The 56,005-nt window shown below is 45.1% G+C and overlaps 11 protein-coding genes, 2 non-coding genes and 1 pseudogene across 14 annotated transcripts; 6 read left to right on the forward strand and 8 right to left on the reverse strand.

Annotated features, from left to right (window-relative positions):
- Window positions 1-1,940: 1,940 nt before the first annotated feature.
- On the forward strand, window positions 1,941-8,490 carry LOC127755402 (notchless protein homolog). 2 transcript variants are annotated; one of them, XM_052281076.1, is made up of 14 exons: window positions 1,941-2,050; window positions 2,181-2,354; window positions 2,754-2,835; window positions 2,950-3,039; window positions 3,458-3,583; window positions 4,059-4,186; window positions 4,498-4,697; window positions 5,611-5,674; window positions 6,605-6,715; window positions 6,815-6,952; window positions 7,317-7,459; window positions 7,532-7,586; window positions 7,931-7,987; window positions 8,103-8,490. In XM_052281076.1, the coding sequence occupies exons 2-14, from the start codon at window positions 2,190-2,192 to the stop codon at window positions 8,184-8,186; spliced, it is 1,443 nt and encodes a 480-aa protein (XP_052137036.1). In that variant the 5' UTR covers window positions 1,941-2,050; window positions 2,181-2,189; the 3' UTR covers window positions 8,187-8,490. The 2 variants fall into 2 exon arrangements, with proteins under 2 accessions (XP_052137036.1, XP_052137037.1); XM_052281077.1 differs by having other exon boundaries at window positions 1,959-2,050; window positions 2,190-2,354.
- Window positions 8,491-9,893: 1,403 nt separating this feature from the next.
- TRNAR-CCU (transfer RNA arginine (anticodon CCU)) lies at window positions 9,894-9,966 on the reverse strand. The gene has a single exon. It is a non-coding gene; the product is annotated as a tRNA-Arg (tRNA).
- Window positions 9,967-11,321: 1,355 nt separating this feature from the next.
- Window positions 11,322-12,788, reverse strand: LOC127753883 (uncharacterized). Its single transcript, XM_052279332.1, has one exon. The coding sequence runs from the start codon at window positions 12,786-12,788 to the stop codon at window positions 11,322-11,324; it is 1,467 nt and encodes a 488-aa protein (XP_052135292.1).
- Window positions 12,789-14,498: 1,710 nt separating this feature from the next.
- LOC127753662 (uncharacterized) lies at window positions 14,499-15,915 on the reverse strand. Its single transcript, XM_052279077.1, has 2 exons — window positions 15,882-15,915; window positions 14,499-15,766 (listed from the first exon to the last, which is right to left on the reverse strand). Exons 1-2 carry the CDS (start codon window positions 15,913-15,915, stop codon window positions 14,499-14,501), a joined length of 1,302 nt encoding a protein of 433 aa, XP_052135037.1.
- Window positions 15,916-17,365: 1,450 nt separating this feature from the next.
- LOC127755193 (uncharacterized) lies at window positions 17,366-19,229 on the reverse strand. The gene is made up of 2 exons (XM_052280851.1): window positions 19,096-19,229; window positions 17,366-18,949 (listed from the first exon to the last, which is right to left on the reverse strand). The coding sequence occupies exons 1-2, from the start codon at window positions 19,118-19,120 to the stop codon at window positions 17,727-17,729; spliced, it is 1,248 nt and encodes a 415-aa protein (XP_052136811.1). The 5' UTR covers window positions 19,121-19,229; the 3' UTR covers window positions 17,366-17,726.
- A 2,140-nt stretch (window positions 19,230-21,369) lies between these two features.
- LOC127755468 (uncharacterized) lies at window positions 21,370-21,881 on the forward strand (annotated as a pseudogene).
- Window positions 21,882-23,253: 1,372 nt separating this feature from the next.
- Window positions 23,254-23,919, forward strand: LOC127755415 (uncharacterized). Its single transcript, XM_052281090.1, has one exon. It carries the CDS (start codon window positions 23,321-23,323, stop codon window positions 23,747-23,749), a length of 429 nt encoding a protein of 142 aa, XP_052137050.1. The 5' UTR covers window positions 23,254-23,320; the 3' UTR covers window positions 23,750-23,919.
- Window positions 23,920-25,469: 1,550 nt separating this feature from the next.
- LOC127755243 (uncharacterized) lies at window positions 25,470-27,371 on the reverse strand. Its single transcript, XM_052280902.1, has 2 exons — window positions 27,267-27,371; window positions 25,470-27,094 (listed from the first exon to the last, which is right to left on the reverse strand). Exons 1-2 carry the CDS (start codon window positions 27,283-27,285, stop codon window positions 25,881-25,883), a joined length of 1,233 nt encoding a protein of 410 aa, XP_052136862.1. The 5' UTR covers window positions 27,286-27,371; the 3' UTR covers window positions 25,470-25,880.
- Window positions 27,372-28,732: 1,361 nt separating this feature from the next.
- LOC127755411 (uncharacterized) lies at window positions 28,733-29,418 on the forward strand. Its single transcript, XM_052281085.1, has one exon. The coding sequence runs from the start codon at window positions 28,799-28,801 to the stop codon at window positions 29,225-29,227; it is 429 nt and encodes a 142-aa protein (XP_052137045.1). The 5' UTR covers window positions 28,733-28,798; the 3' UTR covers window positions 29,228-29,418.
- A 533-nt stretch (window positions 29,419-29,951) lies between these two features.
- Window positions 29,952-31,652, reverse strand: LOC127755142 (uncharacterized). The gene is made up of 2 exons (XM_052280784.1): window positions 31,550-31,652; window positions 29,952-31,391 (listed from the first exon to the last, which is right to left on the reverse strand). The coding sequence occupies exons 1-2, from the start codon at window positions 31,566-31,568 to the stop codon at window positions 30,184-30,186; spliced, it is 1,227 nt and encodes a 408-aa protein (XP_052136744.1). The 5' UTR covers window positions 31,569-31,652; the 3' UTR covers window positions 29,952-30,183.
- Window positions 31,653-31,953: 301 nt separating this feature from the next.
- On the forward strand, window positions 31,954-33,850 carry LOC127753784 (plastid-lipid-associated protein 6, chloroplastic). The gene is made up of 4 exons (XM_052279210.1): window positions 31,954-32,425; window positions 32,506-32,748; window positions 32,833-32,959; window positions 33,345-33,850. Exons 1-4 carry the CDS (start codon window positions 32,198-32,200, stop codon window positions 33,557-33,559), a joined length of 813 nt encoding a protein of 270 aa, XP_052135170.1. The 5' UTR covers window positions 31,954-32,197; the 3' UTR covers window positions 33,560-33,850.
- Window positions 33,851-34,009: 159 nt separating this feature from the next.
- Window positions 34,010-34,081, reverse strand: TRNAP-UGG (transfer RNA proline (anticodon UGG)). The gene has a single exon. It is a non-coding gene; the product is annotated as a tRNA-Pro (tRNA).
- A 661-nt stretch (window positions 34,082-34,742) lies between these two features.
- LOC127753786 (protein FLORAL ORGAN NUMBER2) lies at window positions 34,743-36,238 on the reverse strand. Its single transcript, XM_052279211.1, has 3 exons — window positions 36,044-36,238; window positions 35,840-35,907; window positions 34,743-35,689 (listed from the first exon to the last, which is right to left on the reverse strand). The coding sequence occupies exons 1-3, from the start codon at window positions 36,123-36,125 to the stop codon at window positions 35,468-35,470; spliced, it is 372 nt and encodes a 123-aa protein (XP_052135171.1). The 5' UTR covers window positions 36,126-36,238; the 3' UTR covers window positions 34,743-35,467.
- A 7,163-nt stretch (window positions 36,239-43,401) lies between these two features.
- Window positions 43,402-48,529, forward strand: LOC127755804 (uncharacterized). The gene is made up of 10 exons (XM_052281447.1): window positions 43,402-44,958; window positions 45,242-45,370; window positions 45,461-45,620; window positions 46,051-46,160; window positions 46,243-46,452; window positions 46,676-46,933; window positions 47,013-47,124; window positions 47,418-47,551; window positions 47,962-48,042; window positions 48,129-48,529. The coding sequence occupies exons 1-10, from the start codon at window positions 43,402-43,404 to the stop codon at window positions 48,210-48,212; spliced, it is 2,835 nt and encodes a 944-aa protein (XP_052137407.1). The 3' UTR covers window positions 48,213-48,529.
- Window positions 48,530-56,005: the final 7,476 nt, after the last annotated feature.

Raw genomic sequence — 56,005 nt, forward strand, 5'->3', positions numbered from 1 at the left:
TTGGTTAAAAAGTCAACGGCGTCATACATTAAAATACAGAGATAGTATTTTTTTACTCCTTCCGTTCGACTGAGTTCTATTTGTTCTATGAAACTGACAAATATGATTCAATAGATATAACGTGCACGGTTCGCTTCTTCGGTAGGAAATCGATTTTGCGATCATATGCTCAAAGAACCGAAGAACAACGTTGATAAGAACCGAAGAACAAACCAGGGCATCAGTCAACACAAAAAACTGTCACGAAAGCTCACCTTGATCCACACGACCCATTTAGATTGCAGACGGATCATAACTGATCGCGTGTGCGAAAATCATCCTCTATTTTTGTGTAACAACACGCAAAAATCAATTTTCGCAGACATGCTTTTAACATGCTCGTACGGAAAAATACTCAATTTTCACAGGCAGGCCTCCTAATCGATCCACACAGAAAAATACCCATTCCCTTCCAACTTGTTCGAAAAAAATTCTAGTTTCCCTTCTCTCTTCCCCTTATCTTCTCCTCACTTTCCTCTCCTCGTCTCGATGTTCTCCTCACTTCAGCTGAGCTAGCACCACGCGGCCGCGTCGAGCTCGCACCCCGCGGGCCACGGCGCCGGCGCCACCTCCTTCTCCTTCTCCTCCGGCTCCAGTCTCTTCGCCTCCGTCGGATCTGGTGACAGCGGGCGGGAGCGGCGGGCTCGGCGGCGTGCGCACAGCGGCGGGTGGGAGCGGCGGGCGGGAGCGGTGGGCTCACGGCGGCGGACGGCCGCCCCCCGCACAGATTCAGCGGAGCTGGCGGCCCCCCGCCCGGATCTGACGGCGGAGGCCGTCTCCCACCCGAATCCAGCGGCAGTGACGACCGCCGCGGTGGGGAGGTGGCGGATCCGGCTACTGCGACGGTGACTGCGACCACGAAAAGGTCGCCGGCGGCGGCTTTAGGGTTAGGGTTTTGTTTTTTTAGATTTTATTTTTTTTGGCTTTTTATTTTTGTGTACGGACGATGTAACCATCCTGCAAGCGAAAATCAGATGCGGGTGTGCCACCCGTACACAAAAGTAGTGATTTTTGCAGACACTTTGTTACAGACGGTTGAAAGATCCGTATGCAAAAATCGTTTTCGACCGCACGAAAAAATTGTTATTGTACTAGTGCCAGGCTGCCAGCTGCCTTTGTTCCTTAGAAACACCGCCCTTAATTAAGCAAACAAACAACAAAAAAAAAGAGTTACAGACGTTCTTGGACAGAGCTAACGACCACATACGCCGGCCTAAATTATTACTCCGTATTCTATTGTTAACGCCGTTGATTTTTAATGTAAGTTTAATATTTCGTTTTTATTAAGAAAAATCTAATTGTTATTTATTTTGTTATGATTTTTTTATTACAAGTGCTCTAAACATAACTTATATCTTTTATATTTACAGAACAATTTAAAATAAGATGTATGATCAAACACAAGAAAAAATTAACGGCATATTAGATATCTTAAACGTGCTAGATTCGCCGCGAGCTTGTCCGATCCACGCCATCGAATTTTGCATAAAACCCCTTATTATTTCAGTATTTCTGATTGAGTCCACCTGATCAGAGTCGTTGTTTCCCACGCGTGGACGAGATCTGGTCGTTCATTTCCTATGTACGGCCTTGTCAAACATAAAATAAACGGAGTTACTACAAGTTAAACTTCCTCGCCAAGTTATAAGCATCACTACTAAATCAGTAACAGTTTGAGAACCTACTGCCCTTACTTTGATCTCTCAGATAATATAGACATATGGCCATATGGGCTTGTTTGTGATTCAAGGTTACGATTCAAACTGGACGTCGAGATGAAGGTCCAATAGTGAACATATTCCATATGTGAAATGTTTCTGGCCCATAAAAGCCCATACAGCCAGCATCCGAGTAATGTAATTGGGCCTGGGCCCCCACGTGACTCGTTGCGCCCTAGTCGACCATCTCGCTTCCCCCTTCCCCGCCTCCTCTCGAGTTCACCTGCCACCCGCCCGCCGCCGCCGCCGAGCAGCTACTGGTGCCGGCCGCCGTCCTCCTGCTTCCGCCGCCGGTGAGCTTCCGCACGCACATCCTCTTCCTCATCTCTCTCTCTCTCTCTCTCTCTCTCTCTCTCTCTCTCTCTCTCTCTCTTAACAAAATTTGGGGTTCAACTGACTGATCCCCATCCCGCTCCTTGCTAGGGATTTCAGATGGAGAACCGAGATCAGCAGGAGCCCGGCAGCGGCAGCGGCAGCGGAAGCGTGATGTGCCAGCTCGTCAGTCCCGAGGGAGACCACCTCGGCGCCGCCCTCTACCTGCCGCAGAACGTCGGCCCGCCGCAGCTTCAGGAGATCGTCAACCATCTTCTCCACAACGTATGCACGCTTGCGTTTTTTACACTGCTATTGTTACCATGCCGGCCGGAGGGCTAGCTCCCTTGGTTTAGCGACAATTTTAAAATTCATATTCATATCGGATTTGGGGAACCACTTGTCACATCGATTTATTTGTTGAGAAAACATTGTGAAACCACCTAACTAGAGTACTAGGCAACATCACAAGCTGTCTGGAGTTGTTTCCCTTAATTCTGTGATTTTTTTTGCATAATTCATTGGCGGGAGATGAAATTAATGCCTTTACAACAAGGACAAGTCTACTTTTAAGCTTTCACATAAAAAGAAAAAAAAATCTGAATGGATGTATCATGGGAAATTTATGTTCAGCTATGTAATGTACTACTTGTGTGACCTCATTACTTTAAACATTTACTTTAGGAGGACAAGTTGCCCTATGCATTCTACATCGGAGATGAAGAGCTATCTGTCCAGCTTGGTGCTTACATGCAGCAAAAAAATGGTGGGACTCCAATCTGAAGTTCATCTATACTTTTTTTCATTGGGGAAGAAAAATAATATACGCTAGGTGTGGTGTATCATTTCTGATTTGTATATTTTGGTTTAATGAATGAAGCAAATGTTGAGGTCACCCTGCGCATAGTATATCAACCACAAGCAGTTTTCCGCATCAGGCCAGTCAACCGATGCTCTGCTACAATTGCTGGTAAGTCGGATTATGTTCATTACACTTGTTTTCTTTTCTATTACAATTTTATGACTCTTTGTTTGGTAATTTCTCATAGAACTGTAATTATCATGGGAATATCATCGGACAGAAAGCTTTGCATTTGTTTTATCTGTTGTAGATGCCACTGTATGTATCCATGGTTCACAATACTAGTTTGTACAGGCCTACTATTCAATAGTAATGAATGTAGTTTTATGTAGATACTTTTTTTGTGTGTTTGGGGTGGGGAGGAGGTAGAAGAGTCTAGAGCAGGCATATTAAGATGCTTTTGGACATGTTTATCCTAGGTGATCATCAAATGTTTACCATATGCATGAAAAATCAAAACTACTTATTTATTTTGTGCTTAGATTACACTGCTGTGAAATGATTTGATTATCTTATCCATCTTCAGGCCATACAGAAGCCGTATTAGCTGTCTCTTTCAGCCCTGATGGAAGATGTTTGGCTAGTGGTTCAGGTGACACCACTGTTCGGTTTTGGGATCTGAACACGCAGACCCCATTGTTCACATGCAAAGGTGGTTCTTTGAATTCTTGCATATTGGTATTGGTAATTTGCAGTCATGTTTCTCATGTCTTAAACAACTGTAATATTTACAATGCATTGATGCTGGTTTTTATGCTTATGGCATGGCTATTCTTCTTGATGATAACTAAGTGCTTACCAACATTTGTGATTTACCATGAGAGATATCAAGCTGGTCAAACTCACAATAAACATGTAAATTATTTTTAGCATTAATTAATCTTCATAGTCAGTGTTTAATGTTGTAGTAATTCATTGTTGTTCCTTTTAGATTAGTTCTGTTGGGCAAAGCTGTGAGTTAGTAGCCCTGGAACTTTAAAATACAGAATAATTTATTTCTTGTTAATAACACATCACATAAACCGATTTTTGGTCAATATCCGATAGTTCCTTTTGCATACTTTGTATCCAATATCTTCTACCATTAGTATTTGAAAGTTAGTTGTTGCATACTTTGCATCTTCCAGGCCACAAAAACTGGGTGCTCTGCATTGCATGGTCACCTGATGGGAACCATCTTGTTAGTGGAAGCAAGTCAGGGGAGCTTATATTATGGGACCCAAAAACAGGCAAACAATTGGGCACTCCACTTACGGTGAGATCATGAAATCCTTTTCAGTTAAGTACTTAAGTGGTAACCTGTAGGCTGTGTAGAAATATGAATTAAAAATTTATGCTAGCTATTGATCTGCATATTTCCAGATCTCACTGCCCTATGTGTGAATTTTATGTGTATGTGGAAAATTAGTTTGTTGAAAAGAACTGCTGCGATGTTTTTTCTTGGTATGATAGATTCACATGCACATAGTTTTGGACAGAATATATGGACACTGTACTTAGATATTGTGGATGTTTCATTTTTTCGTGCCATCCAGTACTCATTTGTTGTGGACTTATACAAATTAGGGGCATAGAAAATGGATTACTGCTGTATCTTGGGAGCCAGTTCATTTGCAAGCTCCCTGCCGCCGTCTTGTAAGTGCAAGTAAGGATGGTGACGCACGTATTTGGGATATTACCACAAGGAAGTGCATTATTGCCCTTACAGGTCACACTAATTCGGTGACCTGTGTCAAGTGGGGTGGAGACGGTTTGATTTACACTGGGTAAGACTATTGTATACATAGGTCGTCCTTTCTTCCTTTTTAGACAAAGGATCACGGCTTTGTCCTTTATCTTTTATATCAATTATTAGTTTACTAGCTTCAGAATATGAATTGGTTTGCTAAAACAGGTATGCCAATAAATGCAGTAATGCCATCTGTATTCAGGATTCTACCATGTACCAGTGTTGTCATACACATTAACATATTTTATAGTAAAATCGATATATTGACCTTGCAGATATATGATGTAAAACCTCTGTGTTTGTCAACTCTGCTACCTTTTGACAGATTAATTTATTGAGGCCACAAATGACTCAAAACAATTTTTTTATTTGTCATGGTAAATTCTGAATATGATAGGATAACGAACATATTTAATCTGTATTTTGAATGGAAATCAATATGCATACCAGTGCTTACTGTTTCTACTTTGGCAATCGTGAGCAAGAAACTACAAATATAGCTCTTAGCAACCCATGCTACAACCCTCTCTTGGTGCCTCAGTATTCCCTGCATTTACCAAAATTTATTAAATCTATTTATAGTGAAATATCCAATACTTGATTTTTTTAACACCATAATTTGGCTTCTGATGGTAGGCATAGACCTTTATCTGGCTAAGGCTTCCAGTTATTTTCTTTTTCCTCATGCACCCATTGCTATTTTGTTCACTCCTAATAGACAGCATAACTTTATGCAAAAATGGTTGAATTCTGCACTGTAGTTGGTTAATCTAAGTTCTTATTTTAACATTTACCATGAGTGTTTGTAGTAATGCCACACATGAATACATGATACTTGATGGTTGATGGCGCTATACGATTATCTGTACAAAGAGCTGTTTTTGAGAAGTACACTTTTAGAAACAATGATAGATGGATAAAATTCTAAAACCAATGTATGTGTACTGCAGTTCTGAAGATTGCTTAATCAAAGTCTGGGAAACTTCTCAGGGAAAGTTGGTCAAAACACTGCAGGTAATGTACCAGCATTTTCACAGGGCATTCTAAAGTTTATGGAAATGTTTATGCTCCCATGAGTCAGTGTCCACATTGTTATACAGATGTACTGGATCTGGAGATGAATTTCAATTCAAAACATTTGGTCCTGCTGAACTGTCAAGTTTGCATGGATCTGTAGTGAAACCATGTAGGAGGCTGATGTTAGCACACCATATTCTAATTTTCCTTCATCCTGATCGACAGAATAAGCTCATGTGAATGCATATTCTTTATGAACAACCAATCTGACTATTCATGTTTATTTCCTTCTGAAAATACTTCGATGGCTAGAATAATTCGGTCATTTAAGATACAGGTAGGCTATGAAAGGCCATATTTGCTTGGTTTGGGCTCAAAGACCAAGGAACAATTCATATTTACTAGGATGCCCATATACGAAATGCTAAGCCAAACCCTCCTGATACTAATTGCACCAGGCGCATGCTGACAGCCTGTGTGCAATAGCTAGCTGATACTGGTTGCTTTGTGAATAGAAAAATTCATTGCCAAATAGTTGAAGGTTTACTCTAAATGGGGGTTGGGGGTATGAAAATTTATTTTGGACAATATGTGCTTCCCACAATGATCAAACTAACCCCTCCATTTTTTTAATATTTTTAAGTTTTAACCAACGTCTTACAAAAGGAAATGGAGGAAGTAATATTGTATTCTTGAATTCATGAATCAAGTACCAAATACCAAGTATCCTTTCAATTGTGAATCATCAGTCGTATCCAAGAAACGATTTTGTGGATTATTTTTAATATTATTTTGTTGCTATTTTTGCACATTTACTGGACTTAATATTTTTGTAGCAGTGAATTATTTCCATACTTTCAAGTCAGCTATTCTATGCTAGTTGTCAGTGTCTGTCATCTTTTTAAAGTAGTTACTACGCATATGCAGGGTCATGGGCACTGGGTCAATTCACTTGCTTTGAGCACCGAGTATATTTTGCGCACTGGGGCTTATGACCATACTGGCAAAACATATTCAACTGCAGATGAAATGAAGGAGGTATGATGCAATCATAAATCAGTGCTAAAACTGTTTTTGTTGTTTCCATTTGTCGCTTGCTGAAATGATTTTTGTGACTTGAGAATTTTGAATATTCAGGCAGCCCTTGCAAGATACAAGAAGATGAGGGGCAATGCGCCTGAGAGACTAGTATCAGGTTCTGATGATTTTACTATGTTTCTCTGGGAACCAACAATTAGTAAACAACCCAAAGCTCGCATGACTGGTCATCAAAAGGTATGTTGTCTTGACAGCTCCAGCAAATTTTCTTGCATTTGTACATTTCAACTTGTGCCGTTTCTTGCTCTCAGTTCTGCCCCATTGAATACTGAGAACAGATTGGGAATCCTCTGAGTTCCCTCCCCCAAACTTTACAATAATAATGAATCAGTGTCATTGAATTAATGGTCTGAAAGCGTCCAAACCCATCTAGAGATCAGATTTTTGTTATAATCATTAGAACTTTTCTAAGTTGTCAAATGGCTCGAACAAGTTGACATAAACCAACTGATATTATGGCTTTGTTTTATTAAGCCAGGTTAAATTCTTTATCTATACCTGTGCTTATAAATGATTTTGTCATTTGCTTTGCTTTGTGCAGCTCGTAAACCATGTCTACTTCTCTCCTGATGGGCAGTGGTTGGCCAGTGCCTCCTTTGACAAATCTGTCAAGTTATGGAACGGTATTACAGGCAAATTCGTTGCAGCTTTCAGAGGACATGTTGCAGATGTCTACCAGATCAGGTAGGGTTTCCATCTTCCTAGTGTTCCATTAATACATGCTGTGATGCCTAATATCATTATTTCTTTGTTCAGCTGGTCTGCCGACAGTAGGCTTCTACTCAGTGGAAGCAAGGATTCCACCCTAAAGGTATATATTTGTCTCCATTTGGTTCTGGCATACAAAATCCTGTCTTTTATGTGGCGAGCACCAACAATCCATTCAGTTTGTATGTTGCCTTTGAGGAGTTACTGTGATGCTTCAATAATCATCCCAAAAACTGGTGAATCCAACATGAAAATTTGCTGAAACTGCTACTGAGATGTCATAATTGTTTCTAATTTTATGCATACTGGATTATAAACTCAATTACTTGTATAGCATGGACCTTGATAGCACAAACTGATCGATACACTTATCTTTTTTTATGAGGCTCTATCTCCCCGTGAATATCTAACTGCTGAGCGCTGACGCTCTCTGTTTGTATAATTCAGGTTTGGGATATTCGAACACACAAGTTGAAACAGGACTTGCCAGGCCACGCAGATGAGGTACGCATATATTTTCCTTTTGTTGTCTAGTAAGTCCATTTTGTTCCAGACTAACTGCGTGGGTAAGTCTAGAACAATCAGCATGATATTCACATTTGTATGTAACATCTGTAAGGTGTATGCTGTGGATTGGAGCCCTGACGGTGAGAAGGTTGCGTCTGGTGGGAAAGACAGGGTCCTCAAGCTTTGGATGAACTAGGGCCGGCTGATTCTTCTGACCACCCGTTAAGCTTGTTCTCATGGTGGCACTAAACATTGAACTCATCAATCGGTCACAAAGTCGGAAGCTGGGAGTAGATCATGGCGGTTAACTTGCAAGGTTGTTAACATGCAATTCCCAATTTGTTGGAGCAATCACAACCGATTTCAGTTCAATGATTTGAAGGGATGTGAGCGCCATGGAAATGCAAGTTCTTCCCATGGCTGGCCACCCAAAATAGGATTTATTTACAACGGTCAGGCTAGCTGTTAGAAGCCATATCACCGAACATGCAAAGGAAAACCACCATGAACAGCAAACAGTGGTTCATGTCCTCACATCCTGCAGATAGTCTGGGTTTGGGCATATGTAATCATAGGATGAGTCTCCTTTGCTGTGTTGCGCTGGGTCACTGATATGGGCCCGTTGGTTGTGGGGATCATATGTCAGCCACTTAAAGTTATAGGGCAGTAATTTGCAAAGGATCTGATTCCATAATCATATGATCGGTGTATGGTATGAGGTGGTGGATTAAGTTTTTTACGCAAAACGAGGTGGTATTAACGTATGATTGATTGAGTTTTAATTATTACAAACTTGAAAAATATATTAATATGATATTTTAGAACAACTTTCATATAGAAAGTTTTCGAATGAAATGCACCGTTTAGCAGTTTGAAAAACGTGCCACGAAAATCTTAATATTCATCCCACTCTTGTTGGAGAAAAGAACATGACCTAGTCACACAGTAGTGTTTGTTGGGGTATTTAACTATTTGCCACTTTTATATTTGCCAATTATTCAAATACCCTTCTTAGGTTTGTCCTTAATTTTTTTTGCCCTTCTAAGGTGGTGGCATCTTAACCATTTGCCACTTTTGCCTATGTGGCATGCCAACATAGCAACACAGTGTAAAAATCGACGTGGGACCCACTTGTCGGCTGCACAACTCTCCCCTTCCCCTCTCTCTCTCCCCGGTGTTCCTCTCTCTCTCGGCGGTCACTGTGTTGCTATGTTGGCATGCCACATAGGCAAAAGTGGCAAATGGTTAAGATGCCACCACCTTAAAGGGGCAAAAAAATTAAGGACAAACTTAAGAAGGGTATTTGGATAATGACAAATAGTTAAATTCCCCGTGTTTGTTAGTCGCATAAAAGTAGCAAAGGCAACAATGTCTCTAGTAATCCTAGTGATGTGAGAAATTTTGGAAAGGGGAATTCCAGGGTTTTCAAGCACATGGAGATGACCTGAACTCTATTACTCCATCCGTTTCACAATGTAAGTCATTCTAGCATTTTTCATATTCATATTAAAATTAATGAATCTAGATAGATATATATGTTTAGATTCATTAATATCAATATGAATGTGGAAAATGCTAGAATGACTTACATTGTGAAACGGAGGAAGTACTAATTAATTTTCAAAAGATTGAAGAAGATGAAACGGCAACTGTCCTCTCGCTTAGAAAAAAAAATGAAAATGCGTAAAGAAGTATAGTTCCAAATTTCCAATGCCCAGTTACACTACATAAAAACTCTATTACTAATTAATTTTCAAAAGATTGAAGAAGATGAAACGGCAACTGTCCTATCGCTTAGAAAAAAAAAATTGAAAATGCGTTTCCAAATTTCCCATGCTCAGTTACACTACATAAAAGTAACAGGGGAAAAAATTAAAAGCAGTAAAGATTAAATCAAAATAATCGCGCCAGGTAGGGGTCGAACCTACGGCCTTCTGCTTAGGAAACAGACGCTCTATCCACTGAGCTACAGGCGCTTTTGTTGTTAATATGCTACCTTGACAAATTATTTAAAGTGACACATCCAAACCGCTGAGCGCTGAGGATGGCTGAATTGATGAAGCCCGTGAAATTTCAAGCTAGAGAAAGCACATTCAGTAGTAGATCCATTTGAAAACTATATATCAATGATAGTATTTTTATATTTTCTTTAATAATGTAAATAGTTTAGATCTTCAGGTTCCGCTGTTAGGCACACAGCTAGTGAGTTTTGGTATCTAAAGTAAAGAGATATATGGTGATGGGATAAACCCCTAACTCACTTTAGAAAAGGTTCAATTGAAAAAACATTCCAATATCACATAGATTATAGCACGTTATCAGGTAGGTACAACATCATCCAAAACGTAATAAAAGACCCTTCACAATTGATTCTAAGAGTACAATTACATTGCTTATATAGTATTCTATTCTTCGTGTGATAAGATCAAGAGTAGAGTTAACTAAAACACATAAAGATAACTTGTATTATATTAGATCACTTTTAATTATTAAAAGCCATATCATTACGACAAGGGTTAATCGACAATGCCAAATTCAATGGGATTCTTTCTTTCCTTTGTTTTTTTGGGAGGATTTTAAGTGCAATCAAATCACAAATCAATATAAATAATTTGTGAGAAAAAAATAGTTTATAATTTATTAATAAAGTGCATATGAGGAGAAGGATGGATGGGAGAGGATGTAACCAAAATGTTCAGTTCATAAATGACACTTCACATGACACATCAATGTTTGGTGTTTAGTACTATAGAGTTGTTACCCCAGATGACAACATCCTTGGTAAAAGTTGAGTTTAAGAGTTCAGATAGAATGACGATTGTTATAGAGGATAATTTTATTATCCTAAGATGCTAAGAAATACCATATTTTCTAGTATACAATTTGGTATCTACATGTATTAAAATGTAAAATTTTGGTTCCGAAAGATTTTATCGAGATCTGTAAAATCTCTCTAATTACAGTATTCCATTAATTGTCAGGTTTAAAATTTCCCGCTATAGCTGTTTGAGAAGGGTTCTAGCTATTTGCATGCAATTTAGCCACTATAGCTCTATTTAGCCTGTTATAGCTGCCACTATAGCTATATGAGAAGCTAACCGCTAAATATCTTAGCTCGCTATTTAAAACATTGTTAATTATACAGAGTTCGGTCTACAGGCTCAAGTGCAGAAAAGCAACAAGCTATCAAAACTTCAAAAGCATCTACATATTCAGTAATTTGCATTCTCAACTGACCCATAATACAATGATAAATATTTAGGATTAGTATCAGTTAATCATGCATTGGACAATGCCATTAACAAGCGAGAACAATATAGAATTATCAGTCCTAATAAAGAGAAGGCGTAATCCAAATCGGAGAAGGAGAATACAGCCACGGGTGATGAAGCGGCCACACGTCACCAAGCCTCTGCAGCCTCCCGCTCCCGAAGTCCCAGACGCCGAAGTCCCGCCTCGCCGCCGGCGACCGGACCACGTCGCCGCCGGCGTCGTCGGTCAGGTACGCGCAGTTCGGCCTCAGCATGGGGAAGCCCTCGGTCGGGAGGCACGCCGCGGAGCTCTTCCCGAGGAAGAGCGCCACGTCGCCGCAGCCGCCGAGCCCCGCCACGCTGATCGCCGTCGCCGTCGACGCCGCCGTGGCGAGCGGCGGCGGCGGCGTGCGGATCTCCTCGACCTCGACGCCCGTCGTGGCGACGGCGTGCTCCACGTGCCACCTGCCGTTGGAGGCGTCCGGCGGAGCGACGATCGCCGTCTGGTGCCACCGCCGCGTCACGCGCAGGAGCTCGCCGCGCGGCGTGACGGCGAGGTACTGTGTGGGTTTGGGACCAGAGGAGTACTGATGCGGCGGCGGCGGCGAGCGCAGGACGGTTCGCGCTACCGGAGACGGAGACGACGACGACGACGCGCCGCCGCCGGTGAGGTCTAGGGAGAAGATGGAGCCGCAGTGGCGCAGCAGGTAGAAGAGCCCGTTCTTGTGGTTGTGGACGATGCTGGTCCAGTACTGGCGGTGATGGAGCTCCCCCATGGCGAGGATCGAGCCCCAGTCGCCCACCATGGCCATGTCGGGTGCCCTGGCGAACGAGAGCTCCGCGACGCCGGAGAGCGAGGTCCAGCGCGCGTCGCCCGGCCTGGCGAAGGAGAGCTCCGAGAACGGCATGTGCACGAGGAGGACGATGCACCCGGCGGGGGCGGAAGGGCTGCCGGAGACGGCGACGCGGCGGAACATCCAGTCGCGCGCTCGCTCCGCGGTGATGTGCCGTATATTCCCCCCGACCGTCGGGGAGACGTCGACGCCGTACACGACGCCGCCGACGAGGGTCTCGCGGCTCCTCACGCGGTCGAGGGTCGTGATCGGCGGCAGCGTGGCCCGGGCGCCGGTGACGGGGTTGACGAGGTACGGGTTGGCCTCGTCGTCGGTGGCGAACAGCCACCCGTGCGCCGCGCCCGCGACGGCGCGCGGGATGCGGAAGGGCACGCGGAAGGTGGCGGCCGTCGAGGGGGAGTAGAGCGCGGCGGCGTCGGGGCCGTAGGCGTCGCAGGCGTAGAGCAGGCACGGCGGCTGCCTCGGCGTCGGGAGGCGGTGGCGGCGGAACGCGGCGGCGGTGGCGCGCCACGCGGAGCACGCGGCGCCAGAGCGGACGACGTCGGGGACCTCCATGAACCCCATCACGGTCAGCAGGACGTCCTCCGGCAACCACGACCAGCAGCAACGATCTCCGCCGGCTTCGGCTTCTTCTTCCATATTCTCATTCGCCGGAGGAGACGGCTGCTTGTTCGTCGAGGCGGCTGCTCCCATCTCGACGGCGGCGGCGGCGGCGGCGCGCGAGAGCGAATCCAACGAACGAAGGGATCGATTCCAATGCAACAGTTATACAAACGGGAGTGTCGTGGCCTCGTGGGACTTCGCCACGTGGGCATCTCCGTACGGCGCACGGCCCAAATCCGGATACACCTCACATCGCAGGTCGGACAGCCCATCGAATCCTCTGGGCCCAATTCGGCCCACGTAGATCGTTCGGCCCAATTTCAAGTTGCTTCCTATACGGCCCGGCAAGTCAACATGGTAGACTACCGAACACAAGCAGAATGGAGTGTTTTTTTTTTTTTTTTTTTTTTTTTTTTTTGCGGGGAAAGGAAATATATTACTAAGATAAAGAGTCATCACAGATTAACTGTGATATAAAGTTACAATTCCCTCCCAACCAGAACTCAGAGACATTTTCAGACCGGGCTTTATTCGCAAGAACATGACTAACCCGATTCTGGCTACGATGAATTTTCTTGATGGAGTGTTGGGCGATGATATTCAGTTAATTTTTTTCCACGAACGCGTAAAAAAATTACACGTCAATATATTAGAATAATAGAGTTTTGATACACGACGCACTCAGCCAGACCAGCCTATGCCAAGGAAGAAAGAAAACAAAGATAAAAAAGAAAGAAAGGAAAGGAGTTAGCCGGAGCTGATGAATGTAGCATCATCGCTATATTCCACCAATATTAGTTCAGTTTTTTATTACTTTTGCGAAGAAAATATAGTTCAGTTAACCCACGACATGACGCAGATACAGGCATATAGCGATATTATTTTTGTCCCGCTTATCCCACTTCTAGTTTATTTTTTCTTCTAAATTTTGTATTACCATGTAAAAATAGACTAGCAAGCGGGTTTTTATACGAATAGTGGGACTACCCACTTGCACTGGAAGATCGTCAGTAAATTGTGCACCGGATCATGCAATTGGATTGCAGAGGAAGGAAGAAAGAGGGATTACCTGTGGCATTGTTCACCAGACAAATTAGCAGGAGGTCTAAGTTACTGAAAAACTAAGTCTAGATAACCGGTCAAACGTTGATCAACACAAATTCACAGTGGAAATGGCTGCCGCAACAGCAGCCAGTTGTCATCGGCCTCAAGAAAGAAGAGTTAAACTTGAAATCCGGATAAGAGCTCATCCTAGAAGTCAGGAAAGCAGTATAGTTTCCACAGCTCAAATATAACCGAAGAGCATTAAGTAAATTCAGGTTGGGACACTACAAAGATAATTTTGTGCAAATCCTTTTCACAGATTGTAAGTAAGAATTCACATGCTGATTTTCCATCCAGGTTTTCAACAGGCACTGAAAAGGAACCTGGTTGTCTACTGGAACTTTTTACAACTGCTAGTAGCAGATTGGAACAAGAAAATTTCAACATTGTAATGATCAATATAGCTTCATCAAGAACACATCAACAAAAGGAGTATCATTCAAAGTATACATTTCAATGACAACAACTGATATATCTACAGATTACAAGTAACATCAGAGCATGCAAGTCTCAAGAATTTCATCTGTCAGAAAAGGTGTGCAGTTCATTCAGGAGGTTATACTATTTGCAGTATTATTCATCCAGAAACAACAGAAGCTTCTGCTGATTTACAATCTCATTTCCCAGACACCATCATGATCCACAGAAGCAAATGATTCACAAAGCCAACAACAATTGCATCTTCGGTGCTGCGATTTATTGAGTAGGACAGAACCACATTGGAAACCCCAAGTAATTGCTCATTGGTCCTGTCCCAATCAAGAATGGATTGATTGTTCCATCTCTCATGTTGTAAACCTGGGAACAATATGAATAGCTGTCTGACTTCTTAGGGTTGAACTTAGGGCAGAGGCTATCAAGAAAATAGATGCGGTCATCTTCAATCTCCTCATACTGAGAGGCGGCAAAGGACTTGTTGCAGGATGAGCTGATGAAAATGCTCTCGCCATCCAAGCTCTTCTTTTCTATCCATTTCCAAGGGTTTGAGTTGAAGCTCAATTCGAATACTCTGACTCCAACAAATTGGTCCCAGCTCTCTCTGAAGTATCTGACAAGTAGCAACAGCTTCCCAAGAGACTGCACAAGATTGTAAGTTTGCCAGCCACCATCTTCAGCTGAGGGCAGCTTCTCAATCAGACAGCGCTCGACGAGAGATACCACCGGAAAGACGTGATCATGTGCCTCAAGCTCAAAGGCAAAGAGATCTCCATTGCGGGTGTCGACCATGTAGAGCTTCCCCAGATAGAACTCAATGTCAATGTGACTCTTGATGCAGTTGCCCTCACATATGCACCAAGATGGCGTTTCTGGAGTGCAGAAGGCAAGCTTGTATTCTCCCTTTCTCTGAGAGACCGCAGCGACAATGCAACTGGAGCCGAGGTCTAGCTCAGAGGAAGAGCTCGAGCTCGAGCCAGCGTTGGGCGGCGCGGACAGAACTGCCTTGTAGAGAGCCATTGCGTATTCATCGGCATGGATGGTGCACACCACCTCGCCATCGCCATTGCTGACAGGCACAGACCTCTGAATGGCGCCACATGAATGGGTGGCCGTCGGGCTCGGCAGCGACACCTTCTCCCCGGAGAAAGGGTTCACCAAGACGCAGCCACCATCGGCGCCCACGGTGGGGTACAGCGGGATGCTCAGGCGGAGCCAGGTGCAGACGAGCCAGTCCTCGAAGCAGCCGATGCACTGTCCCGGGAAGGCGCCGTCGAGCAGCGCGGCGAGAAGCGGGACACGGTGGCCGGCGGCCGCGGCGCCATCGGAGAACACGCTGGCGAGCGCGAAGTTTGGGTACAGGACCAGAGGGAGCGGCGGCGCCAGCACCAGGGGCGGGTAGTCCCGCGCGCCCGCGCGCCACGAGCGGCGGAACACGGAGCGGAGCGCGGCGCGGTCCGCCGAGGACTGGAGCCTGCGGAGCACGGCGCCGACGATCCCCAGCGGTAGGTCCAACCACGACGGCGGCCCTGCGAACGAAGAACGAACTCGTCAGAGGCATTCCACCGAACACCTTAGCAACGACAAACAAAACCCCCCCAAATCAATCCCAAAACCACCGCGTGGTTCACACGAGGAGATCACCTGAGACGGCGCCCGTGCCGGTGCCGGTAGCCATCGCCGTGATCCGGGAAGACGCGCGAGCTCTACCTACGGCCCCCCTGATCCTGAACCTTCCAGAAGCTTCTAGAACAGAGTTGGGGAAAGTGGTGAGGGGGAGGAGGGAGAGGGGTAGGGTGAAATCACTGGAAACTTCGAGAAGTTTTGAGAACCCGAGACGATTAGCCGAAGGATTTTCCCCAATTTATAGAGCTCCCTCTCCCTACCGTTAAACCACCCGCGTAGTTGCTTGAATTCTCGTCGCTGTCACTTACATCCTGGCCCCACAGAGTGACGATGCTGACGTAAGGCCCACGTACAATACTGCTCCTGCTCACGGTCGGGCCCACAAGTCAGTGACCCAGGCGGACTTCAAATGGTTGGCTTCCCGCGCCATTCTCTTCTTCCGACTTGATATGATATGGTAGTTTCTTATGAAATTTGGAGAACATCTCAGTCTCCAGTCTTTGGTTGTACCCTCCAAAAAAAGATAGACCAAACACCAAAAAATTACTGCACACAAATTCTCCTTTTTCTATGAGTAATACAAATTGTGTTCACTCATGGATTGAAATTTCAGTTCGAAATTTCCGAAATTTTGGACCTCCCTCCACTAGCAACTATCTCGGCCAATTTTTTTCTTATTTTTCTAAATATGTGTAAATTTGGTCAGAATTTATAAACTCAGTTAAAATTTTAAATAATTTCGTGCTAAAATGGTTCCAGCATTCATGAAGAAAAAATGTGAACCCTGTGTTCGCTCAACAGAAGAAAAAATCTAGAACGTTTGGGATCTTGCAAATGCACATAACTAATAGCTTAAGCGATCAGACAATTGGATAGAATTATCATAGGCTCACAGCATTTTTTTTCCTGAATAAAGGATTACTGTGCTTTTACTGAAAACAGAGTGTAAATATAAGCCAGCTCAGAGCACATCAATCTTTATCATATAATCACTGGTTGTTAACTTGTAACATTGCCAACAACAGAGTTTGTGACAGAAACAGATTATTCATCAACACATTTCTATAGTTGCATGCAGACAATGAATAAAAGAAACACTGCATAATTGGATATGCCTGATTGCGTCAGCGAAACCACTGAATGACAATATTGTAACTTGGAAAAAAACAATAATCATTGCGTAATGTAACACCGACACATTTCAAGATCAAAGTGAGCAGAAAGGCAACACAATTAGCACGGTTAAATCGAGACATCAGAAAGCAAAAAGGCACAATCTGATAGACAAGTGAAATGATATTTTGAAACAATGGTTTATTCATAAGGAGGAATCATATGCCAGCACCCCAGATTGTCCAGTCCTCTAGTGCCACAAAGTTTTTATTCTCATGATTCAGCAATGAACGGCACGCGGAAGAACTGTCGCTACATATGAGCACAGTAGATATATTCATCCACAATGAAGATAATATCCTCACCTTCATCACGCTGTTTAGAATTGAAGGACTTAGTAACCAGAAAATTGTAACAAGAAGGGAAAAGAATTGATATCGTATTTCATACTTTCATAGTGACAGCATAATGTTCTATCATATTAGACACCCTCTTGAAAATTTGTCATGGTATTCATACGTCTAGGAACCTCACCCACAAAAGACAGCAGAATATTCTAGTACCATAAGTACAAAAGATGAAATACCACCATGAGACTTGCCCCACGAGTGTGAAACCACTGAGACATCAGATACACCAACACACTTGTTTTCGTTTCTCAAAGAGCAAAGCAATGGTGCTAAATCCAAGCAGCATCAAGGTATCCTATACATTCATGATGCATTAGGAACAGAATTGATCTTGAGCAGTTCATTCAGAAGGAAAGAACCATGTTGGGCTCATCAACCTGCCATCTGGTGCTCGAAAGTTGTCATCCGATATGTCTGCAGCGAAAGGTGCCAGTGTACAATCTCTCATGTTGTACACAAACCTGTCAAAAGGGGGGCCATTTTTTGCAGGGAAGAGGTAACCATCAATGAAGTAGACAAGATCATCTTCAATTCCATCATACTGACATGCAAGAAATGACATGCTACTACATGGGCTAATGAAGATGCAATCGCCATCCAAGCTGTTGATCTCAGTGAATCTGAAAGGGTTTGTGCTTACATCCATCACGAATACGCTAACCTTGCAAATGTTGTGCCAACCTTCAGAACCACCGATGTATCTGACAACTAGCAACAATTTCCCATGCCATTCTACCATGTTCCACCTCTGTCCATAGCTATCCTTAACCTGGGGCAGCTCAGTGACACACCTCTCAACACGAGAAACCATCATCCCGCAATCATCCTCCGTGATCTCAAACGCAAAGAGGTTCGTGGTGAGCTTGCTGAGAATGTAGTACTTCCCCTGGTAGAAGGCAACATCACTGAACTTACTGATGCAGCCCCCATAGCAAATGCACCACGACGTCATCCCAGGTCTCCAGAGAGCAAGCTTAGCTCCGTTCCTGTGCACGGAGATGGCGGCCACCGTGTACGCTGAGCCGGAGCCAGGTGGAGAGGACAGGATCACCTTGCAGAACGACATCACATACTGCGCGGCGTGGATCGTGCAATCCACCACGCCGGAGCCATTGATGATGGGCAGCGATCTGGTGTAGACGTCGACGAGATGGGTGGACACGAAAGGTGGCGGGAGATTGACGACTTCCCGAGAGAAAGGGTTCACCAAGAAACACGCGCCATCGCCCAAGTACCGGGCTTTCTTCTGCCGCACCACGGCGAGCCATCCTTCGCACGATCCCACGCAACGGAGATCGCCAGCCGCCGCCGCCACCTCCACGGGCAGCGGGATGCGGCGCGTCTCCGCCATGGCCCCGTCGGCGCAGAACCCGGAGAACGCGAGGTTGGAGAGCACGAGCAGGGGGAGCGGCGGCGGCGGGTGGTGGAGGCGCGCCGCGGCGCGCCACGCCTGGCAGACGGAGCGAAGCCTGGCGCGGTCCTCGACGCTGGGGAGGCGCCCGACCACGACCCCGATGATGTCCGCGGGGATGTCCGCCCACGACCGCCGCATCGCCTCCCGCCCTGCGGTTTAAATCTTGGCATCGGTCAGTAGGCATTCCGTCGAACACGTAGCCTGCGCAGCCACCGCCGCGACCAGCAACACCACGCGCGCGCGAGGGAGGGGAAGGGGGTGCAAGGCGTGCAAAGTAGGTCGAGAGAGATCTCACCTATGGTTCCTTTGCCGGAATCCATGGCCACCGGCGCTGGAGGATCGCGTGGCGCGAGGGCTCGTCCCCTCGGGCAGGAGAGCTCCAAGCTTGCGCCACTGGGGTGCCTACTCTTGACTGGCTTCGTGTGAACAAGTTGCCTGTAGGCTGTAGCTGGACTGGTCTGAGAATTTTTTTTATTTCTTTTAGACCATTTTATTTTTTTTAAAAAATTATTAATAGACATTTCCAGAAAATATTTTCAAAAACTGAACCTTTTGGCTTCAGCAGCATTGTCATGTCACGCCAGCACTGGCGACGTGGCAAAAGGCTGACATGGCAGAGAGCACTGCCATGCCAGCTGCGCATGGCGTGATAGAGTTATTTGGTCACGCCAGATGAGCTGGCATGGGCCGCATGGCCAAAAGGTTTAGATTTGAAAATATTTTTTGAGTTGTTTATTAATAAAATTAAAAACTAAAAATGTCTAAAAAATAAAAAAAATCCCTGGTCTAACAGGTGGGTCCCCTAATGCTTTTTAGTACTACCATGCAGTGTTTGAAACTCATGTAGATAAAGATGAAAATGCAGATTAAGTGTTTTACATAAAACGAGGTAGTATTAACGTATGATTAATTGAATTTTAGTTATTACAAACTTGAAAATTATATTTTTTGATATTTTAGAGCAACTTCTATATAGAAAGTTTTCGCATGAAATACACCGTTTAGCAATTTAAAAAGCATGCCATGAATATCAAAATTCCATCAAACTTTTTCGGAGAAACGAACGGGTATGCCTATGTTATTCCATCAAAATGTTCCTATCACTTTTTAATCTCCTCTTGATTTGGTAGAATTGTAGATTCATTGAAGTTACTGTAGAGTACTTCCTCCATTTTTTTTAAGTAGATGACACTGGACATACGTTTGACTATTCGTGTTATTAACAATTTTGTGTAAATGCGTAAGTACTTTTACTGATAAAACAACTTCTAGCAAAATAAATGATAATTACGTAATAATATGAATGTGTCTGAAAGTCAACGACGTTCTTTATTGAAAACGGAGGAGGTAGTACATGACAAAAAAAAAGAGGAATTAGTGAATCAATCTTTTTCAGAGAAAGTAATTAGATAGTGTATCCTCCTGAATTATCTTCAGATAACTATCCCATGTTGTTTGGAAGAACATGAAAGTGCCACGCTTGATCAAGGGATAAAATTGTTCCCATAAAATTCAGGTTATCCAATACTAAAATCTTTTATATGACCTGTTTAAGATCAATTTCTTCTCACAAAAATATATATTTAAGATTAATTTCAAAGAAATGGCATGCCACTTAGAATAGCAGCATATTCAGCCTGAAGCAATGTCCACGTGTTCCATACACTGATCTACATCAGTTCAAGAACAGAAAAGAAAGGTACCACCATCAGATGTGCAGTGCAACTGAAGAAATACATTGATGTTGATCATTTAATCTGATGATCTTGATCGAAAACCGCGGTTTCCTAGGATCAGTGTGCTAAAATAGTAAAATTTGTTGTTAATTTTGTCGAGTTAATTGGATCTTTGCTTTGATGGGATGGGAGAAACCTGTCCTGCTTATTATTATATAGTTGTTGCAATGCAAGCAAGATAGGCTTGTTTGATCGGTTCATATATTTTTCCTTACACTATCTAAAAAAATTAAAATTTTCATTACATTATTATAAAATATTATATTTTCATTGCATTATATGGAAAAAAAATATCTTCATTCATGGTGTGTGTGCGCCAACTGAGTGAGACCGGCAGCACTCTAGTCAATACTCTATGACTTCTTTTTTAAGGCCGTCGTGACTGAAGAAAACAGTCAAGTCATGGCAATTCTCTAGCCTTGTCTGACCATTTGGTACTTAGTGATTCTGAAAACCATGACCAATTCCATAGATTCGCATATGCTTCCTTGACATCTCCACAGAAACAAGGCTACAATAGCACAATGGTGATATTGCCAGAGATGACCAGATTGACCTTGTAGTGCTTTGCCTGAAGAGCAGTGAGACAGAGTGACCTGGTCCAAAATGTTAGGCTCTGTACTCCAGAACAGAACCAAGTCAAGAAAAAAAATCATCACAATAATTTTTACACTTATTCTAGTCTCAGTTTATCAAAGACTCAAACCATGCAATTAGGAGCTAAGACACACTGCACTTCCCTATATATAGTCCTCCCCCCTGAACATTTCATCACAACTTCAGAATCACACAGCCTCTCACAAAGCACTTAGACATCAAAAGAATTTGCTGAAATGGCAGCTAAGATCATCTGAGAGCCACCGTGTCGGTGCAGAGATCGCAAATGGTGACGAAGCAGCCAAGAAGAAGTCCATTGAGCTTCTCTCTGAACTTGGCCTCCCAGAAGGGCTATTTCCCTTGGATGATATGGAGGAGTTTGGGTATAACCGCGCAAACGGGTTCATGTGGATTGTTCACAGGAAGAAGAAGGAGCACACCTTCAAGAAGATCAAGCAGACAGTCTCTTATGCCACCGAGGTGACGGCATTCGTCGAAAAGGGGAAGGTGAAGAAGATTGCAGGGGTGAAGACCAAAGAGCTGATGCTGTGGCTCAGTGTGGTTGAGGTCTATGTTGATGAGTCTTCTGCTGGGAAGATCACATTCAAGACTGGCACTGGCCTCTCCGATAGCTTCGATGCGTCGGCCTTCGAGTTAGGAATGTAAACTGAAGAACATATCAGGGGATTTATCTTTAATTTTGTTTTGATTTCCCCTTGTTTTATGGTACGATATTGTAAACTTTACGCGGAGAATAAGTTATGTTGTCTCTATAAATAAAGTATTTCTGTACATCTGTAATTTCTGGGTTTGTTACTTCCTTTTCGAAATATAAGACTGGTGCTGATGCTGAATGATCATCTTCCTCAAACATAAGTGCCTTCAATAACAAGAATGATTTCTGCTGCAGTCTCCATCCACTTCAGCACGACCATTGAGATAGAGCAAAAACATGTATTTGAAATTGAGAAACTGTGTTAAAACACAAGTAATAATTCAACTACATGACGGCATTTACCTTGCAAAAAAGGAGATTTTCTGAAAGATTGGAACCTTTCTGTCTAAACTCGAGACAACAGACGACTTGAACATTTGTTCAGATTGGCTGAATAAACACAAACAATACACGAATATTAGAGAAGGATCTAATATCAAATAATTAGAAGGGGTGAGGCTTCGAACTCAGGTCGTCTAGCTCACCACCCTGTGGAGCTAGCCGGAAGACCTCTGTGTTGAATAGTATAGGAAGAGGGAAATACTGCAAATATTGGACACATTGTATTGAGCCTCAGAGGGCCGATATATATAGGAGTACATGGGGAGGAGATAAGGAAGGATTACAGATATGGAAGGAATCCAAACAAACCAATCCTATCCTAATATGACTCTAACTACCATATAACACTCTGTGCGTTTCTCTTGGCTGAACAAACACATGATCACTATTCTGAATTTTCTGAGGTTCAGTCCGCTATTTGTTTTCCTTTTTAAAAAAATTATGTTTACAAGACATCTGGTTATCTGAACAAGAAACTGGTCGCATTGATACAGCAGTTAAGCCATGATGTGAACATATTCCGGTTGCTCCTGAATTTGGAACAACCTGAAAGTAGGGTACAGAACAGTAGTTTTACTGCATTGATTTTGTTAGCATGACTTGGAACATTGCATTTGGAGATCTCTATTGTCCTGTGCTAAAATATTATAATGGGGCATCGTTCACTCTAATCTTACAAGTTTCCTATAGAAAGTGTTCTCCTGCTACTAAACATTAATTATCAACTTTACTGATGAACAATCTACCAAGATTACATGCTACATTTGCATGTATACTTTGACTTATCTGAACTGCAAATGCATAGCACAATCCGTTAGCCACATGACAGGCCAGTGAAAAATAAAATCAATAGAGCTGTCCAGGCATGACCAGATTGACCAACAAGTCAATCTGCCAATGCTTAGCCTGGTCTGGTCTGGTCTACCAAGGCATGCTGAGCTCCAGCCCTGCATGCCTGCATTGTACAAGCCAAGTCAAAATATGTGCACTCAGGAGACTTCAAACTGGCTTATATATAGCACTCCTCATTGCTACACTTCTCATCCCAAAACACATAGCTTCATAGCTCATACCAGTGATCACAACTTCACAAGCTCCAAACAAGCCATTCCTATTTCTCAACAGGCTAGATGGCATCCCAAATCATTGAGACCAACCGTGCTGGTGCCGAGATCATCAATGGCGATGCCGCTGGCAAGAAGAAGTCCATTGAGCTGCTCCAGGAGCTAGGCCTTCCCAAGGGCCTCTTCCCCTTGGACGACATCGAGGAGTTCGGCTACAACCGTGCAAACGGTTTCATGTGGATTCTTCATAGCAAGAAGAAGGAACATACCTTCAAGAAGATCAAGCAGACCGTCTCCTACGCCACCGAGGTGACGGCGTTCGTCGAAAAGGGGAAGCTGAAGAAGATTGCTGGTGTCAAGACCAAGGAGCTGATGCTTTGGCTCAGTGTGGTTGAGGTCTATGTTGAGGAGTCATCTGCTGGGAAGATCACCTTCAAGACTGGCACTGGCCTCTCCGATAGCTTCGATGCTTTGGCTTTCGAGCAAGGAATGTAAATTGCAAAGTAAACATTATCTAAAAAACAAAAGGAATGTAAACTGAAGAACTGAACATCCGAGGGAATTTATCTTCATTTTCTCTGTTAATTTTCTTTTTTCATACGGTATGTAACTGTATTTCGCACGGAGAATATGTGATATTGGATTTATAAATAAGTGTTGCTGTACATCTGGACACGAAATTTCAGTGTTTTCTTTTTGAAATATAAGGATTATGCTGACTGCTGAGTGATCATTTTCCTCTTAAAAATATGTACCATCAATAACCAGGTTGATTTCTGTTTTCTACTGCAGTCTCCAACTCTCCATTTGCTTAAGCGCCCTTGAAACAATACTTGATCATTGTGACAACGTAAAACCTGTATTCAAGATACCGCCAAAATATAGAGTAAAAATCCAAATTAACACATCATGACTATTTTTTTGCGAATGCGCAAAAAGATTGTGCATCAATATATTATAAGGGAACATCATGACTGTATATACGTTACACAAAACAAAAATGAAATATCTTTATATAAAGGAAGCATGCCATCATGATCCCAAGGAATCCTGCAGTACTCTGAAATCTTGGAACCTTTTTGTCTGAGATAAAAACTGCAGACTTTATTGAACATTTGTGCAGCAGGGGCCCTTAAAAACGGCAACACTGCTCTGCATTAAGCAGAAAATGGTGCCCAAGTTCTTCAAGTACAAGCAGCCACTATCTTGTTCACAGGAGATGTAATTATCTGAACAAGAAACTGATCGCGGTGGTGGTGTAGCAGTTAAGCCCTGAAGTGGGTCACAAAACCTGAATTTAGACCAGCCTGAAAGTAGGACACAAAACCATATTCTTACCGTATGGCCTTAACATGACTGGGAATACATTTAAAGTTTTCTATTCCCCTGTGCTCATAGTATGTTATTGTTACAATGGAGCATCGCCCACTTCAATCTTTTCCTGTAGAAACAGAGATTTCTGTTACTAAACACTACTCCTGTATTATCAACTTAATTGCTGGACACACACCCAACTTTACATACTACATAGGCATGCCTGTGTTTGACTTCTCTGAAATGCACCTGCATAGCACAATCCGTTAGCCACACGCCATAAAATCAACAATAATAAAAAGAAAAAAAAATCAATAGAGTTGTCCAGGCATAACCAGATTGACCAACCAGCCATTCTGCAAAAGTATGTGGAGCAAGTCAAAATATGTGGAACTTATTCTAGTCTCAGCCTAGATACTCAGGACACTTGCCACTTGCCTATATATAGCTCTCCACCTTGCTACACTTCTCATCACAAAACAAATAGCTTCATAATTCATACTTCATACTAGTGATCACAGCTTCATAGTTCCAACCAGACCATTCCCACCACCATTCTAAATTTCTAATCATTTCTCAACAGGCTCACCGTTCCGGTGCGGAGGTCATCAATGGCGATGCCGCTGGCATGATGATTTGCCAAATCACAGATATCCAGTTGAGGGATTAAAGAGACTCGATCAAATCAAATTTAGGTATGATCATCACTTCAGCCAGGCAGGCAGATGGTACATGTAAACTGAGGTGCTCACTAAACAACAAGCTTAGTTCAAAGTAACAAATACCTTATTATCGAAACAAGCATACCCAATTGCAAACAATTAACAATCAACTGAACTTCTTCTGCTGTGATCATTAAGCTCAACAATAGACAAACATGCCAATCCAGTTCATTCTTGGATGAAAGAAATCGGAATAGTTGCATCCAATCCCCAAAAGGGAAAATTATGACAGCATGATTCATTCTTGGATGAACTAATACCATAGTCATCACTTCCATGGTTACATGAAAGAAAGACTTAAGTCAACCCTTAGTTTGCTAGCAATTTCTGAGTCATAATATGTGTATCAAAACTTTGCAAGTGAAATTAAGTACACCAAAACTTGTGCAAACAGGGCACTGATAAGTATGTTGCAATCAAAGTAGATCTGTGACATGTATTCAGCGTAGTTAAGAACAACCAACAGCAGAACATTTCGATCATGAAAAGGAAAAGAGCACCATCACTGGTTTACATGAACGCGGTCAACAGAGGACACCTTAGCGCTATCATACTCTTCATATGATCTGATCAGATTTTCTCAGTAGCATTCATTTCGGAGGAAATAACCACAAGAGGTTATCCATGAACGGGTCAGAGTTGTCCCCAGGTACTAAAACAGGGAATACTGCCGTTGTAGCATCTCTCACATTGAACACAAGTATATCAAAAGAATGATGGACACCAATAGTCTGTTGCCGAAAGCTGCTAACGAAGTAAACAAAATCACCTTTGGCTCCATCATACTGACAAGCAGGAAAGGACTTGCTGCTGCGCGAACTAATGAAGAGACAATCACCATCCAAGTTGTTTATCTCAGTCAAGCTGTAAGGGTTTGTGCTGAAGTCCAGAGCATATATCCCAATTTTCCGATTCTCTACCCAGACATGGTCAGCATACATAACGATCAGCAATAGTTTCCCACGCCATTCAACGATGTGGAACTCATTCACTGCACAACCCTCGACTGGGGGAAGCGTCTGTGTAACACACCGCTCAACATACGAAACCATAACTCTGCCATCGACCTCTTCAAGCTGAAAGAACATGATAGACAGGATATGTGGAAAGTATGTCGAGACCATGGCCATGTAGATCCTCCCCTGGTAGAAGGCAATATCAGCTGAACCATCGAACCAAAAGCTTCTGCAAACGCACCATGATGTCATCCCAGGGTGCCAGAGAGCAAGGATGCACTGAGATATGGCAGCCACGGTGCACATTGAGCCAGAGGAAGGTGAACCAGATAAAACCACCTTTCTGAAGCACACCGAGTACTCATGTTCTTGGATGATGATGTCGACCGAACCTGTGGTGTTGACGATGGGGAGAGTATTGCAGATGTAATGGGATAATCGGAAGGCAGATGGCCTCGGTAGTTGGATCGTCTCCCGGGAGAATGCGTTCACCAAGAAGCAATGGCTGTGGGCATCCTTGCATACGCTGCCAGGTCGAGTCCCCACGAGCCACTCGTCGAACGAACCCACCCAGCGGAGGCTCTCGTCCTCGTGCAGCGGAATGCGTGTGAACTCAGCGTCAGCGATCACCATGACGGAGGAGAAGCTGGAGAAGCTGACGAAGCCGAACCGGGAGAACACGAGCATGGGGAGTGGCCGGGGCGGGCGCTGGATGGCCGCGGCGTTGCGCCACGAGCTGCAGACGGAGCGCACCCTGGCGCGGCCAGCGGCGCACGGGATGTGGCCGAGCACAAGGCCAAGCAGGTCCCCCGGGAGGTCATTCCACGGGCCCCGCAGCAGCGCATCGCCTGCAGGGACAGCAACCACCACCAATCTCTTTGTGAGGCATTTCATCGAACACCTCGCGCACAAAAAAAAAACTCACGCGTACATTTCGAACGAACCACGAACAAGCACACGGCGCCCCCCACACACACAGAGAGCGAGAGAGAGGGGGAGGAGTTGCAGATGAGGGGTCACCTGAGATGCTTCCGTCCATGGCGGCCGGAGAGCGGCAGGTTCGCCGGAGTTCGAATGCGTCGGTTTCTTCCTCACGAACTCGTCGTGGTGAGGCGAATTGGAACGGATTCCAAGAGACAAAAAATGATTTGGGCCGAATTGTCTCTGCTCTTCGTATATATACTCCCCCCGTATAATTTTACTATATGAGAGCTAGGGATGTGTAACATCGAATATATGGATACACATTTGAAGTATTAAATGTAGACTAATAAGTAATAACAAAATAAATTATAAAGTTCGCCTGTAAACTGCGAGACGAATTTATTAAGCCTAATTAATCCGTCATTAGCAAATATTTACCATAGCACCATATTATTAGATCATGGAGCAATTAGGCTTAAAAGATTTGTCTCGTAATTTATACGCAATATGTATAATTTGTTATTTTTTCATTTATATTTAATAAACCATACATGTGTTCAAATAATAGGGTGAAATTTTTTTACCGGGGATCCCAAAGCGAGAAGTCGATTACAGAGATAGTAGGTTCTGGTTAAGCCTTATTACGGCCCACCTCATCTGGCGAATCAGTTCTGTACAAATGGGAACACTGCTCTGAATTTTCAAAACTTCAATTAACCATTTGAATTTTGAATAGCCATTTGGTTTTGTAAAAAATAGATTATATTGGGCAGATTGTTCAAGTGCAGGCTGTCACTATCTGGCTGTGTTTAGATCCAAAGTTTGGATTCAAACTTCAGTCCTTTTCCATCACATCAACCTGTCATACACACACAACTTTTCAGTCACATCATCTCAAATTTCAACCAAAATTCAAACTTTGGATCCAACTAAACACAGCCTCTTTGCTCACAAGAATTCCGGTTATCTGAATGAGAAACTGGTCGCAGTCAGTCTGCATATTCCACTTTTGCTCCTGAATTTGCTACAACCTGAAAATTGGACACATAAAAGTAACCTTATTGTATTGATTTTGCTTAGCATGAATGGGAACATCGCATTTCAAAAAATATATTCTCCCTGTGCTAATAGTGTATTACAAAGGAGCATCATTCACTCCAATCTTACATGTTTACTGTGGAAATAGATAGTGCTTCCTATTATTAAACACCTATATTATCAGCCTAATTGTTGGACTTCTATAAACTTTACGTATTGCATAGGCATGCCTGTTTTGACTTCCCTGAACTGCAACTACATAGAATAATCCGTTAGCCGCACACCACAAAATTGACCAACAATGACAAAAAACAAAATCAATAGAGCTGTCCAGGAATGACCGGATTGACCAACCAGCCATTCTGCCAATGCTGAAGAGCTCCAGAGCTGCATTGTACAACACCAAGTCAAAATATGTGCCCTGATTCTAGTCTCAACCCAATCACTCAGGACACCTTCACACTGGCCTATATATACATCTCCTATCCTTGCTACACTTCTCATCAGAAAACACATAGCTTCATAGTTCAGGCTAGTGATCACAACTTCACAAGCTCCAAACAGACCATTCTCATTTCTCAACAGGCTAGATGGCATCCCAAATCATCGAGACCAACCGTGTCGGTGCGGAGGTCATCAATGGCGATGCCGCTAGCAAGAAGAAGTCCATTGAGCTGCTCCAGGAGCTCAGCCTTCCCAAGGGCCTCTTCCCCTTGGATGATATTGAGGAGTTTGGCTACAGCCGCGCAAATGGTTTCATGTGGATTCTCCATAGGAAGAAGAAGGAGCATACCTTCAAGAAGATCAAGCAGACCGTCTCCTACGCAACCGAGGTGACAGCATTCGTCGAAAAGGGTAAGCTCAAGAAGATTACAGGAGTGAAGACCAAGGAGCTGATGTTGTGGCTTAGTGTGGTTGAAGTCTATGTTGAGGAGTCATCTGCTGGGAAGATCACCTTCAAGACTGGCACTGGTCTCTCTGATAGCTTTGATGCCTCAACCTTTGAGCTTGATATGTAGATTATTGGATGTTACTGGTGGCTAAATGTTCAGCCTTTTTCTCACTTGGGCTTTCTTTTCATCTCCTTTTCATGTACTTGTCTTCATAAAATGAATTGTCAAATTCTGTAACCTGAAAAGAATTTATATTGGTGTGCAATTGGCTAGTTTGTCGTAAATTTTATCTGTTGTTCCTTCAGGGTATATCTATAAGTTTGACACAATTTAAGAACTGAACCAAATTACTAACTCAGCAGAAAAAGACATACTGAAAAAGATCATGATTTGCCAAATCACAGATATCCAATTGAGGGATCAAAGAGACTTGATCAAATCAAATTTAGGCATGATCAGCACTTCAGCCTGGCAGTCAGGTGGTACGTGTAAACTGAGGTGCTCACTAAACAACAAGCTTAGTTCAAAGTAGCAAAACAATACCTTGCAGGTGGAAACAAGCATACCCAATCGCCAACAATTAACGGTCAACTGAACTTCTTCTGTTGTGATCATTAAGCTCAACAATAAACAAACAGGCCAATCGGAATTATAAGCATCCAATCCCCAAAAGGGAAAATATAACAGCAATACAGCATAATTCATTCTTGGATGAACTGTAGTACCATAGTCATCAATAGTTATCACTTCCATGGTCACATGAAAGAAAGACTTATGTCATCCTTAGTTTGCTTGCAAATTCTGAGCCTTAATATGTGTGTAACAAGACTTTGAAAGTGAAATCATCAGGGTTAAAGTACACACAAAATTTCAGTGTCAAACAGGGCATGATAAGTATATTGCAATCAAAGTAGATCTATGACATGTACTCAGGGTTATTTGAGAACAACCAACAACAGAACATTTCAGTCATGAAGAGGAAAAGAACACCATCACTGGTTTACATTTCGGTCAACGGAGGCCACATTAGCACTGTCATACTATTGATATGATATGATCTGATTGGATCTTCTCAGTAGCATTCATCTCGGAGGAAATAACCACAAGAGGTTGTTCGTGAACGGGCCAGAGTTGTCCTCAGGTGCAGAAACAGATAATCGTGTCGTTGTAGCATCTCTCACATTGTACACAAGTACATCAAAAGAATGATGGACACTAGTAGCATGTTGCCAATAGCCGCTAACGAAGTAGACAAAATCACCTTTGGCTCCATCATACTGACAAGCAGGAAAGGACTTGCTGCTGCGCAAACTAATGAAGAGACAATCACCATCCAAGTTGTTTATCTCAGTCAAGCTGTGAGGGTTTGTGCTGAAGTCCAGAGCATATATCCCAATTTTCTCAGTGTCTAGCCAGACATGTTCAGCATACATAACGATCAGCAATAGTTTCCCACGCCATTCAACAATGTAGAATTCATTCACTACACAACCCTCGACTGGGGGCAGCGTCTCTGTAACACACTGCTCAACATACGAAACCATAACTCTGCCATTGACCTCTTCAAGCTGAAAGAACAGGATGGACAGGATATGTGGAAAGTATGTGGAGACCATCGCCATGTAGATCCTCCCCTGGTAGAAGGCAATATCAGCTGAACCATCGATGCCAAAGCTTCTGCAAACGCACCATGATCTCATCCCAGGGTGCCAGAGAGCAAGGGTGCGACTAGAAATGGCAGCCACGATGCACATTGAGTCAGAGGCAGGTGAAGCAGATAAGACCACCTTTCTGAAGCACATCGAGTACTCCCGGTCATGGATAATAATGTCGACCCAACCTGAGGTGTTGACGATGGGGAGAGTCTTGCAGAAGTAATCGAAGAAATGCAAGGCACATGGCCTCGGTAGTTGAATCTTCTTCCGGGACATGAGATTCAGCAAGAAACAATGGCTGTCGGCATCCTTGCATTCCCTGCTGGGTTTCGTCCCGACGAGCCACTCGTCGAACGATCCCACCCAGCGGATGGTCACGTCCTTGTGAAAAAAAAAGCGGCGGGGTTTGGTGAACGCCATGGCGGGCGATAATCTGGAGAGGCTTGCGAAGCTGAACCGGGAGAACACGAGCACCGGGAGTGGCGGGGGCGGCCGCTGGATGGCCGCGGCGGCGCGCCACGAGCGGCAGACAGAGCGCACCCTGGCGCGGTCAGCGGCGCACGGGATGACGCGGAGCACGAGGCCCAGCATGTCCGCCGGGATGTCGTTCCACCGCTCCTGCGGCAGCGCGTCTCCTGCAGGAAACCGGCAATCTCTCGTCAGGCATTTCATCGAACACCTCGCGCACAAAAGAAAAACTCACGCATACATTTCGTCGGCGAACTCCGAGCAAAGCACACCAGAGACAGAGACAGAGAGGGAGGGAGCAGGGGGGGTGGGGATGAGTCCTCACCTGAGTTTCTTCCGTCCATGGCGGCCGGAGACCACAGTTTCGCCGGAGTTCGATTGCGTCGGCTTCCTCTCCGCGAACTCGTGGCCTCGCCGTGGTTTTTTTTTGCCGTGGAGGTGAACGCAAACGGCAACGCGAGCTTCTCCTTCAAATTGAATGAACTGGAAAGGATAGAGTCCAAACGAATTCTACTTGGGCCTCAATACGGCCCAGAAGTACAGCTCGGATAGAGCCCACAATGTGGGCCCCATGACGATTTCCCCTTACCCCATCCTGCGAATCGGTTTCGGCCACGTGGAATGGCAGCGAGACGCCCATAGCGAGGGAACATTCGAGAAGGCCATGGAATCTGCCACCGCTACTACGAAGGCGTAAACGTAATCGCCTCTCACGCCAGTACGCGTCCCAACCTGCTCCACTCCCTCGGCGCTGACCACAAAAATTTTCCACGACGCCGAGATTATCTTCTTCTCCCTTCAAGAACTCCATGGAAATCTCGCGTGGCCTCCTGCGAGCGAGCCGTGAGGACGACGACGACCTCGCGAGTCTGCAAGAACGCGGCGACGACTGAGCTGCTCTGCTCGCTTGCTTGCGCTGTCCGGTTTAGCTAGTTGTCTAGGTAGGTGAAAGGGTGTCTGCTAGGCTGCGGCCATGGCGGCGGCGGTGGCGTCGTCTTGCTGCGCCTCGACCAGCGCTCGTCCTCTGGTTCGCCGCGCCGGAAGCAGGAGCGGGAAGCTGTGGTGGGCGGGTGGTGTCAGGAAGGCGCGGCTGCTGTCCATCTCCGCCACGGCCGCGGCGCCGTCGGGCGTGGACTACGCGGCGGGCACCGGCGCCGCCGCCGACGACGACGCCGTGGCTGCGCTCAAAGTCAAGCTTCTGGTCAGTGTTCTGAGGCCTCACCATGGCTACCTGATTGGTCCCAGTGTGTTTGAGTTTTGTGGCTTAATTTTTGGGCGCAGAGCGCGGTGTCCGGGCTGAACCGCGGCCTCGCGGCGAGCCAGGAGGATCTTGACCGCGCCGACGCGGCGGCGCGGGAGCTCGAGGCGGCGGCGGGCGGCGGCCCCGTCGACCTGGAGAGGGATATGGACAAGCTGCAGGGGCGGTGGAGGCTGGTGTACAGCAGCGCGTTCTCGTCGCGGACGCTCGGCGGCAGCCGCCCCGGCCCGCCCACCGGCCGCCTCCTCCCCATCACCCTCGGGCAGGTCAGAGAAACAAATCGATCCTGAATGATTTTGGAGAAATTCGGGCCTAGATCAATCTGAAACTTGTTTGCGTTTGGTCACCAGGTGTTTCAGAGGATCGATGTTGTCAGCAAGGACTTCGACAACATCGTCGATGTCGAGCTCGGCGCGCCATGGCCGCTGCCGCCGGTGGAGCTGACGGCGACGCTGGCTCACAAGTTTGAGATCATCGGTGAGTCACTGTTCCCCCTACTTGTTTCTCCTCGTCCCAGTACAGCTACACCCAATGGCCCGACCTGTTTGGTGTGCTTATTACTGTTCATGATAACGCAATCCTGAACAATTTGTTTGAACCACATAACTTCCATATTTTCTGCTTAATTGCAAGTTTGCAACCCCATCATATTCATATATGCAAATATAATATCACTTGTTACTGTTCTTGATAAGGTAAACCTGAACAATTTGTGTCGACCACATAATTTCCATAGTTTCTGCTTAATTGCAGGTTTGCATCTGCTTAGTATGGCATTTGCTTCTTGACAATGCAAGCAAAGTTTTTGCCAACCAACAATTGTCTTCCGACTTTGAATAATTCTGATGGTCACTGTTGTTAGGCACCTCGAGCATAAAGATCACATTCGACAAGACGACGGTGAAGACGAAGGGGAACCTGTCCCAGCTGCCGCCGCTGGAGGTCCCCCGCATCCCGGACAACCTCCGGCCGCCGTCCAACACCGGCAGCGGCGAGTTCGAGGTGACCTACCTCGACGGCGACACCCGCATCACCCGCGGGGACAGAGGGGAGCTCAGGGTGTTCGTCATCTCGTGATCGGACGGACGCGTTCGCGACATAGGTATGCGGCTTGTGATTCTGAAACTGAAACTGAAGCGCACACACGGTTTTGTGTTCTTTCTCTGCTACTAGTAGATCTCCTCACTCTCTTGATCTCACCATCTTTGTACTACTTCCGTATTGTTCGTGCGTTCTGTATTGTTATAGATTTTGCAGAGATTCAACAAGTAGAAGGAAATATCTCAAAATGAGAAATCGAAGAAAATATATTTCAAAAGGAAACATATAGGTGCATCTGTAATGTTCATTCATCGTGTACAGATTCAAGTACCGCACAGAAGTTCTGAACAAATAATTTAAATGAGAAATCGAAGAAAATATATTTCAAAAAAAATATATAGGTGCATCAGTAATGTTCATTCATCGTGTTCAGAATTCAGATTCAAGTACTGCACAAAAGTTCTGAACAAAAATTTGTGGAAAACTGGGGCATTCCGAGAATCGAACTCGGGACCTCTCGCACCCAAAGCGAGAATCATACCACTAGACCAAATGCCCTTTGATGCTGATGGTAGTTAACCAGTTTTTAAATTAATTAATAACAGTGTTATCCACTACCACGGACCGGATTTTCCGTGGATCCCAAACAAAAGGAAGACAAAACTGAGGAACCGTGAAAGAATCTACCGTTGGCCTCTGCATGTTAACCCGCTGCAAAATGTGAAACCATGTGTTTTGAGGAAGTACCTCAAATCAGCAAACCGCTATAGCGCTATACACTGCTATCAGCAAAACACATCCGTGCACCAACCGATTTAAGGCCTCTTTTGATACAAAGAACAAATATATAAAGTAAAAAGGACTTGTATCTTACGGGAAAATTTCCTATAAAGTGCTTTAGAACAAACTATTGATAAGTACAATTTTTTGAAATTTGTGTGGAATAGGCCAATTATGTATTGTAGCACCGTAGCATCAATTTGAGCTTGCACCGGCTGGTCACCCCACGATTTATTTTGAACTTTTTAAAATTTTTAGTTTCAAACATATTTTTTTTCAAGGCTTATTTTAACACGTTACTGGTTACATGATAGTGTTATTTTTACATGATAGTGTTATTTTATCATATCAGACAAGTCAATGCGGCCAAAAGTTTAAGAAGGGTTTATTTTTTAAATATGAAAGTTAAAAAATCAAAAAATAAGAAAAATTCTCACCGCACATGACGCGCGCACGAAATTACAGGATGACCATGTATGTGCACGTTACCTCGAACATAAGAACCACAACAATTAATTTAGCGTTCGCCTTATCAACCAAGCGTGTGCTCCTACCTCGACACGATCACACCAAAAAGCTTTGTTTGGTAAATTTCCTACCCTTCAAAAGGTAGTATTGTATTCCAACTATTCATCCTTCATATCTTATTTAATTTAGCCATTCATCCATTTTCCTTTTTCCAATCACACCTTTTATTATCTATTTGCTAACCATATCCCCAAAAGACACTGAACCATTACCTCCACCTCACGATTTAGCGATTATCACATTAACCGTAAGGTATAATGTGGTTTCAATAATTAAAAAGATTATCCGTATATGAGAACCGTGATAATCGGTTTTTGGTTTTGTACACCCTCCACCAGAGCTCGACCAAAACAATGTGGCGCTGGCCAGCTGCACATGCCTTTCTACTAGCTTGCAGCCAAGATGTACGGAAGCAAAGCAGGTGAGGCCAAAACAGTACGGCACACTTGAGCAAGGCTAGCTAGAGGAGTGCTCCTAGTACTAGAGTGTACTACTACTTCCACTATGCAGGAGCAGCAGCATGACGCAGAAGGGAGACCAAAACGCCGCCGTGGGGGCTTCTTGATTTGCACCGACTGTCCGTTCGCCGGCCGCCGCCTCATTCCGAGCAATGCACACGCGGCGGCGCGCGGGGTGTCATGGCCGGCCGCCGGTGCTCCGCGCGTGCTCCGGCTTCCTCGGGCTGCCGTGGTGGTGCATCGGGTCCGGCCCGGCCGGCACCGACCGGAGCTCCGCCGCCGCGGCGGCCGAGGTCGCCCCTCTCCCCGGCGGCGGCGACGATCTCAACGCCGTCGACGACCAAGAAGACCACGACGGCCTACGGCTGCTCTTCACGCCGCCCGGCTGCTTCGTCTTCGGCTAACCAGTTTGCACACGTTATACAAGCAAAATGTTAGCAATGCATGCAAGCTAGTACTCCTACTAATGAAACAAAATCAAACTCGATCCGGTAAACAGAGGTGCAATGCAAATAATTGAGATTGAAGTGAAAATTAATTAAACATGTACCTCTGTCACGAGATCAAAAGATGTCGCCGGGACTGGCCTCTGGTCACCACTAAACTCACCGGCCAAGCCTGAAAGTGATCAGTCCAAAGAAAATGTCAGCAATGCATTAACCAAATGCATGTATGTAAAACAAGAAAGAAAGAAAGAAAGAAACGAGTTTCAAGTCAGAAAAAGAAAAGGCTCGGAACTGAAGCTCCTACGTACCAACACGTGCATGCACCGGAGCAACAAGCAGCAGAGCAACCAAACACCATGCAACAACCAAGCACAAGAAGAGCCGGCCCATGTCTGTCAAGCTAACACAACAACTACTACTACTAGTGTAGCTTAGCTACTTACAATTCTCCTTACAAACCGCAGTACAAAAACCAGAGGACAACAACCTCTCAAAGAAACCGTTGTGTCTTTGAGATGTGGAAGATACACACACAGCACAGGTAGGAGGATACTTATAGCTCATGAGGAGTTTGTAGAGGAAGAAGAAGATGAGGCTGAGTAAATCTTGGGATAGTTACAGTGGTAATGGTACCAGTAACACTAGCAGCACTAGCAGTTCTCCTGCTGCCAAGCAGAGTAGTAGTAGCAGTGGTTGAGTACAGGTTTACAGTTAAGGCTTGACACGATGCACGCTATCTTGTCGAAAACTTTTCTGGGAAAAGGGAGCCAAAGATTGTGTTGGGGAGCGGAGAAGTGGAGATCCGCCGGATCCAGTACAAAACCGGGGGGGAATTGATTGCGTCGTTGGCTCGGTCTCTTGACGTGTGACGCGCACCGGCCGGGTCACATATGGGTCACCGTTTCGGTGCAAGTTTGCATTGGCTGTGTGCCTGTGTGCGCAGTGCGTGCAGTGAGCTCATCTGCAAACAAAATTAAGGGGAGAATCGTGTTACCTGGTTCACGGATCTCTTCGCCTCTCTGGCTTTGCATGCAACATAATTGCTCCTTGAAACTTGGAACATCTTGTTTTGTTTGGTACTCTAAGGTGGTGTTTGGATCCATGGACTTAACTTTAGTCCCTGTCTTTAGACACTAATTTAGAGTATTAAATATAGACTACTTACAAAACTAATTACATAAATGAAAGCTAATTCACGAGACAAATTTTTTAAGCCTAATTAATCCATAATTAGAGAATATTTACTGTAGCATCACATAGGCTAATCATGGATTAGTTAGGCTCAATAGATTCGTCTCGCGAATTAGTCCAAAATTATGGATGGGTTTTATTAATAGTCTACGTTTAATATTTATAATTAATATTCAAACATCCGATGTGATAGGGACTTAAAAGTTTTAGTCCCATCTAAACAGGGCCTAATTCTTACCCATTTTTCATACTCGTACATGCATTAACCTTAGAGCAGGTACAATAGTGGATGGTAGATGGTCCACATAAGATTTTTTTATGAGCTGGAGGAGAGAGGGGAAGAGAGAGAGAGAGAGGAGAAGCAGATGACTAATTAGCCATCCGGCTACACGCTAGGCCCGAGGTCACAGGGCCCACCAGGAGAGACAGGTTCTCCATCGACGCGCGTTGTCCACCACCGTTGCCATCGCTCTCCATTGCCATCGTCGTCGCGCGCTCCAACGGGTCGCGGCCCTCGTTCGTTGTTGCCACCGCGGCCACCCTCATCCGTTGCCACCGCTGTCGCACTCCACTGAGTCGTTGCCCTCGTGTGTCACTACCGCCGCCACTGCCCTCGTCCGTTGTCGCCGCCACCATTGCACTCCACTGGGTCGCCGTCCTCGTCCGTCGCCGCCACCGCCGTCGCACTCCACTGGGTCACAGTCCTCGTCCGTCACTGCCGCCGCCGCTACCGGCCTAGTCCGCCATGGCCGCCGTCGGACTCTACTAGGTCACCGCCCTCGTCCGCCATGGCCGCCGTCTTCGTCACGCTCCGAGTCGCCGGCCTCGTCCGCCATAGCCGCTGTCGCCGTCGCCTACATCCTCTGTGGCCGTCGCCGCCCTTGTCTGTTGCTGTTGCTGTTGCCGTCGCCCTCTTCCGTCGCCGATGCGTTCCTCGTCCACCTCGGCCGCCTATGTCCACCTCGGCCGGCGGCCCTCATCCACCACGGCCGCTGCCGGCGTGTTCTTCTGCCGCAGCTCGTCCACCGCAGGCGCCGCCGCCGTCGTCCTCTTCTGTCGCAGCTACTATCCACCGCCGCAACTGCCATCGTCGTTGTCTACTGCATCTAATCCCCATCGGAAGAGAAGAGGTGAGAGGAAGAGACATAGGAAGATTGTGTGTCCCATAAAAGATAAAATATATGTGTTATTGTATTTTCTATTGTATAGACATTAGCTGCAACATTTACTATAGATGATATGGCTATTTTTTGGAACCAACAGTGGGCTGTATTATTGATCTTGCTCTTAAAAGAAAGTTATAAAGGGTACTCCGAATCAATTTGGGAGTACTCCAACCCTGCCGCCTAGTGCCTTGGCTTGCTCCTGGCAGTTCACTAATCGACACACACTGTTCTTCGTACACGTATGAACTTACGTTGATTTTACGGAGTTCACGGTGAAGTCGTGAAGACATCTCCAACAGAGATCGATCGATCGATTAACCGTAGGAATCACACTTTAATTTGGAGAGTGTGTTAGTGACGGACGGTTAGGTTACACCACGAGCGAGCCAACAACCATGCAATGCAAGCGCCGGGCGGCCCCCCGTGCGCCGCGCACGTACAAGCAGCTATCGGCGCAACAAGCACGTAATGCTATATACTCCCTCCGTAAAAAAAAACAAAAAAACAAACCTTAGGTTTTTTGTTTAACGTTTAACCGTCCGTCTTATTTAAAAAAATTACGAAAAAAAATTAAAATGACAAGTTACGCATAAAGTATTAATCATATTTTATCATCTAACACCAATGAAAATACTAATTATAAAAGAATTTCATATAAGACAGATTTTATCATTTAACAACAATAAAAATATTAATTATAAAAAAATTTTATATAATATAGACAGTTAAACGTTTGACACGGAAACCTAGGGTTTGTTTTTTTTTTTTTTAACGCAGGGAGTACCTCCTGCATGCCTGCCTGCCTAGCTACGCTCCACGCCTCGTCGTACGTCCATCCCCGGCCTGCAGCGCAGGGACGACAAAGCTGACCGCGCGTGACGTCCTCACGCCGCGATCACCACGTACCAGTACCACCACCACACCGGCCGCCAGCAGGCAGAAGCTACAGATCGATCGATGAGACGGCGGACTGGGTGGAGACGGCGCGCGCGGGCGGACTGCGAATATGGAGTAGAGTAGTATTATCGGTCGCCACGGCAGTAATGATGCCGCGATTTGATGCAACTCCGACTCGCGTCGCGTCCGTCCATCAACCACCGTGCTGTGGCTGGCTAGCTTTAGCTATGGGCTAGCTGTTGCGCTTGCAGCAAGCGATGCGACGCTCACTCGAGTTCGACTGCCAGTATTGACGGCCTTGTCTCCCTTTGCCCTGCTCATCGCTCACTGTAACAGTCGCTGTCTTATCTGGTGGCCATCTCCGTAGGATGCAGGTCGTCTGCAGTGGAGTGCAGTATATTTTTAGGGGATCTCAATTGATCTCCGTAGTATTGGCCTCCCACCTAAAATATACTCTCTCTGTGTGTGTCTATATATATATACTCTCTCTGTAGTATTGGCATGCCCAATGTTTATGACTGAGTTCGGTAGTAGTGTGGGCCCGCACGCCAGGCAGTAGTAGCAGGATACGAACGCCACAGTGTTTGTGCAGGATGGTAGGGTATAACGTGGGGCCCACTATCAAAACTCACCAATCCTCAGCTGCCGTGACTCCTTTCTGCGAGAAAACAATTTGTTGATACTCATTGACACTGTACAAATAACATAACTTATTCCTTGTTGCCCGGTAGTAGCCATATGACCGAGTAGTAGTTATTCATCACTCTCACAATGCTTATGCTAGGTAACAAGAGAAGATTTAATGCTTACTACCTAGTATTTTACCACATTGTGGATGCCCTTATATTATAAACGAAGGGAGTACATCATAAACAACCAAAATTCTTTATATCTAGAGACATATGGAGTAGTTCTCTTTCGCCTTTGAAAAGAATACCGACATCGTTTGAAGCGTCCAAAATATAAGAAGTTTTAGTTGGATGGTCTAACCAAAACTCCTTATATTTTGAGACTGAGAGGGTAATATAGTTTTCAATGGATGTAGATAATAATATCGATATCCAATTAATAATGCTATTCGGACATCGCTTAAGGCATAAAACATAGTACTAACTCTTTATATTTATATATTTTAATGGTAGCTCATCTCACAGCACTAGTCCAGATTGTTAATATTATTTAAACCTTTAAATATTTCTTTTACTAAATTACATTAACTACATATGTTATAGTATCAGTTAAACATGTATTTGCACCAACAATGTTGTACGTGTAGAACTTAATTATCATTGTTTAGTCTAGGATCAAACTTTTTATATAAAACGAGCTAATTACTTGTGATGCATATTTGTTTCTATTAGAAGTTTAGGTTACTTTCGTGTTCCGAGAAATATTTCTTTTCACATTTATGTCCGATTATATTTGACCCTTGTTTGTATTCGAGAGAAACCATATTTGTTTTTTATTCGAACTATTCATATATATTTTCATATCCAACAAAAATAATACGAAAATAAATACTCCCTCCGTCCCAGAATATAAGAAGTTTTAGAGTTGGACACGGTTATTAAGAAAGTATGTACTAGAAGTGAGTGGTGGAGAATTGTGATTGGATGAGTAGAGGGGGTAGGTGGGAAAAGCGAATGGTGGAGGATTGTGATTGGTTGGGAAGAGAATATTGGTGAAGAAGTTGTTATATTATGGGACAAATTTTAAGAGCTAAAAATTATTACTCCCTCCGTTTCGAAATGTTTGACGCCGTTGACTTTTTATCACATGTTTGACTGTTCGTCTTATTCAAAAAATTTAAGTAATTATTAATTCTTTTCCTATCATTTGATTCATTGTTAAATATATTTTTATGTAGGCATATAATTTTACATATCTCACAAAAGTTTTTGAATAAGACGAACGGTCAAACATGTGCTAAAAAGTCAACGGTGTCAAATATTTCGAAACGGAGGGAGTATATTTTAAGATGAATGAAGTATGATATGAGCATTATCCGTTCATATTTCTTCAATTGTCACCCCTGCTAGCTGCTCTGCTAAAAAAACCCTTCTGCCTTGCTACTCCGGAAAATGAGCCACACACAGTACACTAGCAGAGATACGGCTACGGGTAGTACACAGTACTCCTATTTTGCAAAATTGCAAAACATCTTCCGAATAATGTTTGCGTAATTTGTGTCTACGTAGATCAAATAAGGGGGTGTTTGGGAGAGAGGGCTAGGACTTAGTATATTTTTGTGTCTACGTCATGAGGGCGGTGATGTGCGTAGTACTCCGTACTCCTACATGGCACGTCAAAAACATGCCAGCCCATGTACTGTAGTAACAAGGAGCGGAAAAGAAATTAACCAGCTGTAAATGCTGTGATGGCTGCCAGTTATTACTAGTAGGACATGACTGCATCCGAAAGACGCAAGTTCAGATAAAAAAGGCTGCTGCTGCTAACTGCTCATAGATTCAGCTCAGCTCTCCTCTCCATGGCTCCAAGAGAACCTGCTTCACGCCACGGTCACGGACGAGATTGAGCCCTTTTGTTCCATGGCCGCAACCTTTTCTTTTTCTCTTGGAGTCGTGGTGCCATCCATGTGCCGCCGCGATCGAGCACGTACAAGAGGAAATAAAAGGAAAAAAAAAATAAAGGAGTAAACCGCAAGGAAGAAAGGAAAGAAACAGCTCGTCGCCGGCGACCACTGGGAGCCGCCGCGAGGTCGATCTGGACGACGACCGTAACGTTGGGTGGAATGCTGAGCCTGAGCGTGCGCTCGTGTGAGACTGCGACTGGGCCCCGTTGTCCCGTGTGCTTCCTCTCTTGCTCGTGTTGGGCCGAGGCATAGTTTTTTTTTTTTTTTTTTTTTGAGAAGTCCAATTGGATTCCCTTGAATATATGTTGGATTTGATTCGTATCACTCGATCATAAAATTGGGTATATCAACTCCTTTAAATATTAAAACCGTACAAAACGACTCTCTCGGTTGTTCCGAAAAAGGTTTTCGTTAACGTGACATCCATATCACAGCAAGGGACCAACATGTAAATGACTCACACTCATCTTCTTCCTCCACTCCCCTCTTTCCTCTCTCTCCCCTATTTCTCTCCGTTGAGTTGGCTGCTCCGGCCACTAGAGAGTCTCAGTCCATCACGCCTCTCATCACCGGTGTCTAAGGTAGCCTCGCTTTCCATATCACGACCTCCCTAGCTCTCGATCTGAGTAGCCCACGTGGACAACGCTTGGAGGAGCATCGATGAGAGCCTTAACCACGGTGAGGAGGGGTCTTCTCATGCTAAAGTGCCTGCTCCCTTACCATCATTTCGTCGAATGCTTTTCCGACTAGCAGCTTCTACAGGGTTCATCCTCATGAGCGCATGTGCGTTCTGCGAGATGCCATCATTGCCAAATACACAACGTGATGCCCCAAGTGCCACGGGGTGAGTCCCAAAGCGAAGCTGCTCTATGTCGAATCGGAGCGGAGGTCGCGGATAGTGCGGTGATGACATGTCGGCACTGGAGGACTAGTTGCTGCGGTGGAATAGATCAAGCCGTTCAGGCCTTCGGATGAAACATATTAAAACACTAACAAGTGTGTCATCTGCATAGGAAAATGCAACCAAAAATCTAATCCAATGATGTTTTGGATTACAGGTTATTCCCTCCGCCCAAAAAAAACTCAACTTAGTAGGTGTCACAACGAGTCTAGACAATATTTTGTCCAGATTTTTTTTATTAGGAGGGGATGTTGAGTTGTTTTTAAACGGAGGGAGTACATATTACATATTTGTTAATTGATTTATATTTATGAGTTTCTAGCAAGTTGTATCCTTGAGGTAGAGAAAACATTAGCAAAGATTATACTATCCAGTTGCACCTATTTTCATTGTGGTGCAGTCAACACATATATTGTGTTATTTCTGAAACTACGGCACGAAGCAGTCGAACAAGCCCGATATGTGAGAGTTGTTTTTCATCAACTCTCATTCTATTATTTAAAAAAATTAAACTCCAATATATATGTGAGTTTTGTGAAAAAAAGGAACTACTTTATCATTATTACTCCCTCCGTTTAATGTTATAAAATATTTTAAATTTTGTCAAAGTCAAACTGTTTTAAGATTAACTTAAATTTATAAAAAAAAAGTAGAAACGTCTTATAACTTAAAACAGTTTAGATTTGGGGCATAATATCTACTCAGAAACTACCTGCACAAAGATCAGTTCTAAGTTTTAACAAGAAGCTTTCGCACAAGATCGGCTCAAAAAATATCTTACAATGACAGGTGGGTCCACGTCCTCGTGAGGAGTCGTTACTCGTAAGCTTCGTTGCCTCTCTCTCCTCGCCGCCGTTGGTAATCTCCGCCGCTTTCGCCGACTTCACCGGCGCGCCGCCCGGGAAGATCGCCACCGCCATGGGACGCCGGAAGAACAAGCGAAGGATTCCCCGGCACGGGGCCGCCGCCTCGGCGCCGGCGCCGAGCAACGCGGACTGGGAGGACGCGACTGCCGCCTTCCGCGAGGAGGCGGAGGCCGCCCTGCGCTCCCTGTCCATCGGCGCCGACGACGGCGCCGCGGCAGAGCACCTCGCCGCGCGCCACGGGGGCTCCCCACTCGCGCACCACGTCGTCGGCCACGCGCGCGCCGCGCTCGCACGGGCAGGGGACGCGGTCGCGCCGCTCCGCCGCGCGGCGGGGCTCGCGCCGGGGTGCCCCGAGATCGCCGCCGCCCTCGCCGCCGCGCTCCTCTACGCGCGCCGGCCCGGGGAGGCCCTCGCGGAGTGCGCGCGCGCGCTCGCCGTGGGCGCCCCCACCGACCCGGCCCTCCACGCCGTGTCCGGCCGCGGCCTCATGGCCGCGACCCCGCAGCGCCGCGTCGCCGTCGTGCGGGAGCGGCTCCGCGGCGTGCGCGCCGACGCGGAGACCCTAACGGGGGTCTCCCACCGCGCCACCGTCCCGCCGCCGCCGTCCCGCTCGCGCCGGAGCGCGTTGCCCGACACCGACGACGAGGTCTGGAGCTTCCTCACGGTGAGAGTGGAGGACTTGACGGCGCACTGCGCCAAGATTGGGAGCTCCGCCGGTGCGCTCGCCGTCGCCGACGCCGTGGAGTTTGTGAAGGCCACCAACGCGTGGGTGTACTGGCTGTGCCCCGTCTGCGACGAGGTTTTCTTGGATTCCAACTCGTTCCAATCACACGTCGAGAGCGAGTACATTCACCAGCTCCAGCAATGGCTGCCATTGACGCAGCCATCGACCACCATGAAACCAACCTCCAAGGATTCTTCATGGTGGAAGCCAATTGGAGCACAAGAAGAAGAAGAAGAAATAGCCAGGATAAGGGAGGCATTTTCGATTGTTAATGGATCTGAAGTCTCCTATCTTGGCTGTGTGGCATTTTCGTTTCTTGATGGACCTGAAATCCCCTCCATTGATCCTATGTCATTTTCATCTCTTGATGAACCTGAGGTCTCCTCTGTTGAACCTGTGAGCAACGAGGTCAAGTTTAAGAAAGGCAGGCGCCGCAGGCTCAAGAAGTGGGACGCCTGGTTGGATCATTGCCGGGAGATTGAGAGAGACCGCCCATCGTGGGAGGAGCTTCTTCTACCTCTTTGCAAAGAAATGCCTGAATTGTGGGAACATCTGGAAAGTTGTGTTGAAACAGAAGGGAATGAGGATAGTTTTCCATTAATTTCTCTTGTTCAAGGCAGTAGTGTTTTATTTCTTGATAGCCAGAAGATCGCTCCAATAAACATGGATGGTTCTTTTAATGTGGATGCACTGTTTAATTGGCTGCTCCGTGGAAGTTCGCCGCAAAAGCCAGCGCCGTCATGGACCAGCATAAGGAAGAGGTGTGTTCATGATGGAAATGAAGTCCTTAAAAAAATTGGTGAGATATCAGATTTATTGCAGGAGCAATTTGGTCTGAAAGACCATTCAGAAGGAACAATGCATGGTGATTTCTTCACTACGAAGGTATCCACTTTGTATTTTATTGCTAACTCTGTTTCCACGTTTAGCTTTCTGTGGTACTGGTATGCAAGCATTTAGGCACATTCTTATAGTAAAACAATGATACAGAGTAAAAGTTATATATATCTTCTATAAAGAGTCAAACATTGGTTGAAGTTATATAATTTAAATAAACGATGAGCAAGAAAAAAAATCTTATATTTTGAAACAGTGAGAATTATTTTATTTTTCCTCAGTCGTTGTACAGAGTAGTTTACTGTGTAAATAATGGCTATCGAATTTGCAGGTCAATTCAATTGATGTTGAGATCTCGCATATGTTTGCTGAAGTTAGCTTTTTACGGAAAAAACTTGTGAAAGTCTGTACATTTGATTACAGAATAGTTATTTTGCCTTTTATAAAGGACTATCTATGGGTTAGTATAATCTTTTTATCAATACGTAATCTTTTTATCAATACATTTTTAATTACTATTACATGATTTCTTATAAGACCTGCTTCACAGGCTAAGCTGAATAATGGCTCTCCTGGAAAAGAGTTGCATGATATGGATGATATATATGAGGAATATGTTGTCCAAGAGAAGAGTCAAGGCACTGATTCAGATTTGGATCATCAGATTAGCAGGACAGAGGAATTTGAAAATTCCTCGCTGTCATTTTCAGGTAAACATCTGTCTTAGTTTATCTTATTATTTCTGACAACTTTGGTTTAGAAATCCATGGAGCAAAGAAGATGAATAGCCTTGCATTTTGCAATACCATGTGGCATATTATCTCTGTTCTCAAAGAGTTGGCCAGGAGCTGTGGCATTCATCGGGCACTTATGCCAGTTCTATGAATTGAATTTGGGCAGGGTGGCAAATTTTAAAAATATGATACAAGACATGCAATAGCTGTGGGCAGGCTTTAATTCGTGCTTTCTCGAGCCTCAAGTAGCTACATTGCCATTTTGACAGACACAATCAGTAGTTCAGTAGGACTGTGCAAGTCATATGTCCTCTTGGTCTTTTCTAGTCAAAATGAGATTTTATGTTACTATTTTTCTCAACATGATGAACTTATTCTTATATCTAACTGACAGTTTCATGAACAGATAGCTCAGACCTTTCTACCTTGGAAACTGAAAGCACTTCATTCAACAGTGGGATTGGTACCGTACATCAAATTACTACTGATGAACTGTCCCTGAATGTGACTCTCCGGGTAGTACTTTATTTCTACTCTTCTAAACTTCTATATTTAACTGCTATTTGTTGCTTCAAATAAGTCCTAAATATTCATGTAGGCATTGTGGCATTTGAGACGAATCCACATCTTCCGGCAGATACCACATACTCTTCATCATTTATCAGTCAGAGACCACTGCGTTGTGTGTTTATTATGCGAAATATTCTATGCTTGGGATCACAATGAAAACCACACAGCAGCCATCCTTTTGGGTAATGCGAGAACTGCTTTTAGTGACATTTTAAATGATAGAAACTTTGAGTACAAGGTTTGTTGCTTTCACATTTTACTGCTTAACTATCCTTTTCCTGACATGAGGTCTAGAAGAGAGTAACCAGAAAAAAACGTTTTTTTTTATCTGAAGCGACTTAAATGATTAAAATGATGCTTTGGGGACCATATAGTCTGGCAGTAGCTATGGATATATTCTTTTTGTGCTGTTTCTTATTCTGCTTATAGCTGACCAGTTTAACCGACCTTTTGGGTTGTAGGAAAATAAGAACATTGCATCTGAAATTATATCAATAATCATTGAGATACTACACATGTCGCAAAAGCATTATTCTTTTGAAACTTTCGAGCCCGTTGAAATAAGCCCATCAAGATGTTTTGGTTATTGCATACCACATCAAGTCCTTGGTACGTACTTCAAACAAAAGAAATGCAACTGCGTGAACAAACCAGGTGGAGAAAATGATTTCATTGCCATTTTTCACACTGTTGATGTGGGTGCAGTTCAAAAAACTGAGGTACCTATTTTCGCTTTGCACATTGTTGTGCTCGATTTTGTTAGTAATTAAGTTGACATCTGGGCTGCCTCTAATTCAGATGAAGTCTTTTGGTGATATCCTGAAAGCTGCAGAACTTGATGTGGAGAGCTGCCGATGTGGAAACAAGACTGAGGGTTCTCTTTTATTTCCACCTCATATTTTCACTATTGGTAGATTTCTTCCACAACTTACGATGCAATGTTAATATGCTGACATGTTCTTTAGCACTTTATGTGGGAAAACTAGAAGAACACATAAGCAATAAAATATATAAGACTTATATTTGTTACACCATTAAACCCAATTTAGTCCATGGTAAAATGAAGCTAATGTATAATCATCGCACACGTACAAACATTGCAGTTCCACCATAACATGCATTAACTGTATTAACCTAATAATTTCTTAACGAACTTACTAGTTATCTATACATTAATTTGCATTCATTACTGCATTCCTGCAGTTTTTAGCTGGCCAACTGAGAAGGAAAACTACGTGGACATGTCTGAAGTACTGATAAACATTGCAGCTCCATTAGATATTATACATACTGTTTACGAAGTGGATATCAAAAGGATGTACAGTTTGATTACAGTGGTATGTGCTTGTGTCTAAAGTGCTGACAAACATTGCAGCTTCTACAGCTCTATTAATTTTTCACATATATTCTTGAATTATTCTGCTCATGAGCATCAGAGCATGAGCCTACCTAATTTTGATCCCTCCATATATATGATGGTTTTAGTTTTGTTTGAAGAAGAGTGATGAAATAATTGAGTGCATAAGCTTTGCATGGTTGTCATAATTGTCTTGAATTTGTATACCTCTGACATTTTTATGATAAATCATGGTAATCTCTATGAAGGTATTAACTACTCCCTCCGTCTTAAAAAAATCCCTCCTAGGACAATTAATCTGGACAAAGACACCCTCCTTGGTTGAGGTTTTTTTGGAACGGAGGGAGTACTAGACATGACAAAGTTCTGACAGACAAATAATCTTGTCAGGTATGTTGTGTCGATGACGAACATGTCTGCTTTGCTCGTGGAGAGGGAAAATGGATCATATACGAAAGCCAGACAGTCGAGGCATGAAATTCTTGATAAATAATTTTACTAAGATCTGCAATTATGTTTCCATATTGTTTCTTTTATTGATCAGTTTGTACATGCAGTTTGTGGATTGTTGGGAAAGTTTGCTCCAACGTTATCGCGGAAGAATCCTCCGGCCCCAAATCCTTTTCTTCGAGATGTTGTGAGTCCATGAATGAATACTATAGGATTCAAATCTTCGTGTGCATAATTATTATTTTTAATTTGTAAAAAACGGAGTCAATATGATGTACCCAAGTTATCTGTACATATACATTTGCCTGGTCCTCTAGAAGTTTTAGTCAGTAAACTTTTGATATTTTTTTGTTAGTCGGTGAAACGTGGATGATACATAACTTGGGACATTGGGAATAAATTACTTTTGCATGTATGAAATTCTTGGTTGATCTTACTTTAGAAAATTCTCATGCCTGGGCACTGGGCAGGGCGTGAAAACATTGGTAAATTAAGGTCGTGACTGGAAATCGGTGCCAATGGCCAGCTCTCAGAAAGGAATGGACTGGTCTGGGGATCATGCCATCATGGCCAGGTCTTGGCTGTTGAGAGTGCACAATTCGTGCTAGGCAATACAGGAACATCATACTGTATGAGCTGCGGATAAATATAGTTTCTGATATTGTGGAGTAATATACTCCCTCCGTCTCTAAATATAAGGGATTTTAGTTGGATGTGACGTATGCCAGTACCATGAATTAGAAAAAAAGCGTAAAAGAAATCGGCAAAAAAAAATGGAAAAAGAAAGACGTGGGGAGGAGCCGCCAGCTGGCAGTTGGCACGCGCGCGAATTAGCTCTCGCGGCAAAGACGTAGGTGCTCCCATGGCGTACGTTGTCCCGGCCTAGCCGTGTAACCCATCATCCGTATGCGGAAACTCACCGCCGCCGCGCGCGGGAACTCCAGCTGTATGGTGGCCTTGACGGCGGCCTAGATGACCATTGAGTGCTTGACATTGTTTGAAAGGACATTGTTTGATCTTTAATTCCCTATCTAAGAGACAATTTTTCAATAGATTGTAATCTTACATTTCAGCGATATAAATGCTCACGCACACGCATGGATCATCTTCCTAGTTATTTTAAAAAGTCGACGATGTCATCTGTTAAAAAACGGAGGTAATAGCGGCCTGCCTCTCCAAGGTTTTCCTGACCTGCCGGAGAATCGGCCGGGAGGCGATCTGATCTTTACCAGCTACTCCCTCCGTTTTACAATATAAGTTATTCTAGTATTTTTCACGTTTATATTGATGTTAATGAATTTATATAGATATATATGACTAAATTCATTAGCATCAATATGTATACGAGAAATGCTATGAAAAAGTACTCTCGCTCGGCCTCTAAAACGGATCCAGCTCGTATTTGAGAAATGCTATGAAAAAGTACTCTCGCTCGGCTTCTGAAACGGATCCAGCTCGGACTCTGCTCTGCCTCGTACACGGACACGGTACATATATGCATGCATGGCTCCAACCCTTGCAACACTTACACATCGATCGCCGCCGGCCATACACCGCCATGGATACGCCGCCGTGTGCTGCTGCCGGCGACGAGGAAGAAGCTGGAGTACAAGAAGCCAAGGAAGTCGTCATCACCTGCTTCGCCGAGTTCGCGAGGGAAGCCAACCTCGACGGCGACGACGGCGGCGGCGACGCGGGGAGAGAGTACCGGCGAGGCAAGCGGGAAGACGAGCTGAAGCGGCGGTGGATCTCCTCCGTGCTGGCCATGGCCGGCCGCGAGGTGGACGCCGGCGTCGTCGACCCGGCCGATGGCTTCTACTACAGAAGCGTCTACCCCCTCCATGACTCGTCCAGAGATCTCCGCCACGTCAGCAAAACCTATCCCTGGCATGATTTTTATAACATGAGCAACCTCTCGCCGAGTTAGTTAGTTCTCTCCCTCTCTTTTAGTTACACAGTATAATACAGACACTGACAACTTACGCACACTCACCTCTCTTTATTTAAGTAAGGTTAATATAATCTTAATTTTGCCAAAATATTATGACAAATTTTAAAACATGCACTACCTCCGTCCCTTTTGGGATGGATGTAATTTATTACTCGTGCCGTTCCATATTAGAAAGCATTTTGGATTTATCTAAGTTAAACTTCTTCAAATTTTTAAAGAAAATATAGCGATGTTTATAACACTAAATTAATTTTACTAAATCAATTATATTACATATATATGTTTATGTTATACTTCCTTTGTCCCAAAATATAAATATTTTTAAACTTCGACATAGTTTTCGAGATGCTACTTTGTCCAATAATATTTATAAAAGTAAGATGTTTAAATAAAAAGAGTTACATATATTATGAAGTTTGTTTAATGATAAATCTAGTTACATCAATTTTACATGATTGATTTTTTTATTTTTTCTATTAATAGTTAAATTTAAAAAGTTTGACTTGGCACTATTCTAAAAATTCTTATATTTTGGGATAGAGGGAGTATTTGTTTTGAGTTAAAAATTGTTTATTTTTCTCTACACTTAGCCAAACTATAGAGTGGGAACGGAGGGAGACTAAGTCAAAATCTGTACGTTTGACAAAAAAAAAAAAATGGCGTATGTTTTTGACAAGAGGATCTTGCATATACATCGAGTCACTTTACTTATAGCTTGTACCACATGTGATGGATAAATTGTTTTCGTCCCTTCTTTTTTTTTATGTTACCTAAATAATTATAAAAAAATCAGAAAAAATAACGACATAGCTAGATTAAAAACTTTACATAAACCTAAGATGACTTGGTCGCTCATCATTGATTTTTTCCCCCTCGTGCTATAGCTCCTCTAGGACCTATGGATCATTGGAATAATTGTAGTTATAAGGGTGACGGATGCAAGGAGGAACCATATGCAATGCTGCAAATATTTGATGTCAAGGTCCTGCCCTTCACGCTGGATGTGACCCGTCCGGTGGAGGTTTATGGCATCATCGCTGTGCGGGACGATGTCGACGAGTATCGCCGAAATTACCTCTTCAATCGATCCAGAGAGAACCCAGCCATCATCACACCGGTAAGTGTACTGTATACTCTTTTGTTTTCCTCCCTTTCATATTACAATATTTTCTGACTTTTTAAAAATTAAACTTTCATTGAATTTACTGTTGGATATATTTTAAGACTATATTTGTTTGATATTGAAAATATTGCTATGTTTGTCTATAAATTTATCGAAATTAAAATAATTTGGCTTTAAGAAAGACAATAATATAAAACGGAGAAAGTAATAACCAATTACAGTTAATGGATAATGACGACACTATCAATACAACTAAAGAAATGTGACCAAAGTTACTTTGCGGGTTTTTTTTAATCCACCTGCACGCTAAGATACACAGAGTCATGTTATAGTGGATATGCTTTGGTTTGTTTCCCAAATCAACTCTACCAAACTTTGGTGGTATTGAAATACATTTAGTTTGTAGCTTTACTAAATTTAGGCATAGTTTTTAACCATGAAAAACTTCTGGATACATTTTTTTTATGGGGTGGCAAGGCTAGAATATGTTTGTTGATTTGTTGGTCCACCCAAATTCGGTTGTTAAAATTTAATAGGGTTTGAAGGTGGCAGCAAACCAAACAAGTAGGTAGATCTATCAATGCATCATAAGATTAGAACTATACTCCCTCCGTTCAAATAAAAACTAATCTTTTCTTTATAAAAGATTATCACAGACAGTAAGCAGTCCGGGGCCCCCGCGTCGTCCCGAAGGGCGGCTCGGGCGGCGACGCGCTCTCCACCGGCCCTCCCCCCATCCAACCTCCCTCCCCACTCGCCGTCGCCGGAGCCGGCCGCCGAACCCCGTGCGGTGGCAAGGATGGCGACGGCGGGTTGCTTTTTTTTTCCTTCTTTTCGAAGCAAGAGCTCGACGGAGCTGGTGACTTTTTGGAGGCAACGACGGCCTGGCTCAGTGTCCCCAGGACGGCGGCGACCTCGGATCGGCCGGATCCGGTCCTTCCTCGGTCAGATCTGTGCGAGCGAGCCTCCGGCGTGTGCGATGGCGACGGTGCCAATGGAGCAACAGGCCGCCGCTTAGGTGGTGGCCCTGTTGGCGGCGGAGGGATTTGGCCGGCGGTGGAGGCCGAGCCCGGCGCTTCCGGCTGGCGGCGGTCGGATCCGCTGTCCTCGCGGCCGGATCTCGTCGGACCCTTGGCGGCGGCGACGACGGGTTCTCTCCGCGGCGCGGCACCCTCGCCGTCGCAGCTCCATGTGGCCACGGAGGGCCTCGGCTCGGCATCCTCATCGTCGCGCCCCCCTCCCTGGTGCCAGCGGTGTGGGCTGGGCCCGGTGCTCCCAGCTGGCGGCGCCTAGCGGCCGGATCTGGTCGGATCCGTGGCGGCGGGCTCCTTCCCCCGTTGTCCCCGTCGCGCTCCCCCCCAACGTTGTCCATGAGTGCAGCGTTGGGTCTGGGCGGCGGCGCCGATGCGTGGCGCTACGAGGGCCGGCGACGTAGCTCTACCCTCCAGCCGCCGCCTACCGGGGTTGTGCGTGGAGGGCTGGCTTCGGGAGCCCGGACGTCCCCTCGCGCGTGTTCTGGCTGCCGACACGTCCCCTTGGTTGCAGCAAACCTCTTTCCCTTCTCCCTAGTGCCCTCGATCTTGTGCCTTCTTCCCTCCCCGCTCCAAACCTGGGCCTATTCCATTGTTTTTGTGTTTGCTGGTGCTATTCCCTGTTCAAAACCTTCTCATTTTCGGCATGCTCTTGACAACTGGTCCAGATGTTTGTCCTAGGATTTGTGTTCCTCCAGCACCTTGGCTGGCCTCTGCTCTATGCCCTCCACTGAGGTTGCGGTTGATGATCTTTCATCAGTGAATTTCCCTCCTTAGCCATTTTCCTTTTGTCTAACTCCTGCTCGTCTTCACTCCCTTCCTTGAGATGTCCAAGACCGCAAGGTTCAGCGTTTCTCCCTCCTTTAAGGCTTCCTTCCCTTGAAGGACGTTAGAGTGCGTTGATCTAACAAGCAATTCGATAAAGTTTGATTGAAGAAAACTCATTGCGGGTGGCCTTCGGCTACATCTTTCAGTGGCCCTCCCTTCTCTGGGGCTTCTTTCCCCCAGAGGGCGTCGGCGGGCTTTGATCCAAACAGCAACAAGATCAAGTTAGCTTCTTGATGACTTCATGCGGGTGGCCTTGGACTTCTACAGCCTTTCTTTGGCCTTTCTTCTATTCCGGCGTGCTTGTGGCTGCGTGAGGAAATGGATGTTGATAAGCTAGGGTGTTAGCTTTAGGTTTTGGTTTTTGGCCGGGTAATTTTGCAGATGTCGTTTGTCAATTGTTATCTTTTGGGAGGTTTTCCTTTCTCTGTTCTCTCCTCTTTGTATTCCCCGTGTATTCTGTTCTCCTATCCTCCAGGGCTCCTGCGTTTCTGTAGGTGAAGCCTGCCCTGTGTAAGATCATTTGGCTTAATATATTCAGGTGGGGACTCTCCCCCCCGGTGATTTAGTAAAAAAAAAAAAGATTTAACATTGTACTACTAGATTACGTTAAATCCAATTATAAATTGGTTTTTGTTAGGACGGAGGGAGGAGTAGCTTTCTTCATCAAGATGATCCATAGTTATGATTGTCCAAACACAATTATTTCAAGTACAGGCTTACGATTCACTGCCCCTGATGAGCCCGACGAGGGGGATGTCAATGTGGGAGGCCTGCTTGATCGAGACCGACATAAGAATCAAGGTGGAAGGAGAAGACGCCGCACGAGACCTGACAATGGTGGACGGCTGCGTGGACATCCAGGAGCACCGCTGCGGCTACGACAGCCACTTCAAGAACCGGATCGACGGCGAGCTCGGCGCCGTCCTCACCCACTCCATGGTCATCCAGGCCGCCGTCGAGGCCACCGTACAGCTCGAATTCCGGCGGCTTCCCGCGGCGGCGGCCGGCGGCGGCGATTTCCGCGTGCGGATGACGGGCTACACCAGGGCTCGGCCGTCGGACCACCACCACCCCGACAACACCTACGTGTTCGCCGGCGATGGCCGTGAGTTGGACGAGATCGTCGTGCTCGCCGCCGGCCAGCTGGAGCACAGGTTCGTCGCCGCCGTGAGGCTGGGCGACACGCTGGAGCTGTCCTTCATGGAGGAAGGGCGAGAGCCTCTGGCGTTCTTGTCGGCCAAGCATGACAGTGAAGTGAAGCCATATCGCTTTCAGAATGGAGCCTTGGTGTTTGTTCAGGTCTCATGGTCAGTTATGGAATTAGGGCCATAAAAGATAAAAAGAATAATGGAGCATTGAGCGTTGGTGAAGTCCTTGTTCTTGTCAGTTACTTCACCGGATTGTTACCATAGAGTTACATATAAGGTCACTTTGACACAACTTCAAATCTAAGTTTTTTTTGGAGCTGGATAGTGCTAGCTTCACAATTTTGTGAAACTAAATCTAATACTCCCTCCGTTTCTTTTTATTCGACGTCACAAGTCAATCCGAAATCATCCTTTTTATTTGACGATGTAGTTCAGTCATGACTGCTGGTTTCCATCTTTGCCCTCCCCCTCGCCCTCATTCCTCACCCCCTGCCGCCGCCGCCGCCGCCGCCGCGAGGGATGCCGGCCTCACCTGCGCGATCTCCACCAAGGCCAGTGCTGTGCTGGCCGTCATGCGCCGCAGCCGACGATGCCTCGGCGGACCACCCGCTCGTCTCCTCTCTCAAGGCGCTGCGCCTCCTCGTCTTCTCCTCTGCCGCCGCGTCCGCAGTCCCTGCCGCCGTCCTGCGGCCCTTCCTCGACGCGGTCCGCTCCGAGTACGCCGGCGCCACGGTCACCTCGGTGTCGCTGGCCGTGCTCCACGAGGTGATGGCGCTCATGGGCCCGTCCCTCATGGGTGCCGCACTGCGGGAGGTCGTGGACGCCGTCTCCAGCTGCCAGTTCGAGGCCAGGGCCAAGGACGCCGCCGAGGAGGCCGTGCTGATGCGGATGCTGCAGGCGCTGCTCGCCTACCTGCACGCACCCGTGCTGATGCGGATTTCTGTTTTTTGTTCTTGTTCGTCGACAAATTGTCAACTTCACCCAAATCCTTTTCAGACCATTTTTTTCTCTTCTTTTTCCAGGGACATGCTCTTGATTTCTGATTGCAGTTCATTTTGGGTCACCTGGATAACTGCAACTGCAACTCAGTGCTATAAAGTCACAATAATCCCAACCTACTGTTGTCTGATTTGCTCAGTCATTTGGGCATAATGTCAATCGACCCTGCTGAAGTTTATCTAGAGTTTAAACTTTTCCTAGTTCTTGAGTCCATTCTTTGAACCAGAGTTTAAACTTTTCCGACGAGTACGGGTGGCGGCGGCGTCTTGAGGGTGAGCCCCAGCGGCTGGCACCGCGGCCGGCGTTTCCGCCTCTTTCTTTCCGCGGCGGCGGCTTGATGTTGCGGCTTGACGAGGAGAAGGCATAGGGGCACGGTGCTTGGAGCAGGAGGGCCTTGCCGGATTCTTGGAGTGAGTCCCTGTGGCTGGCGCGGCGGCCGGCGTTTCCGACCTGGGAGAGCTCGAGGAAGGAGGCGCCAGGGTCGAGCAGGCCCGGCGGGATGGGATGACAAAAACAAGAGGGAGGGGATCCCGGCGGGCCGCGGCGTGCGCGCGCGCACCTGGGAGACGCGGGTGTGGAGGTCGGAGAGGAGGCCACCCACCGCGGTGGCGCGTCGTAGGCCCAGTCGAATATTTTTGGGGATTTCTCTTGTGTTGACGAGGAGAAGGCACATGGGCAAATATGTAATTTCACAGCTTCCTTAATTTTGTCGGAAACGTCAAATAAAACGACGGAGTGAGTATTACATTATGCCAGCATTATAAATAAGGCATACCCAATAGTCTTGGATTGGGCTTGACGGGACCCACCATATACCAAGTTTTATACGGAATCAGTCCTCATATACGGAAGGTGTTCCGGATAAGAAAGGAAAAACGGAGTTCAAGTTGGAAACTATATTAAC

This window comes from Oryza glaberrima, chromosome 11 (assembly GCF_000147395.1).
Source record: "Oryza glaberrima chromosome 11, OglaRS2, whole genome shotgun sequence".
Lineage (NCBI taxonomy): Eukaryota > Viridiplantae > Streptophyta > Magnoliopsida > Poales > Poaceae > Oryza > Oryza glaberrima.

Bases quoted from the DNA above. Each gene is read 5' to 3' on its own strand.
- LOC127755804 (XM_052281447.1), top strand. From the start codon at position 43,402: ATGGGACGCCGGAAGAACAAGCGAAGGATTCCCCGGCACGGGGCCGCC. The intron at 46,934-47,012 runs GTACCTATTTTC...CCTCTAATTCAG, and splicing joins GTGCAGTTCAAAAAACTGAG to ATGAAGTCTTTTGGTGATAT. The intron at 48,043-48,128 runs GCATGAAATTCT...TTGTACATGCAG, and splicing joins ACGAAAGCCAGACAGTCGAG to TTTGTGGATTGTTGGGAAAG.
- LOC127753662 (XM_052279077.1), bottom strand. From the start codon at position 15,915: ATGGCTACCGGCACCGGCACGGGCGCCGTCTCAG. The intron at 15,767-15,881 runs GTGATCTCCTCG...CTTCGTTCGCAG, and splicing joins CGGCACGGGCGCCGTCTCAG to GGCCGCCGTCGTGGTTGGAC.
- LOC127753784 (XM_052279210.1), top strand. From the start codon at position 32,198: ATGGCGGCGGCGGTGGCGTCGTCTTGCTGCGCCTCGACCAGCGCTCGT. The intron at 32,426-32,505 runs GTCAGTGTTCTG...TTTTGGGCGCAG, and splicing joins CGCTCAAAGTCAAGCTTCTG to AGCGCGGTGTCCGGGCTGAA. The intron at 32,749-32,832 runs GTCAGAGAAACA...TTTGGTCACCAG, and splicing joins TCCCCATCACCCTCGGGCAG to GTGTTTCAGAGGATCGATGT.
- LOC127755402 (XM_052281076.1), top strand. From the start codon at position 2,190: ATGGAGAACCGAGATCAGCAGGAGCCCGGCAGCGGCAGCGGCAGCGGA. The intron at 7,460-7,531 runs GTAGGGTTTCCA...TTCTTTGTTCAG, and splicing joins GCAGATGTCTACCAGATCAG to CTGGTCTGCCGACAGTAGGC. The intron at 7,988-8,102 runs GTACGCATATAT...AACATCTGTAAG, and splicing joins TGCCAGGCCACGCAGATGAG to GTGTATGCTGTGGATTGGAG.
- LOC127755415 (XM_052281090.1), top strand. From the start codon at position 23,321: ATGGCATCCCAAATCATTGAGACCAACCGTGCTGGTGCCGAGATCATC.
- LOC127755193 (XM_052280851.1), bottom strand. From the start codon at position 19,120: ATGGATTCCGGCAAAGGAACCATAG. The intron at 18,950-19,095 runs GTGAGATCTCTC...TTTAAACCGCAG, and splicing joins TTCCGGCAAAGGAACCATAG to GGCGGGAGGCGATGCGGCGG.
- LOC127753883 (XM_052279332.1), bottom strand. From the start codon at position 12,788: ATGGGAGCAGCCGCCTCGACGAACAAGCAGCCGTCTCCTCCGGCGAAT.
- LOC127753786 (XM_052279211.1), bottom strand. From the start codon at position 36,125: ATGGGCCGGCTCTTCTTGTGCTTGGTTGTTGCATGGTGTTTGGTTGCT. The intron at 35,908-36,043 runs GTACGTAGGAGC...GATCACTTTCAG, and splicing joins TCCGGTGCATGCACGTGTTG to GCTTGGCCGGTGAGTTTAGT. The intron at 35,690-35,839 runs GTACATGTTTAA...CAAACTGGTTAG, and splicing joins CTTTTGATCTCGTGACAGAG to CCGAAGACGAAGCAGCCGGG.
- LOC127755411 (XM_052281085.1), top strand. From the start codon at position 28,799: ATGGCATCCCAAATCATCGAGACCAACCGTGTCGGTGCGGAGGTCATC.